Source organism: Silene latifolia, unplaced genomic scaffold (assembly GCF_048544455.1).
Source record: "Silene latifolia isolate original U9 population unplaced genomic scaffold, ASM4854445v1 scaffold_20.1, whole genome shotgun sequence".
NCBI lineage: Eukaryota > Viridiplantae > Streptophyta > Magnoliopsida > Caryophyllales > Caryophyllaceae > Silene > Silene latifolia.
Window position 1 is genome coordinate 1,052,287 of NW_027413163.1, and position 60,329 is coordinate 1,112,615.

Genomic DNA, 60,329 nt, shown 5'->3' on the forward strand with positions numbered 1-60,329 from the left:
AACCACATCCGCGCCTTCAAGGACTACATGTCTATCAAAGGCATCAAACCCGAGATGTTCTTAAGGATCTTTCCTTCATCTCTTGACACCATCCCAAAGCAATGGTTCTACACTTTAGATCACAAAAAGGTCGCTACTTGGGAAGACGCCGCGATCGAGTTCTCGAAACAATACGCAGATAATGCCGAGATCCAAGTCAACATGCGTACTCTAGAGGTTCTTACCCAAAATGACAAAGAAGGATTCACCGACTTCCTAAGTAGGTGGAGGAAGACTAGTACTCAACTAGTTGAACGCCTGGGATGAGGCTACCCTCGTTGAAAAGTTCGTGGATAATCTCAAACCCATATATGCCAACCATTTGAGATATCAAAACATCAAGACCTTCAAGGACTTAATCATGTACTAGGAACACGAATCGAAGATGACATCCGTAAAGGGCTCTTGTCCAAAACGGTAGGTCGACGATATCAAGGGTCCACGAGTCGTTCATACGGCTCTACTAGCAAGACCGACGAAGTTAACCTTCTCGAGCCATCCAAGAAGACTAGCCCACCAAGGAAGTTCACGAACCTTGGGGACACATACTCCAACGCTCTAAAAAGGCTAATGAAGCAAGGTAAACTCCAACCCATTGGACCTACTCCCGAACCCGAAAGAAAGTCCAAGTTCGGGATGAAAACTCCTCGTGAATACCATAGGGGCAAAGGGCACGACACAGAAAAATGCTACAAGTTGAAACACGTGCTCCAGGATATGATTGAAGACGGTCGACTTCCAATTCCACCAGGAGGTAAGCCCAATAACACTCAGAATCCTCTTGGAGTTCTAGTGATTACAAGTGACGAATCTACCTTAGATTGCTCACATCTCATTTCTCCCACCGAAAATGAAATTCATGCAATTGAGAAAGAAAGACTCTACTCTACCATCTCCCCTACCATTTCCGACTTCATCGCATGGGCAAGGAGTGTAGATAGACAAGTATGGGAACTAGAAAACATGGTAACGACCTTACGCGATCCCAATGCAACGCCTAAAGAACGTGTACCATTGATCTTCTCTCAAAATGCTACTATGCAAGAAGTAGTCGCCGTGGTTGATAAACTAGTTGATCAAATCATACAACTAGAAAGTGATATCATGAGAATAAAGGAACTAGCTGCAATCAATGGGGTTTGGGCCGATGACGATGAAGACGAATACCTCATTGAAAACTCCTTGGTCAAGGAAATAGTCCAAAATGGTGAAGACCAAGATGTGGATCACCTAACTCGTTCGGGTCGCCCATATCAAAGCACCACTCAAAACGGTCCAACCAATGTCATCACACCAAATGACAACGAAGACGACCCCACCGATCATTTGCTCAAGCAATTACAGAAAACCAAGGCTGATCTTTCGAGTCGGCAACTAGTGGCAAGCTCATTTCCGCATCGCAAGCTTTACCGCAAGCTTTGGCCAAATTGAATGTAGCGCATAACTCTACTCCCGAAGATGTAGTCAACTTGGTCTTCCAAGAGCCACCGAGGCTAAGTAATCCTATTACTTTCTCAGATGAAGACTTGCCACCTTTTGGCGCTAGTCACAACCTTGCTCTATACATCACCGTCATTTGCCTAAAGAAGAATGTGCCAATGACTTTGGTAGATGATGGCTCCGCGGTCAACGTCATACCTCTCAAAACGGCATATAAACTAGGCATGAAAGAGTCGGATTGGACTCCCACCAATCAAGGTGTACGGGCATATGACGGTACGCGACGAAAAGTGGTTGGACTTGCTAGCCTAACCATAGCCACGGGACCAATCGAGCGAAAAGTCAACTTCCAAATAGTGGACATCGAAGGTTCATTCAACATACTTCTGGGAAGGCCTTGGATTCACGCTTCCAAAGCGGTAACATCCACCCTTCACCAAAAGATCAAGATCCCACTCAATGGCAAAGTTGTGACGATCACTTCGTCACCTATCAAGGCAATAATTGAGAAGCAATCAAACAATCAAGTCCTTGCAGATCCCATATACGAACTTGGGGGCTTCCAAAGTGTGAATGTCATAGAAAGTGAGTTGGCACCCTTATACTATAATCCCTACTCCAACTTGGTGGTCAACCACATACTCAAGAATCAGGGATACTTCCCTGGAATGCCTTTAAACCCAGTTCGGAAAAACACCTTCGCACCATACAAGAAAGGAAACTCGACAAGGATACCGCTTGGGTTAGGATACAAACCCACAGCTGAAGAAGTTCTCGAAATGCTCGCTCAAGTCCAAAATCGCAAATACGTGGGAGTCCAAATGAGGCCATATCTCCCCACCTTAAATGGGTACTTCGTTCAAGAAGGAAGTTCAGAACTCTTTCATGGGTTTCCGAACCTGGCATTATCTTGAGAGGAAGTTAGCCGGAATCGAGATCTTTCACGATTGCTACTTCATCCCTCCCGAAACGGTTCCTACCGTCAAAACCCGTCAAGCACCCTGCTTCGACGAACAAGCCGTTAGCCTATTATTTGGAGAGGACCAATTCATTAGGGCCGCGCAGGATGAGATCATTACTATGATACTTCAGGACGATCGCTTCAACCCCACCGCGTTGATCACAGAAATCGACACAAAGCAGCAGAAAGGATGGAGAAAATCCATCAAATGGACCAACAACCAAGGAAGGCTCTTCAAGCTCACTACTGGAGAAGGAGAAATGTTCAAAGGAGAACCAGAAGACGACGAGTTCGAGTCGGAGTCGGAGTCGGAGTCAGAGTCGGAGTCTAGAGAAGTCATTAGAGAGTCTACTTCTGTTGTCATCCCTACTCCCTTCGTTTCTCCTAGCCTAGCATCGAGTAGTCACGGTAGTTCGGGAATGCCCCAACCACATTCGTTCCTTTGCCGCCACTGACCATGGATCAGTTGGCTTCTTTGTTTCAACTTTACTCAAATCTTAATATGAATAAATCAGGTTCTGCTTACTCTCTGTGTTCTTTCGAGTGCAATTCTGTTTATGATGATACTGAGGATGACCAAGACCCAGACTTGACCGAAATACCTCCCTACGTAGCCAAAGAAATATTACAGGAAGGGGAAGGGGGACCAGTAATAGAGGACACCGAACCCATCAACGTAGGAACCGAACTAGAACCCAAAGAACTTAGGATAGGGACTACCTTGAGCTCTACCGAAAGGGCCGATTTCATAGACCTCCTAAATGAATTCAAAGACGTTTTCGCTTGGTCCTACAAAGACATGCCAGGGATCGACAGGGATATCGCCGAACATAGGATTCCGATCAAGCCGGGCTTCAAGCCTGTGAAACAGAAGCTTCGACGAATGAGAACGGAATGGGCTCTAAAGATTAAAGAGGAAGTTGATAAGCAATTCAAAGCCGGGTTCATCAAAGTTTCCGAGTACTCTGACTGGGTAGCCAACATAGTACCCGTACCCAAAAAGGATGGGAGAATCCGTGTTTGTGTTGACTTGGGGACCTAAACAAAGCAAGTCCAGAAAGATGATTTCCCTCTACCTCACATTGACATATTGGTGGACAATACTGCAGACCACGCATTACTATCCTTCATGGATGGCTATGCGGGTTATAACCAAATCAAGATGGCCATGGAAGATATGCACAAGACAGCTTTCGTCACCCAATGGGGAACCTATTGCTATACAGTAATGCCATTCGGATTAATCAACGCCGGAGCTACATACCAACGCACCGCAACTACACTCCTACATGACATGATGCACAAAGAAGTTGAGGTATATGTAGATGATATGATCGTCAAATCCAAGGAAAGAGAGGGACACATTGCAAACCTTCGCAAGTTCTTCGCAAGGCTACGAAAGTACAACATGAGACTCAATCCTCAGAAATGCACATTTGGGGTAACATCCGGAAAACTCCTGGGATACGTCGTTAGCCAACGCGGTATAGAAATAGATCCCTCGAAAATCAAAGCTCTGATCGAAATGCCACAACCTCAAACAGAAAAAGAAGTCAGGGGATTCCTGGGAAAGGTGCAATACATAAGCCGATTCATATCGAAACTTACCATGATTTGCGAGCCTATCTTCAAGAAACTCAAGAAAACAGACCACACCGTGTGGGATGATGATTGTCAAAAGGCGTTTGATCGAATCAAGGAGATATTAGCTAAACCACCAGTGCTCATGCCACCACAACGAGATCAACCTCTTGGTTTGTATCTCACAGTAACTGAAACTGCCATGGGCGCTATGCTAGCCCAAACTGTAGGAAGTGAAGAAAGAGCTATTTACTATCTAAGTAAGAAGTTCTTGGAATATGAGTGCAAGTACTCGCAACTCGAAAAGACATGCCTCGCTCTTGTGTGGGCAACGAAGAAGCTACGTCACTACATGCTTAGCTACTCCGTCAAAATATATTCCAAAATGGATCCAGTCAAATACCTCTTCGAGAAACCCGTCCTCAACGGACGTCTTGCAAGGTGGACTCGATGCTCTCTTAATTCGACCTCAAATATGTGCCACTAAAAGTCATAAAAGGTCGCGCCGTCGCCGAATTCTTCGCAGAAAATCCTATCAACGACGTACAAACCATAGACACTTGGTCATTTCCCGACGAGGATATACTCCAAACAGACGTAGACTCGTGGGACCTATACTTTGATGGGGCATCAAATTTAAGAGGATTCGGAATAGGAGTGTTGCTCATTTCTCCTGAAGGTGAGCATACACCAATCGCTGTCAAACTCGACTTCGAGGTGACAAACAACGCTGCAGAGTATGAAGCTTGTCTCATTGGACTTCAAGCTTGCGAGTAGCTTAGGCATCAAAAACCTCCGAGTACATGGGGATTCATCACTGATTATCAATCAAGTTACATGGTCCTGGAAAATCCGAAGCAAAAGCCTCACACCCTATCAAGCTAGGATAGACCAAGTGGCTCAATTCTTTGATCACGTAACCTACCTACACCTACCTCGGGAAGAAAATCAATTCGCAGACGCTCTTGCGAAACTCGCATCTTTGATAAATATGCCAGACCATATGGTAGAAATGCCTTTGTGTATTGAACGACGATCAGAACCGGCTTATGTCCATCAAATCACCGATGAAGAAGAAATCGCACAGGAACCCTGGTTCCAAGCGATCCTGGATTTCAAGCTTAATGGTACCTATCCACCGGATATGGATAAAAGGGGACAACGTGCTATACGCCTACTAGCTTCCCAATACATCCTGATGCAAGGAGAATTATACAAAAGAACACCTCTTGGTGTAGTCCTACGTTGCCTTGATCATTCACAGGCACGAAAGGTGATGGAAGAAGTCCACGACGGAGAATGCTGTCCTCACATGAGTGGGCCCATGATGGCAAAGAAAATCACACGTTTAGGATATTATTGGACCACAATGGAATCCGATTGCATTAAATACGGGAGACGTTGTCACAATTGCCAAATCTTCGGGAACGTACAACACGTCCCTCCTTCGTTGCTATACACGATGACATCTCCTTGGCCATTTTCCGCATGGGGAATTGACGTAATCGGGAAGATAACCCCAGCGGAACGGGGAGATCACTTGTTTCATTCTAGTAGCAATTGACTATTTCACCAAGTGGGTAGAAGCAGCTTCTTACACCGCTCTTACGGCTAAAAATGTGGCAAAATTCATACAGAACAACATCATCTGTCGATATGGTTGCCCACATGAGATCATCAGCGATAATGGGTCACACTTCCAAGCTGAAACCGAACAATTGCTAGCCAAATACAAGATCAAACATCACCACTCTTCGCCCTATAGACCACAGACTAACGGCGCGGTGGAGGCGGCAAACAAGAACGTTGTCACAATTCTCAAGAAAATGACTGACAACTATAGAGATTGGCCAAGCAAGATACCCTTTGCTTTATGGGGATATCGTACATCAGTAAGGACGCCCACTGGGGCTACTCCTTTCTATTTGACCTACGGCATGGAGGCCGTACAACCAGTCGAGCTAGAAATACCATCCTTGCGTATTCTACTCGAAAGTCAAATCCCTGAAGCCGATTGGAAGAGGGATAGATATGAAGAACTCATCCTCCTAGATGAACGTAGGCTACGTGCCTTACATAATGTCCAAACATATCAAGCACGTATCAAACGAGCTTTCAACAAAAGGGTTAGACCAAGAAACATCAAAGAAGGAGACTTAGTACTCAAATCGGTTAGAGCTCTTCTACCCGTCGACCCAAGGGGAAAATTCAAACCTAATTGGGCCGGACCATACCTAGTCAAATCCATACTTCCGGAGGTGCGGTTAGAATCACGAGACTTAGATGGGAATGAGTTTTCGAACCCCACAAACCTCGATCAACTGAAACGATACTATGCCTAGAATAGGACAAAAACGCGCCTCGCGTAAACCCATGTGTCGCTCTTGTGGCACTAAATAAACGGCCCCAGGCCAAGCTGACATAAGCTAAGTGTCACCATGCTCTTGCATTTTGGCAATATTGTCATCCTCATATCATCAAATGAACTAAATTCGCACCTTGAGAACAAAGCTCATGCTTATTTTCTATGTTCATTACAAGCTCTTGCTTCGAACAATTATTCTTTTACATTTACTCGAACTACGCGCAAGGGTTTGATTTCGCTTCTTTAAGTGAATACGTAGGCAATCCTTCACCGGATTCAACCCAATATACCTAAAATGTAAATAGAAGGACATTTGCATTGCATTTGAAATTCGACAAGAATAATAAAAGAAAATCACAGCGGTTTCTTAACCATTCAACCTTTTTTTATTCCATTCATTTTCTAATAATAATAGTACGTTGCATAATAAAAAATAGAATAGGCTAGGATTCTAAAAATCCCTCCTTTTTATTACAACAATAATAATAATAACCAAATAATAAATAGCGACTCGGGCTATTCCTCCATCTTTCCCTTGCCCTTGTCATTCTTGTCATATTTCTTGTCACGACCTCGAGCCGGGCGCTCCTGCACCACTTCAGACCTAATCATCAACGGTCTTTCTCGAGGCCTGACTCTTCCATTCTGGCCAACCACCATTTCCGCAACAGGAGTAGTCTTTGATTTTTTCGAAGGATGAATGACCTGAAATCCAGCTTCTTCTTCTCCTTCTGTCAGATGCTTCTCCTTCTCTTTCTCTCCCTCGCGCACCTTGTAGTCGACAGGCTCGCGTTTCCTCAGTCTCTCGCGTTCTTCCGAAGTTGCAGCCTTTCTCCACCTCAGATAGGAATCCGACACCCACAAAGCATTGGCGGAGAAGCTCAAGAACCACATATTCCTTTGGGCCCATTTGATAGCCCATTCTCTTCGGCTATCGGTGGTAAGCGCTACGACGATCTGCATGAACGGTATCAAGCCTCGGGATAGTCCGCTTCAGCCCAATCGCCTCATCAATCTCTCCGAAAGATGCATATCATGAACTCTAATCCCGGAATGCGCACGGACCTAGTAGGATCCAAAGAAGACACTCCAGTGACGGACTTGAGATGCCACCACGGCACGACCCACCTAATCAACGGGCCATCATCGTTCTTCAACTTGTTCTTCCAATAATCACAGACCCGGGTGAAGTCCACCATGTACAACCGCGTCCTCATCGCAATCATACGGGAATGATACGAAAGTGCCTGAACTGGGGGCTCGAGCAGTCGGAGCCGTTCCATAAGCCAAACCTACCAAAAGCAGGTATTAGACACACAAAAAAAAAAAAAAAAAAAAAAAAAAAAAAAAAAAAAAAAAAAAAAAAAAAAAAAAAAAAAAAAAAAAAAAAAAAAAAAAAAAAAAAAGAGAAAGGGTGCCTTTTACCTGTAAGATGACGGGACTCCCCAAAAATGGAAGATCGCGGTTGGATTTCCTATTGTCCAAACCCAAGATAATCTCCCCTAAACACAAGCAAGCTGGGCTCCTGCGCAGCTCCATTTGCTCGATGAGACCCAAAAGACGGGGATCACCTCGCAAATCTTCATCAACATGCCCATGAAAGACATATACATGCAGCAAACAGAAGCCAAAGGCTCTCCTCCTGGCAACATAAGAGACTGTGGGGTCAGCTCTGTTGATGAATCGGTCTACAAAGTCCAGCATTCTCACGCCTTTCGGGGTAACCAAGCGGTCCACCTCGAGCCTAGTCAATCCAAGCAAGTCTCTGAATTTGGTCTTATACCCTTGTGAAGTGGAAGGAATAGCGGGTAAATGCTCAGGATCCCACCCACCAATAGCAGCGATTTCCTCCGGAAAAGGACAAATATCACCACCTGGGAACGCGAAAACATGACAATTTGGGTCCCAGTAGTCAAGGCAAGCATCCAAGAACGGTTTTACCACCTTAATGAGTTTCAAACTCAATAAGGACCCAAGGTTATGAGCACCCATTTCGTGCTTCTCAACATTCGAAAATTCATTAGTCCATTCCTTCAAGCGGATCTCCAAAGTGTTCATGATGACAAATTTTCTCTTGAAAATTTATTTTGGGAGTTTTTATGAGATTAACGGAGAAAAGACGAAAGAATTATGTGACTTAAAGCTTCGTCGACGCTGCTATTTATACTAATTGCTGTTTCCAAAATCCGCCAGGAGAGACCAACTTGGGAACAGGCGCAGCGCCTGCTGCGCCTATTCAAAGCGACGCAGCTCATGCTGCGCCTCTTCCCCAGGCTCATCTCCTGTGATTTCCGCGTTGGGATCTTTCCTAACTCTATAACGAATAATTTCCTATTCCTACGGGATTTTATTTTGGTAAATACGAGCAGTTTACCATGTTTCCAACTTCCTAAATTTGCGGGCACGCATTTCGAGGCGACATCGACACCTTCGCCATTTTCATCACACTTAATTCTTTTTTTATTTTATTTTAATTGTTCTTAGGAAATAAAATTTCATTTTAATTAAATTTTATAAGTTTCATTTTCATTTCTTTTTTTAGGAAATAATTTCTCTTTTGTTTTCATTTCAACATTTTCTTTTCTACACTTACAGATTTCTATTTTTTCTTTTTTTAGGGGGTAACCCTCCCTACCGTCCGGTCATTTCTGACAAATTTTTTTTTATTTTTTTATTTTTGCACCTTTTGTATACTTTTGAGTCTCTTTTGCGTTAGTTAAGGCCATATGTGTATAAAATGTATGTTTTGCATGATTTCCATGTAAATTTCGGCAGCATGACGGCGTAAACCGTTGTCTACCAAACCTGTCCAAGAACTAACCTGCAGGTACAAGCAACACAACCCAGCAGCAAAGGCACGCAGGCCATCATATATACAAATGTGCAAGCAAACTGAGGGCTTGCGCCCCGAACCAAATCCAAAGTCCAAGCAAACTGGGGGCTTGCGCCCCAAACAAGTCCAAAAAACGTTCAAAATCAGATATACAAGTCTACAAAACTATGCCAACTACTGAGGGACACCCTCCAACTCAGCAACCCTCGCCGTAAGAGCGGCAATCTCGGCGTCCCGAAACTCGAGCTCCCTCGACAAGCGAGCCGTCTCCTCCCGAGACTGGGCCAACTCTCGCTCCAGCTCGCGGTCGCCCTGTAAACAACAAATTGGCTCATGTCAATCAACTCAAACAAAACTGAAAATCAAAATCAATCAAAATAGATCGAACGAGGTTCATACCTGACGACCTCGACCACCGACAAGTGCCTCGATGGCGGTAGCTCGTAGCCGGTTCGCCACCCTCCATAGTGCCACAAACCGAGATGGCGCGACCTGCATTTCGAAAGAAATTCTCAGTAAAGTGAACAAGGTCAGTCAAATGTGTTCTTACACGAAAGGTACATAAGCTGGAGGCTCACCCTCCGAATCAGATGCTGCCAGTCGTCTAAGCCAGCATCCGTCACAGCCACGTCAAAGTCACGCAACTCGGAGATCGTCGTCCTCCCAGTCGCGTCAGTGTACTCAAGAGTCTCGGGGTACACTGGGGGCTCGACGCCCACCGCCTCGACCTCCTGCAAAGACAAATAAGCTCTCATTAATCGATGATCTTTCATCATAACTCTCGAAATCAAATCAAGAAAAGTAAAGGATGCTCACCACTACTAGCCAGTACGCCAACCTCCCGTAAAGGAACGCCGAGTAGTCCTCGCCAGGCAGAAGAAGGTCGTCGCCACTGGCACCAGCCAGGTCCGCCTCCCTCTCGGCCTCGCAGGCTCCCGAACATCGTCCTCGGAGGGTCAATGGGAACCGTCAATGCGCCCGAGAGCACCGACGAGCCAAACGCTCGCCCAGATACCACACAGGACCCATCGACGTCCACAACAACAGCCGACTCGGGCTCCTAGGTCGAAGGACCTCAGCGACAAAAGGAGGCGCTCCAGCGTACTCCGCCCAAGGTCTAGGCACCCACTGCGACAATATAAGGCAAAGATCATTCCTATGATCAAGTGAAAGCAGAATACAAGAGATATAAACACAAGTGGGATACTCACGCTGCTCAGCTGAAGGGCGTTCACATCCCGCCGGTAGACATTGTGAGAAGAGCGCTTGCTCTTCGTCCGACACATCACCCAATCCCTCACCACGGGATAGGCCTTCTCCAGCGGCTCCGTCCTCTTCGGTGCGAGACTCGGGAAATAAGAATACACCCATGCCTATAAACAGAATAATCAATAACAATCTTTCGTGATTCGACAAAGAAAAAAATTTATTTCGGTCTAAGGGAAGGTTCATATCTCCAATAGTAGCCCAGGTCCGACAGCGCCAGAAGAAGTCCCCTTCTCCATCAACTCCGGACGAACCATGGCCCTCATGAAACGGATGAGGACCGCAAAACCAGCTGTGACCCAGTCCCAACGTCCTAGGGAACTCAGGTCAGCAAGAAAGGGAAGAAGCTTCGTCGATAGCCTCTCGCCCTTGTCTCCGAGGTAAATCGAAGACAAGAACCACCAAAGCCACAGACGAGCTCTGCTCAACAGACTGAGGAGGAGGAGCAGTCTCCCTCCCATCGATCGTCACCAGCTCCGGGGTCTTCCCCGCAAAGTAATCTCGGACGTAGGTACTGGGTACCAAGCCGATCAATCTCCTCGCCTCGGCCGAATCCGCTCTCATGGCAGTCTCCGGCCGCACCATCTCCTCGGTCCCGCACGGTAGTCCCGAAATCATGCCGTAGTCCTCCAGAGTGACTCCCACCTCACCAAAAGGCAGGCGAAACGTGGAAGTCGTATCCCAGAATCGATCCAAGAAAGCGCGGACCAGGCTAAGGTTAGCCCGCAGCTTCCTCTTCACGATATCCCTCCAAACCTGAACCAGAGGACCAAACGCTCCGCGCTCGATCATGGCCCTCTCCTCCGCCGACAGCCGCTCGTAGTGCTCCATCGCTGTCGTGTAACCCGAGAACGACCTGATGTTCCCGGCCTCCTATTATAATTTGAAGCAAAGCTATCTTTAGTTTTGACTGAAATTTGCAAGAAGTTTGGACAAAAAGGATGAAAGAGAATAGGTGAGGAGTAGTGAATTCTTATTTACCAAGCTCTTCACCGTCCTGTAGGATAGGTGACCCTCTGCAGCCCACACGAGGTGCCTACTCTCCCAAGTCTCAGCCCACGCGGGAGCTCCCCTCAGCTGACGACCTCCGCGCCTGACGTTGGCCCGTCTCGGGGCCTCCTCCTCCTCCGCCTCCTCGTGTGCCTCGTCTCCAGTGGCCATCACCGCGTCGGTGAAAGCCTGCTCCAAAGCCTCCTCAACCACACTGGCGTCTACCTCCATGGGAGTCCTCCCAGAAGTAGAAGCCCCTTCACCTGCAACATTGAAGTGAATTTAGGCCGCGTCACTTGACGGCAAGCCTTTGTTAAGGAGTTTTCGAGCCTCCGGAGCCCTGAAAACTGTCCTTTCTGGCCATCTTTGGTCATATCCCCGCCAACCCGATCACTCATGTGATAAATTGGGTCAAATCAAGTCCAAGTCAAAGCTTAGTTCCCGGGTTCAAGTCGAAAATTCGGCAGCATTTCGTTATAACGGCGATTATGCCCTAGAAAGGTGCCCTGAAAAAGTTGTCACCAACCAAAATTTCGAAATGACGGGAAGTTTACCCATCATCCAAGCATCCCAAATATCAAATTTCGTCGCCAATGGACAATCCTAAGGCTATTTTCGAAGCAATTTGGGGTTTAGCTGTGAAACCGTCTCAAAATTCGCTCAAGGGCTCAAAACTCGATGAAAATTCAAAGTAAATACATGGTTGTGTTCCTAACATTGCCTACTATCCATTTCTAGCATCAATTTGGCAAAGCAAATCCATTTGGGGGAAAAGCCCCAAATTTTCGATCAAAAGGGTCGAAAACCCTAGTTATTGCGGCTCGAAATTCGACAAATGTAGATGATTAATGCAAGATTAAGACACATACCTCGATTAGTCATATTTAAAGCAAGCTTTTGAATCCAACCTCGACGGAAATGGTGAAGATTTGAGAGAGAAATTGAAGGAAATGAGTTTCGAAATAATGAAACATAAACTTTCTGATTTCGCGTTTTTACGCGGAAATTGCCAAATTGGGGAAAAGACGCAGCAGGCGCTGCGCCTCTTCCAAGAGACGCAGCTCTTGCTGCGCCTCTTCCTTTTGTTCCCTCCATACGAATTTTCAAAAATTCGTTATGAGTTTGTTATTTGTGGGCCCATCTTTGGTGCGTCTCTTCTTCAATGCTATTATATCCTTTTGGTCCGTTTCGACGATTTTCTTTCGTTTCGGTCCGCATTTTATCCAGCGCGACAGTATTTTGCAGTATTGTCCAAACCCATTTTATCCCGCGCAGCAGTATTTTGCGGTATTGCTCAATTTGTTTTGCCCAGCGCAGTAGTATTTTGCAGTACTGCTCACGCAAGACTTCTCCTCCGACGATCAAGATGTTCCTAGTCGTCAATATATTCCCCAACAAGAGTTCGCTTGAGACCAACGCAAGCAGATTCAACCTCAAGTTTTCTTGCCTGAGTTCGTTTGAGACCGACGCAAGCGGATTCCCCCAGCAGTTTCTACCGACGTCCTGCTGCTTTCAATATTTCTTGTTTCCCCGCGGAGTTCGACAGGGTGTCGTTCTCCAGAAGTTCCTATACCCAAACCCTTAGGTCGAAACTCATATTTGGCCTCCTTCCCGTCAATGCTTTCCTTTAGGGTCCCACACCCTAGCACAATCCTTATATAACTTTTAGGTCTTATCCTTAGCTCCCAAGCTCAAACCTTAGCTCCTATGCACCTCCGAAAGCATCTCGAGAAGAAGTCTCAGGTATGGTCTCTTCTTATGGCTGGCGAGCCTCCTTACGTAGTCTAATGGACTTTAAACGACCCTCCCTAAGTCGACGGACTCTAAAATGTTCCCGACGACGGGTCCTTGGCTCGGACCCCTTGAGCGCCTCGCGTCGCCATAGTCGTCAGGTTGTAATCTTCGATTGACTGATGGCTATACTTTGACTTTCGCCTTGTCCAAGCCTCGGTCAAAGTGGGGGCTCAGAGACACCTCGTTTCGCACCTCCCGCAAACCACCCGGTGATGATTGGGCCGCATGTTTGATTCGCGGAACGATTTGTGACGGTTCGTAAGATTATCGTCAAGTGTTTGCTCAAATATTAATGTCAACCTCTTAGTTATCATCTACGTCCCCGATACGGTCGTTTTGGCGATAATTAGAGTATATTCGGAGTCCGGGTCAAAAACCGTCTCCATTTTTCGATGTTTGTTAAATCCCGAGTCGAGAATGTTCGGAATGTTCGGATATTTCTATTCCATATTTCACAAATTTTATCTTTTGGCAAATAATATCCCGTAATATTCAAAAGATAACCGAATTATTTCCGTCCTACCATAACTCAAACACGGAAATCTTTCTTGACGAGGAGGAAACCTCACGGGAACAGACGCAGCAGTCTTTGCGCCTCTTCCAAGGGACGCAGTGGCTGCTGCGCCTTTTCCCAGGCCCTTCTTTGCATGATTTACGTATCTTTTTTATATCTTTCCGAGATTCACTTCCAAAGGGTCTCCGAAACCCTATTCCTCCGTGTGATTAGTATAAAAAGGAGCTTTCGTTCCTCATATTTCTCACGCGAGTGTCCGCCCTTCTCTTCTCCCATTGCATTCTAGACTTCGTTCTTACTAATTGGCGCCTACGTGCTTGGACTTCCGACCACGTAAGCTCGGATATTTCCGGGTACCAGCCTCTCCGTTGCATGACCGACCAATTTGACCAACTACACAACAATCAATCAATTTAATTAATTAATCGTTTTCCTCTTACGAGGGCACTCTTTCCTTGCATACGCGTCGAGCATTCACTAGTCGATTTTTCTTAGTTCATCTCGTTCCATCAACATGTAAGTCTGAGGGTGTATATTCTCTTTTATTTATTGTACTTTTATTTATCGTATCACCATTGTAAGATTTATGTCGAAAACACAATTAAAACCGATTTCTAAAACCGTCTTTAAAAACCTGTTTTTACGGATTTCCAGTAGACAGACGTCGAGAAAAGACGCAGCAACTGCTGCGCCTCTTCGAAGGAGCGCAGTTCCTGCTGCGCCTCTTCGTGAGGCTGCCGTAGTTCCTGCTTCTTTTCTTCTTCTTCGTCCTCTGTAATTCTTTTTTCGTTTATATTTGCTTTCAATTGTTTTCCGTTGATTCGTTCACATCATCATTAATAATTTCATATGTATATTATTCATTCCTCATTAACATGTTTAATTCATCATTGTTCCGACTTAAATCCTAAATAATCAATATTTACGGGTTTTCGTCTTTAATATTCAAACCCGTATTTTAGAAGTTCAATCTGTTCATATTGGGTTTCTGAGATTCGTCATTGATATATTTGCATCCATGTTCGTCATCATTCATCATGTTTAGTCTAATTAATTGTTTAGTTTGTTCCATTCACCGATGTCACTAATTAATCATTCATTAACATCGTCCCTTCACATAATTTATCCGTTTTAATTCCGTCTTATCCATGTTTACTGTTTTATGACCCATTCACATGTAATTAATACATTAAATCACTTTCATCCGAGTCCAATTATCAAATCAATCCTTAAAATTACCAATCGACATTAACGATTTGCGATTCGGCCTTCATGGCCTTAGAACTCACCCTTGGAACAGACGCGCAAGAATGCTGCGCCTCTTCCAGAGGGCGCGATTTCTGCTGCTACTGTTCGTGATGAGTTCGTCCCAACCCCGTTTACGCCTTGACCTAGTTTGCTTAGTTTACGTATTACTCTACTATTAATCGTATTATCGCCCTAATTTCTGTTCGTTAATTTCTTAATTTTTATTCTTTTATTCCTTTCTCCCAAATTATCCGTTTTAAAGGTATTTTCGACACAAATCGCCTAATCCAATGTAATTATTGTAATTTTTTCCTTTATTGTAATTTATGTCATTGTATTTCTTTTGTTGCTTGAATGTTTTCACATGTAAATCAACATTAAATCCTACTTCGACTCAATTGTATGCTAAATTACGTGTCAACCGACTTAGCCTAATTCTCACATGCTAGGATTAATCTTTGGATGTTGCATTGCATGCATATAACCGACGATATATCGAGTACGAATAACTTCCCTAATCATTAGTAGAGGCCGCTATCGAGGCGGGCGGGATTAGGTGTTCGATCAAAAGAGCTTCCTAATACGTACCCTCACCCCTTACTCCAGATCTCCGTGAGCACCCGTGTTCATTGGCATCCATGAGAGTCATTCTAGACATAGAATGCTAAGGGTAACGATTGCTTAGTGTTCATGTCACTACTTTGTGTCTTGACATGACACGAGGTACTCGAACGGTTCCAATTTCCATAAAAATTGGTGGCGACTCCTTACAAAAATGCAAACGCTTGTCCCTCGTTTCTCACCAAGCGCCCCCGTTGGCGGCCCGCTGTCCACAGGTACCAAGGTTCGACATGGCTTTCCTCGTCGTTGTTGATGGTACAAATGTGAGCTGGCTCGCTCCTTCTCTCGACACATAGGGGCATCGATGTCATGTCGTCAGGTATGTTGACGAGCGCGGCAAGTTTTACCAGGGCATCAGCAAATTGATTTTCCTCTCGTGGCAAGTGGAAATAGTCGATTTGGTCGAAGAACTCAGCCTCTTGATTGATCTTTGCTCGGTAGGGAGCTAAACTGTCACTTCGGATTTTCCATGACCGGACACCTGATTGATGATGAGCGAGGAATCACCATGGACCCTCAATCTCTTGATGCCAAGTGTGATGGCTGCTTGTAGGCCGATGAGGCATGCTTCATATTCAGCGGCATTGTTAGTGACGGCGAAGTCCAGTTTGACCGAGATCGGAACATGTTCTCCCTCTGGCGATATTAGAAGGATTCCTACCCCAAAGCCTCTCAGATTAGATGCACCGTTGAAGTATAGGTCCCATGCGTCGGAGTCGGCACAAAGGATGTCTTCGTCAGGAAGTGACCATGTGTCAGTCGTTAGATCCTCGTTGACGGGATTCTCTGCTAGGAAATCGGCAACTGCTCTTCCCTTAATAACCTTGAGGGGCACAAACTTGAGATTAAACTCGGACAGCATGAGTGTCCACCTGGACAGCCTTCCGTTTAGTACGGGTTTTTCGAAGATATATTTAACCGGGTCCATCTTGGAGTAGATGTGGACCGTGTAGCTGAGCATGTAATGCCGCAGCTTCTTTGTTGACCATACTAAGGCAAGGCATGTCTTTTCCAGTTTAGTGTACCTCGTCTCGTACTCAATGAACTTTTTGCTGATGTAGTAGATGGCTCGTTCTTCGCCGTCGACTGTTTGTGCTAGCATAGCTCCCATGGCCGTGTTGGTAACAGTCAGGTATAAGGATAGAGGGATCCCCGGTTGAGGTGGCATGAGGACAGAAGGTTTGGATAGGATTTCCTTTATCCTGTCGAAGGCCTTTTGACAATCGTCGTTCCAATCGGTGTGATCGGAGGCGCGAAGTTTCTTGAATATCGGTTCGCAAATCATAGTGAGCTTGGCAATGAAGCGGCTGATGTATTGAACCTGACCGAGAAATCCCCGAATCTCCTTCTTATTCCTAGGCCGAGGCATTTGTTGAAGGGCTCTGATTTTGGTTGGATCAATCTCAATGCCTCTTTTGCTGACGACATGTCCCAAGAGTTTTCCGGAGGTGACCCCGAATGCACACTTTTGAGGATTTAGTCTCATGTTATACTTCCGCAGACGAGCGAAGAATTTTCGAAGGGCGTTGATGTGGCCGTCCCATTCTCTTGATTTGACAATCATGTCATCGACATACACCTCTACCTCCTTGTGCATCATATCATGTAGGAGAGTGGTAGCGGTTCTTTGATAAGTAGCCCCGGCGTTAATGAGACCGCAAGGCATGACTGTGTAGCAATATGTACGCCACTGTGTAGTGAACGCAGTCTTGTGCATGTCTTCCTCAGCCATTTTAATTTGGTTGTATCCGGCATACCCGTCCATAAATAGGAGAGCATGTTCAGCAGTGTTGTCTACCAGAATGTCAACATGTGGCAAAGGGAAGTCGTCCTTTGGACTCGCCTTGTTTAGATCCCTGAAGTCGACGCAAACCCGAATTCTCCCGTCTTTCTTCGGTACAGGAACAATGTTGGCCACCCAATCAGAGCATTCAGACACTTTGATGAAACCAGCCTTGAACTGTTTATCCACTTTTTCCTTGATTTTTAGGGTCCATTCAGGACGCATCCGGCGTAGCTTCTTCTTCACAAATTTAGCTCTGGGCTTAATGGGTATCCGATGCTCTGCGATTTCCCTGTCAATCCCAGGCATGTCTTTGTAGGACCAGGCGAACACGTCCTTGTATTCGTGGAGGAGGTCAATGAACTGTTGTCTTTCCGAGGGGTCCAGGGTTGTCCCTATCCTAAGTTCTTGAGGTGTGTTGTCGGTTCCTACGTTAATAGGCTCGGTCTCCTCAATAACGGGGGTTCTGGTTTCCCGTTTGTCAAGTTCTTTGGCTAGGTGAGGTGGGTAGTCACTCAAGTCAAATTCCTCATAGTCATTCAGAATTGCATTGCAGTTAAATTAAGACGAGTCATAAACAAACTTAGCGTTCATTAAGTTGACATGAGCGAAAAGCTCGGAGAGGACAGACATCTCATGGTCGGTCAGAGGCGACGCAGCAGAGGAGGTGGCCCCTGGAACAGGCTCCAGGTTGTCACCTTTCATGGGAGTGGGGGTGACCCTAGTAGGCTCAGCCTCTGAATCAGCCATGACCTTGTGATAAAATAGTGGGAATGGGACCTTGACTAGGACATTAGGAGTGTTAGGAGCTATGACAGACTCTGACTTCGACTCAGACTCAGATTCATATTCTTCTCCAGTTCCTTCTTTGAACATAGGGACTTCTCCAGTTGTGATCTTGAGAATGCGGCCTCGGCGATCTGTCCACTTGACAGTTTTCCTCCAGCCCTGTGTAGCTTTCTCCGGGTCAGTGTCGGAGATCAAGGCAGTTGGGTCAAACTGATTGTCCTTCAGGGCGATGTTGATGATGTCCTCATAGTCGAGGTGCTTGATGTTATCTTCCCCAAAGAGGAGGGTGACAGCTTGTCCATCGAGGCATGACGACGGCTTAGACTCGGTTGATGCAGTTTCGGTGTTGTCGGGGATGAAGTAGCAATCCTGGAAGACTTCCACACCCAGGTATCTGACCTTGCCCGCAGAGTCGTAGATCGGCTCCGGAAAGCCATCGTAGAGCTCGGATTCTCCCTCGGGGACAAAGTATCCATTGAGGGTCAGATGATAGGGACGGAGGATAACTCCGTGCTTCTTGCGTTTTCGAACTAGGAGGTTCATCTCCTAGATATCTTCATCGGTAGGCTCGTATCCCAGTCCAAAGGGAATGTTGGGGACCTTAGCCTATTTCAAGGGAGGTAAGGTGCTCTTCAGTGGATTGAGGGGCAAACCCTGGAAGTAACCCTGGCGCATCATGATGCGGTTGACTGTGAGGTTGGTAAACGGGTCACAATCAGAAGGTGTTGATTCATCAGTTATGGCATTCACAGCTTGGAATCCCCACATTTCATTATCATCTTCCTCAATGGTCTGGGAGGCTATTTCCTTTCTCATGACAGCTTTGATCGGGGAAGCGGGAATTGTGATTGTTTTCCCGTTGAAGGGGACCCTGATTTTCTGGTGGAGAATCGAGGTAACCGCCTTGACGGTGTGAATCCAGGGATGTCCCAGGATCATATTGAAAGAGGCGTCGATGTCGACCACGTGAAAACTGGTTTGCCTTTCCAGCGATCCGGTTGCGACAGTCAGAGTGATGAGCCCCGCGACCTTGCGACGAGTGCCGTCGTAGGCGCGTAATCCTTGATTTCTCGGGACCAAATCAGCTTCCTTAATACCCAGCTTGTGAGCAGTCTTGAGGGGAATGACATTCACCGCGGATCCGTCATCCACGAGGACCATGGGCACATTCTTCTTGAGATATTGTACGGTAATGTACAGGGCAAGGTTATGCTTGGCTCCGAAGGGAGGGATATCTTCGTCATAGAAGATGACTGGGTTGTTCAAGTCAGGGGCGTCCCTTGTCATATGTGCCATTATTTCTTCAGGGGAACCGGTTGAGGGCACAGTCAGTTTTCCCAAGGCCTATAGCAAAGCCTGTCGATGTTCAAAGGATGTCGCGATCAGTTGCCAGATCGAGATCTCGGCTTTTGCCTTTTGAAGCTGTTTGAGGATTGAATTCTCAGGAGCCTTTGGTTGAGTGTCTACTTCCTGGGCAACTTGGTCGTTTGTTGTTGGAACGACTGTTGGATTGTTCGGGTTCTGATAGGGGCGTCCGGACCGGGTAAGGTGACCGAGATCTTTTGCCCGTTTCTCTTTCTCTGGGACAAGGTAGACATCTTCAACGTCGTCTCTCCAGATGCCGTTGATTTCAGGATCTCGAAGGCACCTTGGAGGGGTATTCTTTGGTGGGCAATTTTTGTGAGGGATATTTCTGTGAGGGTAATTTTTGTGAGGGTAATTTTTGTGAGGGTGATTATTGTGAGGATAACTATTGTGAGGTGCATGCCAGAATGGTCGCGGGAGCAATCCGTCCTGGTGAGGGTAGTTTTGGGCGCTCGGGGGACTCTCCCTCGGCTGTGGTGGTGGATTAAAGATAAGCCGGCGGTAGGCATCGTCAAGTCGGGTAATCCTCTCGGAGAGGCTGGCTATGGCTTCCTCAACCTGTTGGAACATGGTGAGCATAGTGGCGGCACTGAACACAAATACCTCGTCCAAGGAATATTTCTCCAAAGCATTGACCTCGTCATCAACTGGCAGGATGAGGTGAGAGCAGTCCAGAGTTGGCTCATCGTTGGAGATGGCGTGGATTCCCAGAGGGTTTGTTTTGTTGTTTGGCTTAGTAGGCGGGGGTAAAGGCAATTCCCCTTTCTCAATCATGTCTTGGATGATGTGTTTGAGTTTGAAGCAGGTTTATGTGTCATGCCCTTTCCCTTGATGGTACTGACAATAGGCATTTGGGTTCCAGAAGCGGGATTTCTTAGCATCGCTCGGATCCGGGGTGGGTCCGATTGGTTGTAACTTTCCCTGGTCCATGAGCCTCTTCAGAGCACTTGCATAAGTTGACCCTATATTAGTGAACACTCTGTGAGGGCGCTCAGCTCTCTTAGCAGATGGGTCAACGAGGTTGACCTCATTGATCTTGTTCGTTTGGCCGTAAGGGCGAGACCCGGTTGATGTGGATCCCTGGTAGCCTCTGCCAGTAGTCTTGGCCAAGACACCCTTTCGGAGGTCATCTTCAATGCGTGTCCCCAGAATTTGCAGATCCTGGAAGGTCTTAATATTTTGATACCTCGGTAAGTTGGCATACACTGGGCGGAGATTGTTGACGAACTTTTCCACTAAAGTTGATTAACTCGGCTTGCGTACCAGCTGAGTACTTACCCTCCTCCAACGGGTTAAGAACTCGGTGAATCCCTCCTTGTCATTCTGGGTTAGGACCTCAAGGGTACGGGTATTGGCTTGGATTTCAACATTGTCAGCGTATTGTTTAGCAAATTCAACTGCGACCTCATCCCAGGTAGTAAGGTTTTTCGAATCAAGGGAGTAGTACCACTGACGAGGGATCGGTTCCAAAGAGGACGGAAAGATCCGGGTGAAAAGTTCCTGTTTGACCCCTTTAATGGCCATGTAGTCTTTGAAGGCACGAATATGATTGAGCGGGTCCTCCACTCCTTTGAACTTAGGTACATCAGTTAGGGTAAAATTGTCAGGTAATTGATCCCCAACAGGTTCAAACCTCCGGTTGTTCTCAAGATGGATATTGTTACCCCGGGCTAGGAGCTGTTCTTCTAAGAGCTTTAGCCTCTTCTCAGTTTCAGTCAGAGGTGGAGTATTATGTTCTCCAGTTTCCTTGTTTTCTAGGGCGTCTATACGGGTCTCGACGCGATCCAGGGTGACCTTAAGAGCGGTGAGCATGCTGGCTAGCTGATCAGTCGTGACATCTCTGTTGTTATCATTATTATTGTTGTTGACAGACGAAGTTGAAGACGGGGCCATGGCTCTGAGGCAGAAAAACGGCTCACATGACTACTCAATCCGACACGGCTCAAAGACTGAACGCAGACAACACACGGACGAGACAAAGATCAGACTCATTAGGACGAGGATGACCGTGCGTGGTACCTCGGTGCTGACTCGATTTATGACGTGACGGTGTTGACCGAACTTTTGACACATGTCCAATGTAGTGGCGCGACGCCATTGGACGGGTCTCGTGGTGAGACGAATCATAAGTAAAGACCCATAAGTAAGTTTGCTTCGACTCGATAGACACGAGGCAGAATTGGAATGGTGGACTGATGTTTTTGAAAATAGAAATTTTCAAAAAGATTCATTTGTCGCTTTGCGGACGGCTTCCGAAGATAGAGATCTCCGCAAGTCGGTCAGTTGAAAGGGTTGTCTTAAGTTTATTTGCAAAAGACGGTTTTGAGTTTGAATCGGCTCGGAAAACAAGGTATTGCCTCCCAAGACGATTTTCGAAATTCAAAATTGTATGTTTTGAAAATCGAGTTTGAAATGTTTGAAGAGGTCTCGGGGACGGTGCATGGTCCTCGGGATCTTGAAAGTGTCTCGAGAAAAGGGCGTGTGCTTTTCTCTGGTTTTGAAAGAGCCATTGTCGGCGCGAGACGGGTTAAAATCCGTGTCTAGACGCGGCGATTATAACGGCGTAAAAAGGTGGTTTGAAATGGTTGTAGAAAACCGAGTTTGAAAATTGTCATTACGACGGCCTGGAAAGGCGTGTTGAAATGGTTATAAAAACCGGGTTTGAAAATCGTTATTACGACGACCTAGAAAGGCGTGCTGAAATGAAAACCAGGTTTGAAAATCGTCATTACGACGGCCTAGAAAAGCGTGCTGAAATGGTTATAAAAACCGGGTTTGAAAATCGTCATTACGACGGCCTAGAAAGGCGTTCAACGGTCGGCAAAAGACCGAGGTTTGAAATGCCCATTATAACGGCGCAAAAAGGTGTTTTTGAAAGTTTGAAAATGACACGGAAGGACATATGATCAAGTAGCACATAAGCACTCACAGTTCATTATATTATGCATTATGCTGACACGGGTTTTGGCTTAGAAGGGTGGGTTACACACCAAGCAATCAAACCCCGATTTGTGAGAGGGATACCAATCCAAACAAAATGTGTAAGGAGGGTGCCCTAGCCTCGTGCTCGAAAGTGATGAAAGCTCTTTGACGAAACAGAAATGTGTGACGGCAATGGTATGCTTGACTCAATCGGGATTCGAAACGCGGGGATGAGAAAACTCACGCCGACGAGACGAGCCAATTGGTCGATAAAGGGTTAGGTTGTGGGCCCGGACAAGGAACCCGACCGTGACCGTAATATCAATTAATGCATTCCAACCAAGACCTCGTTCGAGTCTCACCATCTAGGGATCACAAAGACGTAAGTGTGCTAGTTTTCCCCAGCGGAGTCGCCAATCTGTGGACATGGCCCACTTGCAAGCCCAGCCGATCTGTGGACATACAGCGGTCTTTTTGAAAGCCACGCTCGGCGGCGTAAAAATGCTTTCGACCGGATCGTTTTAGATCGGTCGGTTTCGTCTCGGTAAGGGTCTCAAAACGATTAGAGATGTTCGGAGTTGCCACCAAGCATTTGTGGGATGCTTGGAACCCGTTCGAATCCACTTTATACCTCGGTCAAACGAAGCACAAAGCAGGGTTTGACATAGGTACTAAAGATAAGGAATCGTCCATCTTTAGCATCCTATCTCTAGAATGACTCTCGTACGCCCTGGATAATGTCGTCCACTATCCAAAGTTTCTGAGTAAGAGGTGAAGGTACGTATTGGGAAGCCCTTTAATCAGACACCCAATCCCGCCCGCGGTAGCGGCCTCTACTGATCGATCTTGATTGGTTGAATGCAAAAGTTGATAAAACGGTTTAAATGCATGAATGCGCATCCAATAATTTAAACCTAAGATGTGAGAGCTTTCTAAGTCGGTTGATTTTAATCCAAGTACCAAGTATAAGATGTCGAGTTGGATTTATGTTTGATTTGCATGCAAGACGGGAATTAAACATCCATTTACCGTATTAGGTTTATGGTGCATAACGTGATCCATTTGTCTTAGTAAAGCATTTTGCAAATATGATTTTGAATGAGCAAATAGTCGTCTGATCCGTCCTATATACGGGCTAACCGGAGTCGGGATCGTCCTAGACTAATGCTGGAAGGGGAACAGACCCTGCACCAGGCAGCCACATGAGGCGCGAGCCTGATGGCGATGCAAGGGGGTCTCCCCTGGTTTTTAAAATAAGAAAGAAAGGCATGTTTTAGGCGCGGGTCAACCTACGGTGATATGCCGTGTTCTGACTTTTTGAAAAACGTTTGTAAAACGTATTGAAAAATGGGTATTTGACCCGATTTGGTTCGAGGGGGTCGTTTAGACCGCATTTCTTGATTTGAGGAACGAGACTCGAATAATCATCATTATTTGTTCGGTGTCGGGTTTGACTTTGACAAACTTGACATGAATAATTTTGAAAATAATTATGAACTAATTGTTTTAAGTTCATTTGAATGTAATTAGTCGATACTCATCATCGTACCCGGGTTAAAATCCGGCATGGTATGTAGAACCAAGAATGACTTTGTGTTGGTGACTAATATGCTTGTTTTGAAGATGTAAAGAAATGATGAAAGGCTTTAAAATACCTCCCAAAAATGAAATAAAAGGCTTTAAAATACCTTTTAAATATTATTAACCAAATATTATCACCGAAATACAAATTTAACCGTCATGGTATGAAGAACCAAGGGTGAAAATGTTTTATGGTTAAAAACAAATGAAATAAAATAAAAAAAGGTTTGAAAATATTTGAAATGGTAAAAACCGATTGCAAATATGAAAATGAATTAAAGGGAAATGACGGGAACAAACACGGTTAAGTTCTGACCTGGACACCCCATTGAGGCGCGGGCAAACCGGCGAACCAAGGGGCTTCTGTCTCAGGCCAAAAATCAGTTTTGACTCGTTTGTTCCATGTTTTGGTTCATGTTATGCATGTTTTAGCATGTTATAGTCATGAAACAAATAAAAACATGATAAAAGAAGGGTTTTTATACCCTCATACTTACATGCTTGGTTATGGCGAGTGACCGACGTAAGTATAACAACTCGTTTGGTCGGAAAAGACTCGGTTTATAACCGTTTTGGTAAGTAAAAAGAGTGTTTTAAGATTAGTGACGGTGTAGTGGTCGAAGTGGTCGGTCAAGTGATTTAATGCACGATGACGGTACCAAACAATGTGTAAGGCTTGTATTTACGATCGGTAGGTCGTAAATACGCGTCGGATTGTGACTTAAGAAGTCGAGTCGAGAATTTTAAGGGAGAAAAGAGGGGGCAGACACTCGCGTAACCTCTCAAATGGGGGCATTTGAGGGGTATTTATAGGAAAATGAGTGTTTGTGTGAGTTTTGAGCGACATGGCCACCTGGGCTGCTCAAAGAAGCGCAAGCCACGTCGCGGGTCTTCGAGTTGTCTTGTCGCTTTCACACAAGAGCAATCATGATTTGTTCTATCCTAGGATTTGTAGTCATATGTTTGGTACTTGACCATTCATAAATCCGGGAAATCATAGCATAGAAGGCTTTGAATGTTTGTTTTTTGTGGTTGACTCGGTTTGACTCGTTGTTGGAGTCGGGATTTGAATTTTTGAGTCGGTTTTTGGTCCGGTGTCGGTTTTGACTCTAGTTAGTGTCATTGCGACCCCGTCGTCGTGTATTAAACACTCCAGGTATTTTTGAAATGTTTTATTTTCGAAATCATTTTAAGTTTTTCGACGTAAAGTTGTACACAAACTGTCGATCAAACGCCGCGATTCCAAAGCATGTTATAGTCCGATAATCATCGGGTGTTTGTTGGAGTCTCAGCAGATACTGGGTATCTACACATTTTCTTATCCATTGCCTTACTTTACCATACTTTTGTAAGCCCTCGGCTGTGACAGACCTTGTTTAGTTGGAATGTATGTACGGTAGTTAAAATTGTCTATTATATTAGTTGCATGCATGTTTATGTGGGTCGTACTTTAGGTGAGCGACTATATTTCTTTCTCTCTTACATTTAATTGCTTACCCTTTGCTTCATGAGAGAAGAGTGACCCGTGAGAGTCCATCATTAAAGGTCTTGCAAGGTCGATGGTTCAGCTTTATTATAAACATCTTACAACTCGTTTGCATTTGACAGTTTTTGCTATAAGTGTTAGTTTACTGCATTAAATTGATTTAAGTGGACAATTTGTAGCTAGCTCTGAATTTTCTTTTCTGTTCCATTAGTTTTGCATATAGTTTGCTTGGGGACAAGCAAAGGTTTGGTTTGGGGAAGTTTGATACGTGCATTTTATATAGACTTATTATACCATATTTGCACGCATCTCTGTGCATATTTAGTAGTGTTTCGCTACAAATGTCCCTCGAATTATCTACTTTGGTTTCTCTTGTATTATTTGCAGGTATGAACCGGAGAGGAGCATAATCAAGCTTAAAACATATCCATATGCATGCATTTAGGAGATGAGTTGAGTCGGAGCTTGGAAACTACTAATTGTGATGCGCAAAGAAGTAAGATAGCTAGGCGAGCAAAGTAAGAGCTTCAAATTACTAGTGTCTACTTTGAAGAGCCATATCTCGAGTTCTACAACTGATTTTCAGGTAATTCCAATTGGAGATAAAACTTGTCCTCTTAGCTTTCCAACGCTACCGAAAACGCTCTATTTTCCAAAGTAACGAAGAAATGGCAGCCGTTTGAAGTTCAGTGCGCGAAGTAGGAATTATGCGCTGGAAACCACTCGATCGAGTAGAATAGTGTTCAATCGAGTAGTTTAACTCTTCGATCGAGTAATACCTTTTTGATAAGTGTTCGATCGAGTACTTTTTGTACTCGATCGAGAGGTTTTGCTAGGATTTACTCGATCGAGGAGTTCCAAAGTGCTCGATCGAGTGACTAGCTTATATACTCGGGATTTTTATTCCGTGTTAGGTTTATTCTATGTTAATAATCACTTCCCTATATAAAGGAAGTCGATATTAGGTTAAAAAACATCTTATCATACTGTTTTACTCTAAATCACTGTTTTCTCTCTTAATCTCTTCTTCTCTCCCTTTTCCCTTTTTCTCTGTTGAACGGTGCTCTTGCTCTTCTTTTGCCGGATTCTAAACTTCTGTAATTTCTTTTGCTCTCTCTTTATTTAATCTTTCCTCTCTTTAGATTATATCTTTCATTATGTTTGTTCTTGCTTCATCTTTCTCTTTTGCTTTATTCATTATTATGTTTAGCTAATTCTCCTGCTAGGATTTAGGGGATTCAATGAGTTGATGTTAGTTGCTAATTAGGTGTGCATATCTGTTGCTAATATCATGTCTTTGTTGTTAATCACTGCAATTAATTGTAATCAGCTGCTTGAGTCGATGCATTTAGCTAATTGATTTGGTAAGCCTTGACCTAGACCGGAAGGTTGGAAGGGGTGAGACCAGCAGTGAACATTAGGATGCTTTAGTGAGGGCGGAAGCTAAGCTAATAGTGTTTTAGGGCGAATTGAGACCGGAAGGAGATATTCGTTGCCCCTTAGACCGATACAAGCGACTGATCTGTGACCTTAGCTGCAATTATCTGACATTCATTGATGCCCCGACAATCCTAGTTCTCTCTCTCTTTTGTTAAATCCCTCTTATTCTTTTCTCTTGCTTTAATCTCATTTAGTTTAGTTTAAACAACTCAAACCCCCATCTGGTGACTTTAGACAGACTGAATTGACAAGTAGATAGTGACCGCCTCCTTGTGGAGATCGACCCTACTTACCACTGACTTCTGTTAGTAGTACTTAGGTATTTATTTTTGGTACTGAACGACGGTATCATTATTTATGGAGAATTTATTCAATTCTAATATTCTTATTGGATAGGGTGTACGATGATATGGTACACCCGGTGTAACCAAGAATTTCTCCACTTTTATTTAGTCAGGTCAATGATTAAATAATAAATAATGGGTAATGATAAATACAACCCAATGGGTTGTATTTAAGAAAACTAAAAAAGGAAATAATACTTAATATATGCATTAATTGTATTGATTTATGTGTAATTTAAACTCTAATTTATAAATTAATACCAAATTAGGAAGGGTATTAAATTCTTAAATATAACCCACTAGGTTGTATTTATCATTTCCCATAATAATTTAATTAGTAGTCCAAAATAATTTGATAGACAAAGAATATTTTGCAAAATTACCCTATCTATTATGAAGTGTTATAAATAGTAAACTCTTTTATTTTAATGTACTGTATATAAAATTACGCTAAGTTGATTCAGTCATTTAATTTCAATCACTTGGAATCATTCGGGTAGGGTGAATTACATGTCATGGAATTTTGGGCCGAGTCATTTGATCGGGTTAACATTTGGTCAATTAAGATTCGGGTTGGGCCTAGTCAATTTGTGTTTCGGTTCATATTCGGATTATGCACTTCTAGATCTAGGGTCAACCTTATCTAGCCGGTAGAGTCAATTTTGTCAAGTCTACTTACCGTATACCCGATAAAATGATAAATATGTGACTATTTTCATTACAACAATTGTTGATCTGTAAAACGTGTCTGTCTGGTCGAGTCTGTTTTCCTAAGTCATATACCACTATACCAGGTCTACTTCGGGTGTGGTAGGGTCATTTTAGGTTTCGAACTTGTTTTGAGTATGTTGTTTCTGGTCACGAGGTAAAAACTTTCGGGCCAGTAGCTAAGAGAAATTTTACGACAATTGCCAAAAATTTCATCGGATAATATATAGGTTTCATCAATTCCTGAGCTAAATCCAAAATTTCATGACAGTTGCCCATTTTTCTTTTACATAAATCAAAAGTAAATCTAATCGCTCTTTAATCCAATCTGAAACGCGATTCACCTTAATGGTTTTCCTTATATTCTACTTTGTATTTACTATTTATGGCCCAACAAAGACTACAAATTGGAAAAGAATAATTATACTGGTTATATTTGGGTCGGGTTAATTTTGAGTAGGAAACGAATCTGTAATGAATATAATTTTTGTTTTCCCACAACGATTGAGATTGAGTAGTTCAGATGCGAATCAGAAATTTCCCTTGAATCCCTGCTGATTGTGTAGAGTATAGTTCAATATCAAACCTGATTGTCATCTTAAATTATGTGACTTGATCATGTTCTTGAAAAAAATCAATCTTAATCTTTTTATTTGGCAGCTGTAAATAAAGTTATCCTATCTAAGCATAGCCTTACAAGCAAGACCATGCGCAAACTTATTAAACGACCTAAGAATATAACTAAAGGATACACAATAAAACAAAGCGCTAAGGGAGATGATGTCCTCAAGGATGTCCTTAGTGAGGTGGTGTGCTCGCTCGATCCCTACAAAAAACGCAACTATAGGGAGGCAGTCCGAAGAGACTTCCAAGTGCCAGTGGCCATTATCTCTTGCCCACTAAATGACTTCCCGGATACCTAAGGCTTCTGCTTGCATTGCAGATTCAGCTTTGATTGCCTTACTAATTTCAAAGAAATTGACACCAGTTTCCGTGAAGGCAACCCATCCTACCCCCGCTTTGTCTCGTGATTTCCATCCTGCATCAATCATAACTCGAATACATCCACAATTGTACATTGATCCAATCGTGTAGAAGGGCTTACTCTCTTTCAGTCACCTCAATTTTTCATCCTCCTCGCCTGACTTTGCACTGTCTGTCATCCCCTTATCTTTATTAATCTCAATATCCGCCTTATCCGCATTACTTACCACTTGTGTCCATAAGTTCAAGAAAAGATTCGGATGGAAGCTTTCCCCTCTGAAGAGAATCTTATTCCGGACACACCAAAGACACCATAATGTCGCCACAAATCTTATCAATCGAGATTTGGCATCCTCAAGTTTGCCCAGGTAATAATTCACCCAATGAATAATCCATTTTCCAATGTCCATATTGTTAACCTGAAAGTCCCTAATACCTAGATCCGTGCAAGCCCACATCCGCTTTGCAACCTCACAATCCCTAAAAAGGTGTTCCATGGTTTCAGAGATCATCTCCTCATTAGTACAGAGTTTGCACCTCGTGTCCACTTCGATTTTCCTCCTTTCAAAGTTACTTCCCACCGGTAAGCTATCCGTGATAATTCACCAGACAAGGAACTTCCACATCATCGGACCCGGTAATTTCCATAGTTTCTTTTTACAAAATGACTTCCCTTCCTCATCAACCTTTGTTCTATCCTTCGCCGAGCCTTTTAAATCCATAAAACTTGTGAAGAGGACACCATACCCACTCTTCACATTATAATCACCCGTACTACTATGAGGCCAGTAGACCTCATCAACACTACGTGATCTAGAAAGAGGCATGGCCAGAATTTTACTCACACTTTCATCCGCAAACATATGTCTTATCATGTCCTCATTCCACCGTCTATCCTCCTCGTTTTCGCATCTTATGATTGTAAGATTATGTTTGAATGTATATGTATTATTGCAAAGAATACATCGGTTTATATACTAATACAAGACACGAGATATGGAAAGCAATGACCTAATTACGGGACGAGAAATAAGGAGAGCAGCTAGAGGAAATTAAAATTTCCTAAATACAAGATACAAGATTATTTACGGAATATTATTTACTTGGAGAGCAAGGAGACGAGATATTATTGACACGCCTCCGCAAGACAGTCGGTCGAAGAGTAAGACCAGTCTTGGATATCGGAGTAAGAAACCGAGAACGAGGAAGCGGCTTTGTAAGTGTATCGGCGAGCTGATCAGAGCCATTAATGTGTTGCACACGTAAGGAACCTTGCTGAACTTGCTCGCGGACGAAATGAAATGAGAGCGCTAAATGCTTCATACGGGAATGAAAGATCGGATTAGCCGAGTAATAAGTAGCTCCTAAATTGTCACAATAAACGGTAGGAGTGACAGAAAGAGGAATACCAATTTCGGATAATAAGCCACGAAGCCAAAGAATTTCAGCCGTGGCAACAAAGACGACCTTGAACTCAGCTTCGGTCGAGGAAAAGGAAACAGCACGTTGCTTTTTAGATGACAAGGAAACGGGGTTGGAACCGAGGAACAAAATATAACCACCAGTGGAAACGTAATCACGTGTATCACCCCCCCCCCCCCCAATCGGCATCACAGAACGCATGTAAGATCAACGGGGACGAGCGGAGCAGATGAATACCAAGATTTAAGGTACCCTTCAAATACCTAAGTAGACGTTTGAAGGCAATCCAATGTGGTTCAGTCGGATGCGTGAGGAACTGTGCCAGCTTATTGACAAAGTAAGAGATGTCAGGACGAGTGAGCGATAAGTACTGAAGGCTACCAATAATGGCACGATAGGTAGCTTCATCAACAATAGGCAATGCCGGGTGCTTAATGAGCACAGTGTCAGCGGACATCGGGGTCGCAGTGGGCTTGCAATCAGCCATGTTATAACGCATTAGGAGATCAGAGATATACTTTGATTGATTCAGATGTATACCATCACGGGTAGGAGTGACTTCAATGCCAAGGAAATAGGATAACAAGTGATGCGTGTCTAATATATGATGTTTTGCACCTCATTTCACACGCATTTTAGAGCTCAATTTAGTAGTTTATGCTACTATTTCCCTTGTTTCGTGTATTTCTTCCTTTTCGTGTGATTTTGTAGGAATGTGAAGAATATGGCGGAAAATGGACCAAATCTGTCCCGGAGTGTTTAGCATAGCATTTGACATGGAGTATTGACTCGAGGAATGAGCTTGGTGCACGTTTCAAGGCCTAAAGATAGCAAAAGCATGGGTGCATACGAGTTTAACAAGTAAAGAAGCACTTCACGATATTGCAGCCTGCTTCAGATGGCAATATCTCGAGTTCTAGAGCTGATAATCGAGTGATTCCAATTGGAGGTGAAAGCTTATCCTCTTATATTTCCAACGCCGTGTAGAACGCCTGATTTGACCAAGAAACGAAAAAATGGCAGCTGTTTTAAGATCGGTGTGCTGCTGAGTCGTCAGAATGCATTCAGACAAAGACACTCTTGGTCGATCGACTGGTCCAAGTGGTCGATCGACCACCCCACGAGCTGATGCGCAAGTTAAAAGATCGAGAATTCCAAAGCCCATTGTGATTAGGTTTAGGAATAAAGGTTACGCAGGATTATTCCTATATAACGTAACCTTAGTTTTCAGAATAAGGATCCAGTTTTGATACAACGTTACTTTAGGTTTCATACACATTCCTTATTTCATTTTTTCAATAAAGTTCTTGTTTGGCTCTCGGATTTGCTTTCTTGTTCCAATTTCGGTAATTCTTGTTCCTTTACTTCAGTTTATTTACTGTTTTATTAGTTTAGAATTGTGTAGTTAGAATCCCGGAACCCTAGATTTAGTTTTATGCACTTTATTTATTCTAGTATTTCAATTATGAATTTTTATGCTTTAATTACGAATTTCATTGTTGTTTTTATCGTTAATATGTCTAGCTAAATCAACCCCGCTAAGATGTAGGGGAGCTATAGCGTAGATGGCATAAGTTATAGGCGATTTTGATTCACGGTATGGTCGATCGACCGGTACCCATGGTCGATCGACTGGTTACGCGTCTGGTTTGCTTTATTTGTTTTGTTAAGTGCTTTATCTTTCAATAAGACCGAGAGGAGACTTGATAGATGCTCAAACTTGACCATCCCATAGATCGAGAGATAGGAGTGGACAATAATTAACGAAATAAAACGACTAAATTGCTAAGATCGAGAGATAACGTGATTTAGTTTGCATTAGGAATCATTAATCAAGAACGAGAGTTAGTATTAATAAGACTTAGGGATTAGTAGCATAGGCCGAGAGGTAGCTACTATTTAACATGGACCGAGAGGAATTGTTTTCCCCATCCTTCGCGACCGTATTTCGAAGTTACCTAGGATTATGTGCCATCGCAGCTATAGTGAACCGACCGTCTTAGCATTTCTTTTATCATAGTTTACATCTTTTGCAACTTTTATTTATTTATTTAATTTATGCTATTAGTTTTAGAATTAATTCACATCAAAACCCCCACAACTGTTACCCGATAGACTGAAATATAAAGCAACTATTATCTCCCTACCTCCCTGCGGATCGACCCTTACTACCACTTGCTAGTTGTAGTTTGGTTTTATAAATATTAACTTTAGTACTCACTTCGGCAGGTATCAAATTTTGGCGCCGTTGCCGGGGAGGCAGCGCTAGTTTTAGTTGTTTTATTATTTTATTCTGTGTTTTCGCCTCAAGGGAAGACTGAGTACCTTGAGGCAGTTCTTACCATCTCCTCTAGTGTTGTTTTGTTAGGTCCTACAGGTCCTATCTACAGTACTTCAGAAGGGTCCACCCATGTTCCATTCTCAGGAGCAGCAGGTGCCGTTTTGTGGGAGATGCGGCGGAATGAGACACATAGCTGATGCATGCAGGAGCCCTATGGAGAAGATGATTGCTTTTCATCAACTTCAGCTCGACAATGCGTATAATTACGCTCCTACTTCACCGCACCAACCATATGTGCCTCCGTATGTAGCCCCACCACCATTCACTCCGTCACAGCAAGAGTTGAATAATGACGTTGCAGAGTTGACAAGTCTAGTGCAGCTGCTTATGGTGGAGGTACAGAAAAGTAATGCGGCGAATGAGGTCTCAATCATGAAGCTGAAATCTCAATTTGCTACATTAGATAAGAATGCAGCTGAGATACCGAGTCAATTTCTCTCTCTAAATCAGCGTATCGAGACCGTACATGTAATGACGCTGAGGAGCGGGTCTGCTCTTGATGGACCTGGGAAAGCTGCTGAAAAAGGGAAGAATAAAAAGGGCGAGAAAAAGACGATCAACAGTAATCACGGTCGATCGACCAGTCCGCGAAATGACACAACTTCTGGTACTCACTACAACAAATAAGGTAATTGGCGACCATATAAGGCGACTGAGAACAGTCGCCATTAAGAATAAAGCGACTAAGACCCGTCGCCCGCAATTCGTAGCTGGGTTTGGTCGCTTTTGGCGACAGGCGTTCGTCGCCAATTATGGCGACTGATTTTTTTTAAATCGGGCGACCAAAATTCGTCGCCAAATTGGCGACTGTCATGAGTCGCTAAAAAGGCGACTGCTATTAGTCGCTTTCCTAAAATCCACGTCATCTCCATATTTTTTAAAAAGGCGACGGATTTTGGTCGCCATTTTGGCGACAGATGTTGGTCGCCATTTTGGCGACAGCTTTTGGTCGCCAAAACCACTGTTCCCCGTCGCCAATGCCCATAAAATTAATTCATGATCAGAGACTTAGCGACGGTTTCCCGTCGCCAAATGCCCAGTATCCGTCGCCAAATTTACATGTTTTTTAGCGTAAAAATCGTTTTTGACCTAGCCAAATACGTAAAAACCTGCAAATAAACCAACATTTCCAGCAGAGAACACATGGGAAGCCAACACAACCAAACTTGATAAAGAAAATCATGTTCCATACACACAACTACGAGTTCTACGAGTTTTGGTCATCTAACATTATCCGGGAATAACATGTTTTCTAAAAAACTACTTAACAGGGAAACTTGCTCCCGCTCCACTACCACCTCCATGATTAGGATCTCTAGGATCCTTTGGTTGCGGGCGCCACCCAGTGTTGCAATTGGCGAAGAAGGAGTTCATCCGGTCCATTTCCTCCTTCATCCTCCGAATTTCAGCATCTCTCTCGGCATCCCACCTCTCCCTCTCGGCATCTGCGCTCTCTCCTGGCGGCTAATTGAGCTTGGAGCACACTCACGACACTTGGGGTATAAGGTTGTTGTTGGGAGGAAATTGACCCTCTTCTTCTTGTAGGAGGGTAGAAAATCTCCATTGCCGACCCGGCTCCATACACATCTCCTCTTTGGAACCCCTCAACAAGATCAAACCATAGCTCATTGTCATCAATTTCCGGGTTGTTCTTCCTACGGACAAGGAATTGTTCCTAAAAAATTGATAAAACATTAATGGTTAGAGGTTACTTATCTAAAAATTGATAAAACATATACTTTAAAAAGCTAAGAAATTTTTATTTTTTGACACTTACATATAATTGTTGATCTTTTTCCTTCGCGAAGATCAACTTGCCCTTGCTTGTCTTCTTTGCGTGAGTGTCAACAAAGAGATCAACAATCGTGGGTACCTTACCCTTATTCTTCTTGGTCTTAGGAAAAAAAACAAGGAAATTGTTACTCAAACATGATAATTAATGAGACTAATTAAATTAGAAGACTATTAAATTAAAAGCTAAGACAAATAACTTACATCTAACACCACACGATCATGAAAAGATTGAGACCCTCCATAATGAGTAGGCTCAACTTCCGCATCCTTATCTCCTCCTTTCATGTTGATCTTGTTCCGGGCCGATGCTTCCTTGAACTCAGGACTGTTCCGGTACTTGGTATATTCCTCATATGACGAACCTGTAATCAATAAAATAACAATTATTAATTAATATATTTTCAAAATATGTAATGAATTTTAACTAATTACGGGTATTAAAAGAAACTAAATACCTTTCATGAAAGATGGCGCCTTCTTCCTCTTAGACACCTTATACATGTTGTCCCTTAGCCTCTTCTTGCCAATATCATTATACCTTTGCCAAACTAGGCGCTCAAGGTTGGTTGGCCAATAGAACACACGCTACAAAAAGTAAACACATAGATGAGAAACAAATTAATAATAAGGTAAAAAGAATAAATAAATTATATTTAATAATATATATTTTATAAATAGATACCCGGAAGTTGTTGAACCACATCTCCTTATCTTCATCACTAGCGTTACTCCAACAAGTAACGCCGTGTGTCATGTTCTCTTGGGTGCTATTAGTCACACCACGAACAACTGTTTGACTTCTAAACCTGAAATCAAACATGTTAAAAACATAATTATATAGGAAAAAAAAATAATGTATAATTAACATATGTCTAAAAAAAGTCATTTATTACTAAATAAAAAAATTACAAAATAGAATGAATAAAAAATTACCAAAGACCATTCGGATCAAGGATCATCCTGTTGTCAGTTGTAGACACCTCGTTTCTGCACCCCTCGCAAACCACCCGGTGATGATTGGGCCGCATGTTTGATTCGCGGAACGATTTGTGACAATTCGTAAGATTATCGTCAAGTGATTGCTCAAATATTAATGTCAACCTCTTAGTTGTCATCTACGTCCTGATACGGTCGTTTTGACAGTAATTAGAGTGCATTCGGAGTCCGGGTCAAAAACCGTCTCCATTTTCTGATAGCTGTTAAATCCCGAGTCGAATGTTGGAATGTTAGGATAATTCTATTCCATATTTCTCAAATTTTATCTTTTGGCAAATAATATCCCGCAATATTCAAAAGATAATCGAATCAAATCCGTCCTACCATAACTTAAACACGGAAATCTTTCTTAAACAGAGGAAACCTCTCGGGAGCAGTACGCGGCAGTCTTTGCGCCTCTTCCAGGCCCTTCTTTGCATGATTTACGTATCTTTTTCATATCTTTCCGAGATTCACTTCCAAAGAGTCTCCGAAACCCTAAACCTCCGCGTGATTAGTATAAATAGGAGCTTTCGTTCCTCATATTTCTCACGCGAGTGTCCGCCCTTCTCTTCTCCCTTTGCATTCTAGACTTCGTTCTTACTAATTGGCGCCTACGTGCTTGAACCTTCGACCACGTAAGCTCGGATCTTTCCGGGTACCAGCCTCTCCGTTGCATGACCGACCAATTTGACCACTACACTCAATCAATCTAATTAATCAATTTGTTAAATCGTTTTCCTCTTTCGAGGGCATTCTTTCCTTACGTTCGCGTCGAGCATCACTAATCGATTTTCTTAGTTCATCTCGTTCCGTCAACATGTAAGTCTGAGGGTGTAATAATCCTTATTTTATTTATTGTTATTTATTTTATCGTATTCATTGTAAGATTCACGTCGAAAGTACCTCATCAAAACCGATTTCTAAAACCGTCTTTAAAACCTTTTTTGCGGATTTCCAGTAGACAGACGTCGAGAAAAGACGCAAGAATCGCCGCCTCTTCAAAGGAGCGCAGCACCTGCTGCGCCTCTTCGTGAGGCTGCCGCAGTTCCTGCTTCTTTTCTTCTTCCTCGTCCTCTGTAATTCGTCTTTTGTTTTGTTTTCTTTTGTTTGTTCTTTAATTCGTTCGTATAATTGTCGATATTAATAATTCACATGTATTATAATCCATTCATCATTAACATGTTTAATTCATCATTGTTCCGACTTAAATCCTAAATAATCAATATTTACGGGTTTTCGTCATTAATATTCAAACCCGAATTTTAGAAGTTCAATCTGTTCATATTGGGTTTCTGAGGTTCGTCATTGATATATTTGCATCCATGTTCGTCATCATTCGTCATGTTTATGTCTAATTAATTGTTTAGTTTGTTCCATTCACCGATGTCACTAATTACTCATTCATTAACATCGACCCTTCACATAATTAATCCGTTTATTTCCGTCTCATCCATGTTTTACCGTTTTATGACCTCAATCATGTGTAAATAATCTGCTAATAACTTTCATCCGAGTCTAAAATCGCAATCAATCCATTAATTTACCAATTAACATTAACGGTTTGCAGTTCCGGCTTCACAGCCAGAACTCACCCTTGGAACAGACGCAGCAACTGCTGCGCCTCTTCCAAAGGGCGCGATTACTCTTTGCTTTGTTCAGGGTGATTTCTGTCCCTGAACTCCTTTCTGCCTTGACGTAGTTTAGTTAGTTTACGTATTAATTCAACTAATATTCGTAATATTTCAAATCGTTAATTAATTTCTTTTATTTCTTTTTTCTCAAATAATCCGTTTTAGAGGTATTTTCGACATAAATCGCCTATTCCATTGTAATCAATGTAATTTCCATTATTGTAATTTTATAGTTATTGTATTCCATTTATCATTTGTGTGTTTTCACATGTAAATGAACATTAAATCCTACTTCGACCAAATTGCATGATAAACTAATTGTTAACCGACTTAGTTAATTCTCACATGCTAGGATTAATCTATTGGATGTTGCATTGCATGCATATAGCCGACGATATATCAAGTACAAATAACTTCCCTAATCATTAGTAGAGGCTGCTATCGAGGCGGGCGGGATTAGGTGTTCGATCAAAAGAGCTTCCTAATACGTACCCTCACCCCTTACTCCAGATCTCCGTGAGCACCCGTGTTCATTGGCATCCACGAGAGTCATTCTAGACATAGAATGCTAAGGGTAACGATTGCTTAGTGTTCATGTCACTACTTTGTGTCTTGACATGACACGAGGTATTGAACGGTTCCAATTTCCCATAAAAATTGGTGGCGACTCCATACAAAATGCAAACGCTTGTCCCTCGTTTCTCAACCAAGCGCCCCCTGGGCGGCCCGCTGTCACGGTTTGGCGACTCATTGGGATATACACTTACGTGTAGCTAGGGTGAAACTTGAACAAGGTTAGGGAATAAGTTTGTACAAGACAATTGTCGGTTTTCATAACTCGGTCTTCCTAGACCGTTTAATTCGGCCTTCCTAGGCCCAACCCAACCCTTTCGACCAATTGTCCCGTCTAAACGGTCCTAATTCTTATTTGGACCTAAGGATGGATAGCGATTGACGTCATCCATACCATGATGCGTACTCTTGTTTGTATCAAGGGCCTTCACTACTTGAGGAAATGGACTAGGAATCGGCCTTACTCTTGTTTGGCACGAGCCTCTCCACAGACTTCGGGTTTGATGGTTCGGTATGGCAACCCACCCTTTAAACCAAAACCCTTCTAAATGCACTCAGCATCCCGTTATAATGCGTGTATAAATGTGTAAACCTTACGTGATCACCATTTCAAAACAAATCATGACAAATTTTCAAAAAAAAAAAAAATCAAAACCCACTTTCAATCAGGAATTTCGAAAAAAGGGGCTTTAATTAGCACAAAATCCGGTCAAAACTCTGTCCGTTTGTCGCGTCAAAATTCGGGCCACAAGCCCATTTCAAACCTCACCTCGAGTCCACTCCTACAACTACACTACAGTTGGCTAGGACACACATTTTCAAAGACCTTGTCTTTCTTCAAAACTCACTCAACACAAGTGGCACACACCCACTTCACGAGTCAAAACTTTTCCTCTTTTAGCAAGTGTGATAGAATGGTCGATCGTGTTTTGATTCGTCGTCGATCTCTTATCCAGTTTCCAAGATGCCTGGGTCAAGTGATGAAACAAACCTCCAGCAACTTCAAGAAAATAGTGATCGAATCCTAGCCGCGATAGCCCAAATGCAAATCACTCAAGAACAAACCTATGACCGCCTCGAACTTATCGAAGGCCGCATCTTTGATGTAGAGGGAAAGTTACCTTCTCCTGAAAAAGAAGTACTACAATTTTCTGATGATGAGTCTAAAGATGAGAACCCTTTCCAAGGGACAACCGCAGCTGAGAAAAGACTCCAATACCTAGAGGAGCAATTGATGTACCTTAAGGGGAATGACATTTACAGGGAGAACAATCGTAAGTATGAAGCCGTCAATTCCAAATTGCCCACTAACTTTAGCATGACGGATATCCCTAAGTTTAAAGGACAAGAGAATCCTTTGAACCACATCCGCGCATTCAAGGACTACATGTCTATCAAAGGCATCAAACCTGAGATGTTCTTAAGGATCTTTCCTTCATCTCTCGACACCATCCCAAAGCAATGGTTCTACACTTTAGATCACAAAAAGGTCGCTACTTGGGAGGACGCCGCCATCAAGTTCTCGAAACAATACGCGGATAATGCCGAGATCCAAGTCAACATGCGTACTCTAGAGGTTCTTACCCAAAATGACAAAGAAGGATTCACCGACTTCCTAAGTAGGTGGAGGAAGACTAGTACCCAACTAGTTGAACGCCGGATGAGGCCACCCTTGTGGAAAAGTTCGTGGACAATCTCAAGCCCATATATCCCAACCATTTGAGATATCAAAACATCAAAACCTTCAAAGACTTAACTGTACTAGGGACACGAATTGAAGACGACATCCGTAAAGGACTCCTGTCCAAAACGGTGGGTCGAGGATACCAAGGGTCCACAAGTCGTTCATACGGCTCTACTAGCAAGACCGACGAAGTTAACCTTCTCGAGCCATCCAAGAAAACTAGCCCACCAAGAAAGTTCACAAACCTTGGAGATACATACTCCAACGCTCTAAAAAGACTAATGAAGCAAGGTAAACTCCAACCCATTGGGCCTACTCCCGAACCTGAAAGGAAGTCCAAATTCTGGGACGAAAATTCCTACTGTGAATACCATAGGGGCAAGGGGCACGATACAGAAAAATGCTACAAGTTGAAACACGTGCTTCAGGATATGATTGAAGACGGTCGACTTCCAATTCCACCAGGAGGTAAACCCAACAACACTCAGAATCCTCTTGGAGTTCTAGTGATTACAAGTGACGAATCTACCTTAGATTGCTCACATCTCATTTCTCCCACCTAAAATGAAATTCATGCAATTGAGAAAGAAAGACTCTACTCTATCATCTCCCCTACCATTTCCGACTTCATCGCATGGGCAAGGAGTGTAGATAGACAAGTATGGGAACTAGAAAATATGGTAACAAACTTACGTGATCCTAGGGCAACGCCTAAAGAACGCGCACCATGGACCTTCTCTCAAAACGCCACCATGAAAGAAGTAGTCGCCGTGGTCGACAAGCTAGTCAATCAAATCATACAACTAGAAAGTGACATCATGAGGATGAAGGAACTAGCTGCAATCAATGGGGTTTGGGCCGATGACGACGAGGACGAGTATCTCATCGAAAACTCCTTAGTCAAAGAAATAGTCCAAAATGGCGAAGACCAAGATGTGGATCACCTAACTCGCTCGGGTCGTCCATACCAAAGCACCACTCAAAACGGTCCAACCAATGTCATCACACCAAATGACAACGAAGACGACCCCACTGATCATTTGCTCAAGCAATTACAGAAAACCAAGGCTGATCTTTCAATCTGGCAACTAGTGGCAAGCTCATTCCCGCATCGCCAAGCTTTACTGCAAGCGTTGGCCAAACTGAATGTAGCGCATAACTCTACTCCCGAAGATGTAGTCAACTTGGTCTTCCAAGAATCACCGAGGTTAAGTAATCCTATTACTTTCTCAGATGAAGACTTGCCACCTTTTGGCGCTAGTCACAACCTCGCTTTATACATCACCGTCATTTGTCTAAAGAAGAATGTGCCAATGACCTTGGTAGATGATGGCTCCGCGGTCAACGTCATACCCCTCAAAACGGCATACAAATTAGGCATGAAAGAGTCGGATTGGACTCCCACCAATCAAGGTGTACGTGCATACGACGGTACACGACGAAAAGTGGTTGGACTTACTAGCCTAACCATAGCCACGGGACCAATCGAGCGAAAAGTCAACTTCCAAATAGTGGACATCGAAGCTTCATTCAACATACTTATGGGAAGGCCTTGGATTCATGCTTCCAAAGCGATAACATCCACCCTTCACCAAAAGATCAAGATCCCACTCAATGGCAAAGTTGTGACGATCACCGTCGCCGCCAATCAAGGCAATAATTGAGAAGCAATCAAACAATCAAGTCCTTACGGATCCCATATATGAACTTGGGGGCTTCCAAAGTGTAAATGTCATAGAAAGTGAGTTGGCACCTTTATACTATAATCCCTACTCTAACTTGGTGGTCAACCACATGCTCAAAAATCGGGGATACTTCCTGGAATGCCTTTGAACCCGATTCGGAAGAACACCTTCGCGCCATACAAGAAAGGCAACTCATCGAGAATACCACTTGGACTAGGGTACAAACCCACAATAGAAGAAGTTCTCGAAATGCTTGCCCAAGTCCAAAATCGCAAGTATGTAGGAGTCCAAATGAGGCCATATCTCCCCACCTTAAATGGATACTTCGTTCAAGAAGGAAGTTCAGAACTCTTTCACGGGTTTCCCGAACCTTGGCATTACCTTGAGAGGAAGTTAGCCGGAATCGAGATCTTTCACGATTGCTACTTCATCCCTCCGAAACAGTTCCTACCGTCAAAACCCGTCAAGCACCTTGCTTTGACGAACAAGCCGTTAGCCTATTGTTTGGAGAGGACCGATTCATTAGGGCGCGCGAGGATGAGATCATTACTATGATACTTCGGGACGATCGCTTCAACCCCACCGCGTTGATCACGGAAATCGACACAAAAATGAGAAAGGATGGAGGGAATCCATCAAATGGACCAACAATCAGGGAAGACTCTTCAAGCTCACTCTCGGAGAAGGAGAGATGTTCAAAGGAGAACCAGAAGACGACGAGTTCGAGTCGGAGTCGAGTCGAGTCGGAGTCTAGAGAAGTCATTAGAGAGTCTACTCCTGTTGTCATCCCCACTCCCTTCGTTTCTCCTAGCCTAGCATCGAGTAGTCACGGTAGTTCGGGAAATGCCCCACCATTGTTCCTTTACCGCCACGGACCATGGATCGGTTGGCTTCTTTGTTTCAACTTTACTCAAATTTTAATATGAATAAATCGGGTTCTGCTTACTCTTTGCGTTATCTTGAGTGCAATTCTGTTTATGATGATACTGAGGATGACCAAGACCCAGACTTGACCGAAATACCTCCCTACGTAGCCAAAGAAATATTACGGGAAAGGGAAGGGGACCAAGAATGGTGAGGACACCGAACCCATCAATGTAGGAACCGAACTAGAACCCAAAGAACTTAGGATAGGGACTACCTTGAGCTCTACCGAACAGGCCGACCTCATAGACCTCCTAAATGAATTCAAAGACGTCTTCGCTTGGTCCTACAAAGACATGCCAGGGATCGACGGGGATATCGCCGAACATAGAATCCCGATTAAGCCAGGTTTCAAGCCTGTGAAACGAAGCTCGACGAATGAGAACAGAATGGGCTCTAAAGATTAAGGAAGAAGTGGATAAGCAATTCAAAGCCGGGTTCATCAAAGTTTCGAGTATTCGATTTGGGTAGCTAACATAGTACCCGTACCCAAAAAGGATGGGAGAATCCGAGTTTGTGTTGACTTTAGGGATTTGAACAAAGCAAGTCCAAAAGATGACTTCCCTCTGCCTCACATCGACATATTGGTGGACAATACTGCAGACCACACATTACTATCCTTCATGGATGGGTATGCAGGTTATAACCAAATCAAGATGGCCATGGAAGATATGCATAAGACCGCGTTCGTCACCCAATGGGGAACCTATTGCTACACAGTAATGCCGTTCGGATTGATCAACGCCGGAGCTACATACCAACGCACCGCAACTACACTCTTACACGACATGATGCACAAAGAAGTTGAGGTATACGTAGATGATATGATCGTCAAGTCCAAGGAGCGAGAGGGACATATTGCGAACCTTCGCAAGTTCTTCGCAAGGCTACGGAAGTACAACATGAGACTCAACCCTCAGAAATGCACATTTGGGGTAACATCTGGTAAACTCTTAGGATACGTCGTTAGCCAACGAGGTATAGAGATAGATCCTTCCAAAATCAAAGCTCTGATTGAAATGCCACAACCTCAAACAGAAAAAGAAGTCGAGGATTCTGGGAAAAGTTCAATACATAAGTCGATTCATATCGAAACTTACAATGATTTGCGAGCCTATCTTCAAGAAACTCAAGAAAACAGACCACACCATGTGGGATGATGATTGTCAAAAGGCATTCGACCGAATCAAGGAGATATTGGCTAAACCACCAGTGCTCATGCCACCACAACAAGATCAACCTCTTGGTTTGTATCTCACCAGAATCGAAACCGCCATGGGCGCAATGCTAGCTCAAACCGTAGGAAGTGAAGAAAGAGCTATTTACTATCTAAGTAAGAAGTTCTTAGAATACGAGTGCAAATACTCACAACTCGAAAAGACATGCCTCGCTCTTGTGTGGGCAACAAAGAAGCTACGTCACTACATGCTTAGCTACTCCGTTTAGATATTCTCCAAAATGGATCCAGTCAAATACCTCTTCGAGAAACCCGTCCTCAACGGACGCCTGGCAAGATGGACCATGATGCTCTCGGAATTTGACCTCAAATATGTACCACTGAAAGTAATAAAGGGTCGTGCCGTCGCCGAATTCTTCGCAGAAAATCCCATCGACGACGCACAAACCATAGATACTTGGTCGTTTCCCGACGAGGATATACTTCAAACAGATGTAGACTCCTGGGACCTATACTTTGATGGAGCATCCAACCTAAGAGGATTTGGAATAGGAGTGTTGCTCATTTCTCCTGAAGGTGAGCATACACCGATTCTTTGTCAAACTCGACTTCGAGGTGACAAACAACGCCCAGTGAGTATGAGGCTTGTCTAATTGGACTACAAGCGCAGTAAGCTTAGGCATCAAAAACCTCCGAGTGCATGGAGATTCGTCACTAATCATCAACCAAGTTACGGGATCCTGGAAAATCCGAAGTGAAAGCCTAGCACCCTATCAGGCTAGGATAGATCAAGTCGCTCAATTCTTTGATCACGTAACCTACTTACACCTACCTCGAGAGGAAAATCAATTTGCAGACGCTCTTGCGAAACTTGCATCTTTGATAAACATGCCGGATTACATGATGGAAATGCCTTTGTGTATCGAACGACGGTCGGAGCCGGCTTACGTCCATCAAATTACCAATGAAGAAGAAATCGCACAGGAGCCCTGGTTCCAAGCAATCTTGAACTTCAAGCTTAATGGTACCTATCCACCAGATATGGATAAGAGGGGACAACGAGCTATACGCCTATTGTCTTCACAATACGTTCTCATGCAAGGAGAATTATACAAAAGAACACCTCTTGGTGTAATCCTACGTTGCCTTGATCATTCACAGGCACGAAAGGTGATGGAAGAAGTCCACGACGGAGAATGCGGTCCTCACATGAGTGGACCTATGATGGCAAAGAAAATCACACGTCTAGGGTACTATTGGACCACAATGGAATCCGATTGCATCAAATATGTGAGACATTGCCACAATTGCCAAATCTTCGGGAATGTACAACATGTCCCTCCTTCGTTACTCTATACGATGACATCTCCTTGGCCATTCTCCGCATGGGGAATTGACATAATTGGGAAAATAACCCCAGCAGGAACAGGAGGTCACTGTTTCATTCTAGTAGCAATTGACTACTTCAACAAGTGGGTAGAAGCGTCTTCCTACACCGCTCTTACAGCCAAAAATGTAGCCAAATTCATCCAAAATAACATCATCTGTCGATATGGTTGCCCACATGAGATCATCAGTGATAATGGGTCCCACTTCCAGGCCGAAACCGAACAATTGCTAGCCAAATACAAGATCAAGCATCACCACTCTTCGCCCTATAGACCACAGACTAACGGCGCGGTAGAAGCGGCTAACAAGAATGTCGTCACAATCCTCAAGAAAATGACTGACAACTATAGAGATTGGCCAAGCAAAATACCCTTCGCTTTGTGGGGGTATCGAACATCCGTCAGGACGCCCACTGGGGCTACTCCTTTCTATTTGACTTACGGCATGGAAGCCGTACAACCAGTCGAGCTAGAAATACCATCCCTGCGCATCCTACTAGAGAGTCAAATCCCAGAGGCCGATTGGAAGAGGGATAGATACGAAGAACTCATCCTCCTGGATGAACGTAGGCTTCGTGCCTTACATAATGTCCAAACATATCAAGCACGTATCAAACGAGCTTTCAACAAAAGGGTTAGGCCAAGAAACATCAAAGAAGGAGATTTAGTTCTCAAATCGGTCAGAGCTCTTTTACCTGTCGACCCAAGGGGAAAATTCAAACCTAACTGGGCCGGACCATATCTAGTCAAATCAATACTCCCAGGGGGTGCGGTTAGAATCACAGACCTAGATGGGAATGAGTTCTCAAACCCCACAAATCTCGACCAGCTAAAACGATACTATGCCTAGAATAGGGACAAAAACGCGCCTCGCGTAAACCTACGTGTCGCTCTTGTGGCACTAAATAAACGGCCCCTGGCCCATTTGAATGTCACTATGCTCGTGCATCTTGGCAAACTTGTCATCCTCATATCATCAAACAAACTAAATTCGCACCTCCCGAGTAAGCAAAGGCTCATGCCTACTTTCCATGTTCATTAACAAGCTCTTGCTTCGAACAATTATTCTTTTACATTTACTTGAACTACGCGCAAGGGTTTGATTTCGCTTTCTTAAAGTGAATACGTTGGCAATCCTTCACAGGATTCAACCCACCATTATATTTAAAATGTAAATAGAAGGACATTTGCATTGCATTTGAAATTCGACAAGAATAATTAAGGAAAATCACAACGGTTTCGTAACCACTTAACCTCTTTTATTTCATTCAATTTCTAATAATAATAATACGTTACATAATATAAAAAAATAGAATAGGCTAGGATTCTAAAAATCCCTCCCTTTTATTACAACAATAATAATAATAATCAAATAATAAATAAGACTTGGGCTATTCCTCCATCTTTCCTTTGCCCTTGTCGTTCTTGTCATATTTCTTGTCACGACCTCGAGCCGGGCGCTCTTGCACCACTTCAGACCTAATCACCAACGGTCTTTCTCGAGGCCTGACTTTTCCATTCTTACCAATCACCATCTCTGCGACAGGAGTAGTCTTCGATTTCTTCGAAGGATGAATGACTTGGAACCCGGCTTCTTCTTCTCCTTCAGTCAGATGCTTCTCCTTCTCTTTCTCTCCCTCGCGCACCTTGTAGTCAACGGGCTCGCGTTTCCTCAGTCTTTCGCGCTCTTCCGAAGTTGAAGCCTTCCTCCACATCAGATAAGAGTCCGACACCCACAAGGCATTGGAGGAGAAGTTCAAGAACCACATGTTTCTGTGGGCCCACTTCATAGCCCACTCTCTTCGGCTCTCTGTAGTAAGCGCCATAGCGATGCGGAACGGTGTCAGCGGGGATCATCCGCTTCAACCCGACTTGCCTCATCAATCTCTCGGGAAAGATGCATACCATAAACTCCAATCCAGGAATGCGGACGGACCTAGTAGGATCCAAAGAAGACACTCCGGTGTGACGGACTTGAGGTGCCACCACGGAACGACCCATCCGATCGGCGGGCCATCATCATTCTTGACTTGTTCTTCCAATAATCGCAGGACCGGGTGAAGTCCACCATGTACAGCCGTGTCCTCATCGAAATCATACGGGCATGATAGGAAAGTGCATGAACTGGGGGCTCGAGCAATCGGAGCCGTTCCATGAGCCAAACCTACCAAAAACAGGTATCAGACACCCACAAACGAAAAAAAAAAAGAAAAAAAAAAAAAACAAAAAAAAAAACGAAAAGCAAAAAAATAGAAACAAAGAAGGGTGTCTTTTACCTGTAGGATAACGGGACTCCCCAAAAATGGAAGATCGCGGTTGGATTTCCTATTATCCAAGCCCAAGATGATCTCCCCCAAACATAGACAAGCTGGGCTCCTGCGCAGCTCCATTTGCTCAATAAGACCCAATAGACGAGGATCACCTCTCAAATCTTCGTCAACATGTCCCTGAAAGACATAAACATGAAGCAAACAGAAGCCAAATGCTCTCCTCCTAGCAACATAAGAGACAGTAGGGTCGGCCCTGTTGATAAATCGATCTATAAAGTCTAGCATCCTCACGCCCTTTGGAGTAACAAGGCGATCTACCTCAAGTCTAGTAAGTCCAAGCAAATCTCTAAACTTGCCCTTATACCCCTGAGCAGTAGAAGGGATGGCAGGTAAATATTCAGGGTCCCACCCGCCAATAGCAAACAATCTCCTCCAGGAAAAGGACAAATGTCACCTCCGGGAACGCAAAAACATGGTAATTCGGGTCCCAATAATCAAGGCAAGCGTCCAAGAACGGTTTTACAACCTTAATGAGTTTCAAACTCAGCAAAGATCCAAGGTTATAAGCACCCATGTCATGTTTCTCAATGTTCGAAAACTCATTAGTCCATTCCTTCAAGCGAATCTCTAGGGTATTCATGATGATAATTTTCTCTTGAAAATTTATTGGGAATTTTTATGTGTAAATCGACGAAGAGGAGACGGAAGAATTATATGATTTAAAGCTTCGTCGACGCTTCTATTTATACTATTTCTTTGTTTTCAAAAATCCGTCGAACCGCACTGCTTGGGAAGGAGCAGGCGCGGCACTGCTTTGCGCCTCTTCAAAGGGACGCGACTCGTCTTTGCGCCTCTTCCCTGACCTTATCTCTGTGATTTCCGCGTTTGGATCTTTCCTAATTCTATAAGCGAATAATTTCCTATTCCTACGGGATTTTATTTTGGTAAATCCGAGTAATTTACCATGCTTCAGGTTTCCTTGATCCGCAAGCGCGCATTTCGAGGCGATATCGACATTTTCCGCCATTTTTCTCACACTTTCATATTTGATTTTTTCATTTTAATTCTTTTTTTTTAGTCATTTCATTTTCTTAATATTTTTTAATTCTAATTTCTAACTTATAGATTTCTTTTTTTCTTTTTTTTCGGGGGTAACCCTCCCTACCGCACGGTCATTTCCACGGTCATTTCCGACAAAATTTTTGCATTTTCGCATCCCTTCGAGTCTCATTTTGCACTAATTAAAGGCCTTATGTGTATATAAAAATGTATGTTTTACGTGATTTGTCTATGTAAATTTCGGCAGCATGACGGTGTAAACCGTTGTCTACCAAACCTGTTCAAAAGCTAACCTGCAGGTACAGATAACGCAACCCAGCAACAAAAGGCACTCATGCCGTCGTATATACAAAGAAGCAAATATACAAGCAAACTGGGGGCTTCGCCCCAAACAAGTCCAAATGTAAACTGGGGGCTTGCGCCCCAAACAAATCCAAAAAAGATGTTCAAAATCAAAACCAAGCAGACTACTGCTGGGCACCCTCCAACTCGGCAACCCTCGCCATAAGAGCGGCGATCTCGGCATCCCGAAACTCGAGCTCCCTCGACAAACGAGCCGTCTCCTCCCGAGACTGGGTCAACTCTCGCTCCAGCTCACGATCGGCCTGTGGACAACAAGAAATTGGCTCATGTCAATCAATTCAAACAAAACTGAAAACCAAAGATCAAGGAAAAACAAATGAGGTTCATACCTGACGACCTCGACCGCCGACGAGTGCCTCGATGGCTGTAGCTCGTAGCCGGTTGGCCACCCTCCAGAGTGCCACAAACCGAGATGGCGCGACCTGCATTTCAAAAGAATTTTCAGTAAACTGAACAAGTTCAATCAAATGTGTTCTTACACGAAAACTGCGTAAGATAAGAACTCACCCTCCGAATCAGATGCTGCCAGTCATCTAGGCCAGCGTCCGTCACAGCCACGTCAAAGTCACGCAGCTCGGAGATCGTCGTCCTCCCAGTAGCGTCAGTGTACTCAAGGGTCTCGGGGTACTCTGGGGGCTCGATGCCCGCCGCCTCAACCTCCTGCAGAGACGAATGGCTCTCGTTAATCGATGATCTTTCGTCGCAATTCTCGAAAATCAAAATCCAACAAGAAACAAAAGACACTCACCACTACCGGCCAATACGCCAACCTCCCGTAAAGGAACGCCGAGTAATCCTCGTCAGGGAGAAGAAGGTCGTCGCCACTGGCACCAGCCAAGTCCGCCTCCCTCTCGGCCTCGAAGGCTCCTAAACATCGTCCTAGGAGGATCGACGGGAACCGTCAACGCACCCGAAAGCACCGACGAGCTAACCGCTCGCCCGGATACCACACGGGACCCATCGACGTCCACAACAGCGGCCGACTCGAGCTCCTAGGTCGAAGGACCTCGCCGACAAAAGGAGGCGCTCCGGCGTACTCCGCCCAAGGTCTGGGCACCCCTTTGCGATAATATGAAGGCAAAAGTCATTCCTATGATCAATTCAAAACAAAGTATGAGAAGAATAAATGCCTACAAATAGGATACTCACGCTGCTCGGCTGAAGAGCGTTCACATCTCGCCGGTAGACATTGTGAGAAGAGCGTTTGCTCTTCGTCCGGCACATGACCGATCCCTCACCACGGGTAGGCCCTCTCCGGCGCTCCGTCCTCTTGGGCGCGAGGCCCGGAAAGTAAGAGTACACCCACGCCTGCAAAGCATAATAATCAATAACGATCTTTTGTGATTCAACGAAGAAAAGAATTTACTTTGGTCTAAAGAAGGTTCATACCTCCAACAGTAGCCCAGGTCCGACGGCGCCAGGAGAAGTCCCCTTCTCCATCAACTCCGGACGAACCATGGCCCTCATAAAGCGGATGAGGACCGCAAAACCAGCAAATGACCCGGTCCCAACGCCCTAGGGAACTCAAGTCGAAAGAAAGGGGAGAAGCTTCGTCGATGACCTCTCACCCTTGTCTCCGAGGTAAATCGAAGACAAGAACCACCAAAGCCAAAGACGAGCCCTCTGCTCAGCTGTACAAGGAGGAGGAGCAGTCTCCCTCCCATCAATCACCACCGATGCCGGGGTCTTCCCCGCAAAGTAATCTCGAACATAGGTCTTTGGGTACCAAGCCCGGCACCGCAACAGACCTTCGGCGATGGTTCCAGCCGATCAACCTCCTCGCCTCGGCCGAATCCGCCCTCATGCCAGTCTCCGGCCACACCATCTCCTCAGTCCCGCACGGCAGACCAGAAATCATGCCGTAATCCTCCAAGGTGACTCCCACCTCACCAAAAGGCAGGTGAAACGTGGAAGTCGTATCCCAAAATCGATCCAAGAAAGCACGAACCAGGCTAAGGTTGGCCCGCAACTTCCTCTTCACGATATCCCTCCAAACCTGAACCAGAGGACCGAACGCTCCGCGCTCGATCATGGCTCTCTCCTCGCCGACGCCGCTCGTAGTGCTCCATCGCCGTCGTATACCCCGAGAACGACCGGATGTTCCCGGACCTCCTATAATGATTCGAAATAAAGCTATCTTTAGTTTTGAGTAAATTTGAAAGTAGATTAAACAAAAGAAGAAAGGGGTAGGTAATGAGTTAGGGAATTCCTATTTACCAAACTCTTCACCGTCCTGTAGGACAAGTGACCCTCTGCAGCCCACACAAGGTGCCTACTCTCCCAGGTCTCACCACGCGGAGATCCCTCGGTGACGACCCCCTCGTCCGAGGTGGGCCCGTCTCGGAATCTCCTCCTCGTCGTGACCTCCTCCTCGGGAACCTCGTCTGCAGCTGACCATCATCGCGGCGGTGAAGGCCGCTCCAAAGCCTCCTCAGCAGCTGCGTCTATATCCATGGGAGTCCTCCCGAAGTAGAAGCATCATCACTGCAAAGCATTAAAGTGAATTCAGGCCGCGTCACGTGACGACAAGCCTCTATTAAGAAATTTCCGAGCCTCCAAGGCCCGGGAATTCCCCATTCCTGGCCATCCTTGGCCATGTTCTCGCCAACCCAATCACTCATGTGACAAATTGGGTCAAGTCAAGTCCGAGTCAAAGCCTAGTTCCGGGTTCAAGTCGAAAATTCGGCAGCATTTCGCTACAATGGCGGTTATGCCCTAGAAGAGTGTCCTGCAAAAGTTGTCACAAACCAAAATTCCGAGATGACAGGAAGTTTACCCATCACCCAAGGGTCCCAAATATCAAGTTTCATCACAAATGGGCAATCCTAAGGCCATTTTCGAAGCAATTAGCGGTTTAGCTGTGAAACCGTCTCAAAATTCGCTCAAGGGCTCAAAACTCGATGAAAATTCAAAGCAAATACATGGTTATGCTCCTAACATTACCTATTATCCATTCCTAGCATCAATTTGGCAAGGCAAATCCATTTAGGGGAAAAGCCCCAAATTTTCGACCAAATGGGTCGAAAACCCTAATTATTGCGGCTCAAAATTCGACAAAAATGGATGATTAATGCAAGATTAAAACGCATACCTCGATTAGTCATATTTCAAGCAAGCTTTTGAATCCAACCTTGACGGAAATGGTGAAGATTTGAGAGAGAAATTGAAGAAAATAAGTTTCGAAAATAATGAACATAAACCTTTCTGATTTCGCGTTTTTACGCAGAATTGCCAAATTGGGGAACAGACGCAGCAGGTGCTGCGCCTCTTCCAAGAGACGCAGCTCTTGCTGCGCCTCTTCCTTTTGTTCCCTCCATACGAATTTTCAAAAGTTCGTTATGAGTTCGTTATTTGTGGGCCCATCTTTGGTGCGCCTCTTCCTCGATGCTATTTTGTCATTTTGGTCCGTTTCGACGATTTTCTTTCGTTCCGGCCCATTCTCCCCAGCGCGACAGTATTTTGCAGTATTGTCCAAACCCATTTTACCCGCGACGATATTTTGATATTGCTCAATTTATTTTATCCAGCGCAGTGGTATTTTGCAGTACTGCTCACTTGAAGTTTCTCCCATGACGATCAAGATGCTCCTAGTCGTCAAAATAATCACCCAACGAGAGTTTGCTTGAGGACAGAGACAAGCAGATTCCCCCCCAAAATCATCAGTATATTCCCCAACAAGAGTTTGTTTGAGACCAACGCAAGCAAATTCAGCCTCTAAATTTCGCCAGAGTTCGCTTGAGACCGACGCAAGCAGACTTCCCCAGCAGTTTCTACCGACGTCCTGTTTGTTGTTTTTTAATATCTCTTGTTCCCCCATGAGTTCGACCAAAGTTCCTCTGTGATCCCTAATGCCTTCAGACACCAAGTTATCTTCAGACCAAAGATTTTTTTTTTCCGAAGCGTCTTCAGTCCCGCTTCACCCAGGGGTATCTCAGGTATGATCTCTTCTTATGGCTGGCGAGCTTCCTTACGTAGTCTAATGGACTTTAAACGACCCTCCCCGATAGTCGACAGACTCTAAAATGTTCCCGACGATAGGTCCTTGGCTCGAGACCCCTTGAGCGCCTCGCGTCGCCATAGTCGTCGGTTGTAATCTTCGATTGACCTGATGGCTATACTTTGACTTTCGCCTTGTCCAAGCCTCGGTCAAAGTGGGGGCTCTGTAGACACCTCGTTTCGCACCCTCGCAAACCACCGGTGATGATTGGGCCGCATGTTTGATTCGCGGAACGATTTGTGACAATTCGTAAGATTATCGTCAAGTGATTGCTCAAATATTAATGTCAACCTCTTAGTTGTCATCTACGTCCCGATACGGTCGTTTTTGATGAATTAGAGTGCATTCGGAGTCCGGGTCAAAAACCGTCTCCATTTTTCGATAGGCTGTTAAATCCGAGTCGAATGTTGGAATGTTAGGATAATTCTATTCCATATTTCTCAAATTTTATCATTTGGCAAATAATATCCCGCAATATTCAAAAGATAATCGAATCAAATCCGTCCTACCATAACTTAAACACGGAAATCTTTCTTAAACAGGAGGAAACCTCCTGGGGAACAGTACGCAAGGCCAGTCTTTGCGCCTCTTCCAAGAGACGCGATGTGGCTGCTGCGCCTCTTCCCAGGCCCTTCTTTGCATGATTTACGTATCTTTTTCATATCTTTCCGAGATTCACTTCCAAAGAGTCTCCGAAACCCTAAACCTCCGCGTGATTAGTATAAATAGGAGCTTTCGTTCCTCATATTTCTCACGCGAGTGTCCGCCCTTCTCTTCTCCCTTTGCATTCTAGACTTCGTTCTTACTAATTGGCGCCTACGTGCTTGAACCTTCGACCACGTAAGCTCGGATCTTTCCGGGTACCAGCCTCTCCGTTGCATGACCGACCAATTTGACCACTACACTCAATCAATCTAATTAATCAATTTGTTAAATCGTTTTCCTCTTTCGAGGGCATTCTTTCCTTACGTTCGCGTCGAGCATCACTAATCGATTTTCTTAGTTCATCTCGTTCCGTCAACATGTAAGTTTGAGGGTGTAATAATCCTTATTTTATTTATTGTTATTTATTTTATCGTATTCATTGTAAGATTCACGTCGAAAGTACCTCATCAAAACCGATTTCTAAAACCGTCTTTAAAACCTTTTTTGCGGATTTCCAGTAGACAGACGTCGAGAAAAGACGCAGCAACTGCTGCGCCTCTTCAAAGGAGCGCAGCACCTGCTGCGCCTCTTCGTGAGGCTGCCGCAGTTCCTGCTTCTTTTCTTCTTCCTCGTCCTCTGTAATTCGTCTTTTGTTTTGTTTTCTTTTGTTTGTTCTTTAATTCGTTCGTATAATTGTCGATATTAATAATTCACATGTATTATAATCCATTCATCATTAACATGTTTAATTCATCATTGTTCCGACTTAAATCCTAAATAATCAATATTTACGGGTTTTCGTCATTAATATTCAAACCCGAATTTTAGAAGTTCAATCTGTTCATATTGGGTTTCTGAGGTTCGTCATTGATATATTTGCATCCATGTTCGTCATCATTCGTCATGTTTATGTCTAATTATTTGTTTAGTTTGTTCCATTCACCGATGTCACTAATTACTCATTCATTAACATCGACCCTTCACATAATTAATCCGTTTATTTCCGTCTCATCCATGTTTTACCGTTTTATGACCTCAATCATGTGTAAATAATCTGCTAATAACTTTCATCCGAGTCTAAAATCGCAATCAATCCATTAATTTACCAATTAACATTAACGGTTTTGCGATTCGGCTCACGGCCAGAACTCACCCTTGGAACAGACGCAAAGAATCGCTGCGCCTCTTCCAAAGGGCGCAGTGCCTGCTGCGCCTGTTCCAGGGTGATTTCTGTCCCTGAACTCCTTTCTGCCTTGACGTAGTTTAGTTAGTTTACGTATTAATTCAACTAATATTCGTAATATTTCAAATCGTTAATTAATTTCTTTTATTTCTTTTATTCTTTTATTTCTTTTTTCTCAAATAATCCGTTTTAGAGGTATTTTCGACATAAATCGCCTATTCCATTGTAATCAATGTAATTTCCATTATTGTAATTTTATAGTTATTGTATTCCATTTATCATTTGTGTGTTTTCACATGTAAATGAACATTAAATCCTACTTCGACCAAATTGCATGATAAACTAATTGTTAACCGACTTAGTTAATTCTCACATGCTAGGATTAATCTATTGGATGTTGCATTGCATGCATATAGCCGACGATATATCAAGTACAAATAACTTCCCTAATCATTAGTAGAGGCCGCTATCGAGGCGGGCGGGATTAGGTGTTCGATCAAAAGAGCTTCCTAATACGTACCCTCACCCCTTACTCCAGATCTCCGTGAGCACCCGTGTTCATTGGCATCCACGAGAGTCATTCTAGACATAGAATGCTAAGGGTAACGATTGCTTAGTGTTCATGTCACTACTTTGTGTCTTGACATGACACGAGGTATTCGAACGGTTCCAATTTCCCATAAAAATTGGTGGCGACTCCATACAAAATGCAAACGCTTGTCCCTCGTTTCTCAACCAAGCGCCCCCGTGGGCGGCCCGCTGTCCACATCAGTATGTCGGGGTATAGCAACCTCCTCCTCCTCCTCCTCACTCACCTCCGTAGTAGAACGGTCAACGTCCTCCTCCTGCTCTCGGGAGCTACTACCTCCCTCACTATAGCCTCCGCGCTGCCTACTTCCTCCAGGAGCCATGTGTACTACAATTGAATAAAAAGTGTTAGCAAATATTACAAGATAATTATTATAAGATACAAAAAAATAAAACCTAATAAACAAGTATAAAAGACAAAATAAAACGCTAATAATTGTTTCCAAATTTTGATATGTATACTTTTAATACCTTCTCTTACTCATCATCATCATCATCATCATCCTCATCTTCTTCTTCTTCTTCTTCTTCTTCTTCTTCTTCCTCTTCCTCCTCCTCTTCTTCTTCTTCTTCCCCCTCTTCTATCCCATCCCTCTCCTTATCATTCTCTTCTTCTTCCTCTTCTAACTCCTCCTCCGCTTCTATCTCATTTGCATAAATAATTTCATCATGATCAATCGGGGACAAAACTGTTTTCGATACAACCTCTTCTTGGAAAAAAGATGTATCAACTTCTGATCGTGCCTTTGTTTTAAAAACGGCCCACCATTGCTTTTGTTGTCTATCATTGCTTGTGCTCGGAAGAGATGCAAAATAAACTTGATGAGCTTGTTGTGCAAGTATAAATGGGTCATATTGAGAGTAGGTTCGAGTATGATTCACTTCCACGAGTTTGTAACGATCATGGACTCTCGTTCAGCCTACGGAATTATCCCTCCATTGAATCTTGAATAAGACGGTTTTATAACTCCTATCCCGGCCATTGTAGCACAACTCAAAGATATCCTCTAATATGCCATAATAATCATTGCCATCAAGAGAAGAAATAGTAACGCCGTAGTTGCATTTAGCCTTACTTTTGCCATAGTCAAATGTTTGAAACTTAAACCCATTAATTGAATATCGATTCCACGTCACAACCTTTCGAAAAGGACCCAAAGCCAAGCTTCTTATCACATCATCTTGAATATTTAGCTTACATACATGCTTCCGAAACCAGGCTGGAAATTGATCCTCATGCTTATGCCAAACATCCTCTCTGTTCACATTAGGGTGATCTTTAATGAAATCTGTCACAAATTGAGCTTCATATGGCTCCAAAACCTCACAATTAGATAGCACATAAAGGTGGGCACGGTTATACTCCTTGTCATCCAGAAATCTTGTTCCCCCAACTGATGAACACCCTATTTCATCCTGCATTTGGAAACACTTGGGTATACTTGTGTCTAGTTCATCCGCTTCATCAATATTCAAGTATTTTGCTTTGGTCTCAATATGTTTTTCAAAATAAAGAGAGCAAAAATTGGCAATCTCTTCCGTTAGGTAGGCATTGCATATAGAACCTTCCACACGAGCTTTATTACGGCGTGGTCATTACGGGCCAACACGAGTAGTTTCTACCAAACTAACCAAAAGGGTCAAACCCATCCGTACACAAGCCAAGTCTCACATTGCGAGGTTCCTCGGCAAAATCGGAATATAACCTATCAAAACGCTTCCACTCCTCCCCGTCACTCGGATGACACATCTTTCCTGGTGTACGAGGATTTTCTTTGTGCCATCTCATTTGGTTGGCAAGATTTTTCGTGGCATACATTCTTTGAAGTCTAGGAGCTAATGGAAAATAAATTAATGTGTTTTCTGATATTGGTTTCTTTCTCTTTCCACTCCTTTTATTACCCTTCTTCCCCTTCAAAACAATATTTCCTTCACTTGTCTCATATCTATCCCTTTGACATTTCTTACATTTGTCAAGCAAAGCATCATCTTTCCAAAAAAGCATACATCCTTTAGGACATGCATCAATCTTTTCATGTGGAAGTTGAAGACCTTTGACCACTTTCTTGGTATTATAGAAATTTCGGGTCATAACATTATTATCGGGTATAACATCCTCAACCAACGTAGCAATACTATCAACGGCTTTAAATGGCATATTATACTCACATTTTAAAGAAACTATCTTGGATGCAACTTGTAACAATGTCATTCTACTCCCCTCATATAAGGTTTTTTCGGAAGCACTTAGCATGTCAAAAAAGGCTTTTGCTCTTGGGTTTGGTTGTTCTTCATCAATCATTGGTACACGGTCGTCATTAATGAAATCATTAGACTGAAAGGCATCAAGTACCATTTCTCTATATGGGTTCTCATTTTGTTGGATTTGAGGCTCTTCGGGATAATATTTTTCTCCATGGGAGATCCAATTGTAGTAGTTTGGAAAAAAACCATTTGTAACAAGATGCTCTTCTACTTCAATGTCAAATAAATATTTTAAGTTTTTACATTTAGTACAAGGACACCTAAGTTTATGTTGTTCCAAATCATATGAATCTTGACATCTAGCAAATTCAATAAATCCACGAACTCCCTTTACAAATCTAGCGATAGGACGTTTCTTCTTATCTACTCTTTCTTCGTACATCCAGCTACGTTCAGATCTCTTCATTTTAATCTATAAGCAATATATAGCAAACTAACCATTTTAAATAATAATATTTAATTTCAACAAAAAAAGCAATGGTTATCTCATCCTCCATTTTATGCTAATTTCAAGATTTCAATTGGGTCCTTATCACTCCAACCTAAACCCATCAATGTACGTTTCAAGTCACTAGCAAACACACATTTGTGAATTATTAATGAGAAAAAAATTCGGCAGCAATTCCCCTTAGTTCTCCAAATACACAATGTGGAAAAGATACATATTCCACATATGTATTCAGAGAACATTGGAGAAATTTGCAACCAAATTCTTTTCTCATTAATAAAATCACAACTATGTGTTTACTACCTAAGTGACTTGAAACATTACAAAGACGATCCCAAAATGGGGACTATTCAAGAATTGCTCCTAATGAGTAATTCTTGAACGGGTACTAGGTCATTATATATTAAACAAGTTGTCAAAATTATAAGGCAAATTTATACAATCCCCTAATCAAATGACATTACTAATTTAACAAATTTATACATCATGCTCATTCCATTCAAGAAAAATGCTAATTAATTAACAAAAATGCTAATTAAATCATTCTAACTTAATTAATTTGGTTAATTATACAAGTTGTCAAAAATGCTAATTTCTAACCCTAACTCAAATTAATTAACAAAAATGCTAATTAAATCATTCTAACTTAATTTTGGTTCCTCAAAGCGTTGCAATGGCAACGAATTGAGAGGTCCCAGGTTCGACTCCCTACACAGGAGTGCTGCGGTTACCTGTCATCCTAAAGGATGTCTTACATGGCACACGTGGTTTGCAGGGTATTGCATGTGCCCGGGGGGATTCAACCCCTCGTCACCAAAAAAAAAAAAAAAAAAAAAAAAAAAAAAAACTTAATTTGGTTAATTATAAGGCAAATTTATACAATCCTAACATTATACTACCTTCATAAAACTATACTACCTTCAACAATACTACTTCAATATTACTAAAACTAAGCTACTACCTTCAATAATACTAATATTATCAAGATTACCTTCAATTACATCCCCTAATCAAATCACATTACTAATTTAACAAAAACCCCAATTTCTAACCCTAACTCAAATTAATTAACAAAAATGCTAATTAAATTACAACTACATACAATAATAAGCATCACTAATGTATAAATTACAACTAGATACTAAATAAGCATCACAACTTAAACAAAATAAGAAGGATTGAAGTAATTAAATCGATTTGAGTCGAAAACAAACCTTTATTATAAACAAAGGGTCGGTAGGGATGTAGTGTGCGGATGGCGGCGGCGAGTGGTGGCGTCCGGTGGTCGTTGTAGTTGGTGGTGGCGTCGGGTCGTCGGATTTCTGGGCGCTTTTTTTTTTTATGTTGATGATAGAGTGAATGAAGGAGACGGGGTGAAGAAATTGGCGAAAAAAAAATAAACAGAGGGTTGGCGACCGTTTTTGGTCGCCAAAATGGCGACGGGTTTTGGTCGCCAAATTTGGCGACTGATTTCGGTCGCCAATTTGGATAATATTGCGTCGCCCGTGGATTTCATACGGATTTTTGGATAAAAAGGTATAGTCGCCAAATTGGCGACGGCTAGTGGTCGCCCGTTTTTTTTTTTCTGTCGCCAAATTGGCGACTGTAGCATGTCTGTCGCCTTTGTCGTGTTTTCTTGTAGTGACTGTTGAAACCAGTCGATCGACTGACCAACATGGTCGATCGACTGAGGAAGCAGCTGATGACGAACCATTCCATCCTCCAATGCCAGACAACTTGAGGGACTTCTTGTTTCGGGGTACGACGGCTCCGAAATTATCGAGGCAAGATCCAAATGTCGATGGGTCCGTTCCGATTCCAAAGTATGACCCTACGACGGTCAATGGTTCATTCCTGAGACGGACTGAAGAAGGTTCGAGCTATAACAAGGATAAAGTAGTGGATTTTCAGCCTAAGTCCACCAATGCCGGTATGAGAGACCTAGAGGAGAGGGCTAAGTTACTTTTGCAAGCCCCATATCCAGAGAGGCTGGTACCAACGAAGGATGAGGTATATTTTGAAAAATTTAAAAATGTCATTCATAGTCTTAATGTGCAAGTACCTTTTCTTGAGTTGGTAAATCAAGTTCCCGCTTATATGAAATTCATGAAGCAGCTTTTAAATAAGAAGCGGAAACTTGATAGGGTCGAGTCACATTAATTTAATCAAGAATCTAGCTCTTATTTGACCCACACTGCTCCACACAAGTTAGCTGACCCGGGTAGCTTTTCAGTCCCTTGTAATATTGGTACCTTCTCAATTGAGAAGGCATTATGTGATTTAGGGGCTAGCATTAGTGTCATGCCTTTGAGTCTTGCTAGGAGATTAGGATTGACTAGATTTGCGGTCACTAATATGACAGTGCAAATGGCTGATCGTTCTGCGGTCCAGCCCGTAGGAGTCCTAGAGGATATTTCTGTGCAAATAGGAAAATTCTTCTTCCCAGTTGACTTTATTGTGTTAGACATACCCGAGGATGCCCATATCCCTATCATTTTGGGTAGACCATTTTTGCACACTGCTGGTGCAGTTATAGACGTTGGCTTAGGGACACTGACCTTTAAGGTGGGGAAGCAGTCCATTAGTTTTGCCCAGACTTATAGGAAGAAAGATGCTATGTGTCCTGTGACTTGTAATACGATTTCTACTCGTAAATCTTATGTTCTAATTACTGACACTTCTCCTTCATTACCTGTACCTATTCCTGTTATGACACCTCCGCCCCAGATTGGGAGCAAAGTGGAGGAAGATTCTTCTGTTTTGACTGTTGTAGGAACCGGTTTGGGGAAGGAAGAACCGCTCGCTGCTCCAACTGTGAAGGAGCCAATTGTTCAGAGAGGCGGTCTAGGATGTCTTAGCT

At 43.5% G+C, this 60,329-nt stretch overlaps 1 protein-coding gene across 1 annotated transcript; it reads right to left on the reverse strand.

Moving 5' to 3' along the window:
- Positions 1-29,656: 29,656 nt before the first annotated feature.
- On the reverse strand, positions 29,657-35,639 carry LOC141638462 (uncharacterized). Its single transcript, XM_074447876.1, has 7 exons — positions 35,545-35,639; positions 35,294-35,417; positions 35,067-35,196; positions 34,813-34,973; positions 34,595-34,711; positions 30,740-30,948; positions 29,657-29,867 (listed from the first exon to the last, which is right to left on the reverse strand). Exons 1-7 carry the CDS (start codon positions 35,637-35,639, stop codon positions 29,657-29,659), a joined length of 1,047 nt encoding a protein of 348 aa, XP_074303977.1.
- Positions 35,640-60,329: the final 24,690 nt, after the last annotated feature.

What these genes read in the sequence shown, in the direction of transcription:
- LOC141638462 (XM_074447876.1), bottom strand. Translation starts at nt 35,639, where the DNA reads ATGCGGCCCAATCATCACCGGGTGGTTTGCGAGGGGTGCAGAAACGAG. An exon ending in GGCGCCATCTTTCATGAAAG is followed by an intron (nt 34,974 to 35,066) that starts GTATTTAGTTTC and finishes TATTGATTACAG; the next exon opens with GTTCGTCATATGAGGAATAT. An exon ending in ATGATCGTGTGGTGTTAGAT is followed by an intron (nt 34,712 to 34,812) that starts GTAAGTTATTTG and finishes TTTTTTCCTAAG; the next exon opens with ACCAAGAAGAATAAGGGTAA.